The sequence below is a fragment of the Rhinolophus sinicus genome, chromosome 12 (genome assembly GCF_057876585.1).
Source record: "Rhinolophus sinicus isolate RSI-liver-muscle chromosome 12, RSI-T2T, whole genome shotgun sequence".
Lineage (NCBI taxonomy): Eukaryota > Metazoa > Chordata > Mammalia > Chiroptera > Rhinolophidae > Rhinolophus > Rhinolophus sinicus.
This window is the reverse complement of record NC_142512.1, coordinates 49,064,693-49,136,781: the sequence shown is the minus strand read 5'-3', so window position 1 is coordinate 49,136,781 and position 72,089 is coordinate 49,064,693. Positions and strand designations below refer to the sequence as shown.

Below are 72,089 nucleotides of genomic sequence, written 5' to 3'. Positions count from 1 at the left end.
TAAGCAAATGGATGGGCATGCAAACCATTCAGCTCAAAAGAAAACAAACAACAACAACAACAAAAACCACAACAGGTAATGAAGATGGAGTTCTAGGTTTGTGACAGCCATTTACGTCCTGATTTTTGAAGACATGTTTCTGGGAAGTGATATTCTATGCGCTTGGAACCAGGAAGGTAGTTTTTCCATTCAAATGAGGTGGAATTAATACAGTGTCATGCAACCTTCTCTGTACACTGACAGCACCTGGGAAACCTTACATGAATCTAATACCTGAGTCCTACCTCTAAAGATTCTGATATAATTGGTCTAGAGTGGAATGTGGGTATCAGGATGGTTTAAATATTCCCCAGTTAATTCTAATACGCAGCCAAGGATGAGAACTATTGAACGAAAGTAAGGTGGGAATGGATATAACATGACAAGTAGAGAGAAAACAGGTTGTGGAACTCATGTGTTTAAGAAAAAAATCATTTGTGGTAACAAAAGCAAAACAACCCAGAAACAAAACTCATATCCTCTGATAGCAAGTGAACTAATCGACCATTATAGTCACACAATGCCTTGTTATTCAGTAGTGAAAAAAGGAATGAACTTCACCTACAGAAAGAAGTCTTCATCAGCAAATCTTACAAGCATAACACTGGAACAAAACAAACTGCAGGAGAAAATATTTACTCTGATGTCAATTCAAAAATGCACAACATCTATTTTAGGGTCCCCTATAATTATTTTGCAGCTATAAAGAAATGCAAAGGACTAATGACTACAGAATTCATGGGTGGTTACTATCAGAGAAGGATACTTGCGAGCATCAAAGCTCTTGGTAATATTCTGTTTCTTCTGTTGGGTGGTAAGTATAATTTTTAAAAGGGTAATTCATCTATAAAAGGTGCTATAATTCCTTTGTGATCACTTTCACTTATCTCACTTTAAGAGCCTGTGTGTCAGTAAAAGTCTGAATTCACAGAACAAAGCGTGTTAATATAATTTGAAGGTCTGACTATACACAAGGGGAAGAAAACCAAGCTATTATATAAAGTGAGGGAATAGGAATTAAAAAGTGGCTCTCAGGAATTCTTAGAGTACCTTCCTCCAAAAGTATTGGTGACAAGGGGTGGGAGGTGAGATAGAACGATAGAGGCAGAGGAAAAGAGAAAGGGAAAGAAGGAGAGAGAGAGGGATTGATTTTTCCTCATTTAAGTTGACAATGAAAATATACATTTAAGTTCTTGAGTGACTGAATGTAGTCTTTGAGCTTTGTAGATAAGAACGAGAAAGTAGGTGTGCAGACTTAACCTCTCTATGCCTTAGGTTTTCTTGTATGTAAATGGCAATAATAATGGTAGAAAATGCAACACACTTAGAGTGACTGACACAGATAAGTGCTCAATAAATGTCAGTTACTGTTTCTGTCATTCAGATGTCATTTGCTCTTTTGGTTCCTGCTCTTGTATCCTTGGTTCTTCCCAGACCCACCGGGAAGCAAAACTGAGAGACTCTTGGTTTTGCTGTGAACCTTTCACTGAATATTTTATGAGTGATGGAGGAGGATTTCCCATGCATAAGTCAGAGCAACAGCTTCAACTTTCTTAATAACTTGTGTTGCCCCATTGGGCCTCTTCAATTATTCTACTACGGTGGGTGTGACCCCAATCCCTCTGACGGCTAACTTTTTCAGTATGCGAAATAGGTCCTCTGTAACACAGGATGACTCACTCTGTTCCAATGTCTACCCCAAAATGAGCAGAGAAAGTTAAATCAGTGCTTTCTATAAAGTGCTTATCCAATGTGGTCGTTGAGCTATGAGCTTTGGCACCACAGCCATACTGAAACAGAGCGTACATTTTAGCAAACACACAGGTGTTTTCTATGCACTGAGAAGCATGGCTCTGCATCACAGGACAGGGTGGCCATGCAGACAAAGGACGGGCCATTACTCTCCTTTCTCCTTTGAATATTTCTCAGCTTTTTTTTTGTTTTTTGTTTTTTTACTTCTTCAGTATGCAATTTCCTTCTTAGTCACAACTCTAGACAACTTATCAAAACACATTTTCTGAACAAATATAATATTCTTCCCAGAGGAATTCTGAAAAGTAAATTTCTATCTGATATGTATCATGATTATTCAATAAGTTTGCAGCAGACCCTTTAATATTGAATAAAAAAGAGTAATTGTCCATTCATTTCTCTTATTCCTTTGTCTTGCTCATTGACCCAGTGTTTTGATCATAACAAAGAAGGAAAGTGGTTCTTTAGAGTTAGAAGCAGTCCAGAGAAATAAGTTTTATTTGGTCCCCTGATTAGAGCTATAAAGAAGCGTAGCTTGATGGTCCTAATGGAAGTATCTTGAAGTTGAAACTGTGTATAAATATACATATAGTATTGGTAGAGACAGAAGGTGAAAATTGTATTTCTCATATTCCTAGGGTAGTGAATCCTGTTCAGAATAATTTTAGATCAACTCTTACTTGGAGAACAAATACTAATTTCGAAGATTCTAAGTATACATATATATCACTATATCATATCTGCTGGAGTTTTAGCTCTGATTAACCTTACCATTTTGCTCTCTGTTATCTCTCCCCATGTCTGTAGCAATAATAAATGTTATTTGTGCCTAACCGAAAATCCAGTAAGGCATTTATAATTGTACTATCTCAGACACCAAGTGAAAAAGAAATTTTAAAGCAGATTGAAGATAACCATAAGAATAGTTCACTTCCGTAAAAAAGATATCTGCATTCCTTCTATTCTTTACCTAAGTTAATGAGATATTTTTTTTTGCCTTTCACCGATTCTTAAAATTATGGGGTAATAAAGTTTTCGAGGCAGACTCCAATCCTTTAACTATGTTCTTATGCTTTTGTTGCCTATGTTACTTTTCTGAGGATTAACGTGGACTGCCTCGAGGTTGGATTTTGTTATTATATTGACTTTTGAAACCAAGTTATTCTCATATAACATCCTTTCTTGAAGAAGAGATCATCCAATACGTTGGTTCACTACTTTTTATATTGAGGGCAGTATTACCCTTAGGTCCCACAATATTATCTCACCTTTTGCAAAATGACTTGGCTCTTTCCTCTGAGTCATAAAAAACACAGGGTTGTTAGCTGTTCTTTTGTTTTTCATTTTTTCCAAAACACAGAATCCTATTGAATGCCTACTGTGTACACGGCCATATGTGTTGACGACAAAAGTAAATTTTCGCTCCCTTCCCATCCAGTTTGATTCGTCTCCGGCTGATGCTTCTCAACGAGAAGGCTAGAGGGCACAGTGTAGCTTGAAGGTTTCCACCTTGCACCACAGCTATTTTAATCTCTGGATGCTCTTTTTTCCACTGAGCTCCATGGTGACGGGCTGGTGGGAGGTCCGTAAAGAGGGCGATGTGGAGGGTATGTTGGCAGTTTGCAAAGCCCTCAGGAGCCCTGGAGTTAACATCTCCTAAATAAAGTGGGCTTTCAGCTCATGCCTTATTTAAACAGGAAAAAAAAATCTGCTGATGAAACAGATGTCCCATGGAAACTACTCCACTGACTTTCTCCAAACAGGCTTGCAGCTGTTACTTCTTCCATAACTTTTTCCAGTGAAATTTTTAGGCTTCACCTGTTGATGGCCAAGACTGGATTTTTCTTCCTTTCTCTACCCCAACGTCATCCCCTCCCCAACTTCCCCTGAAAAGGAGATCAGCCCGAACTCTTAGAAAGCACAGCTCAGCGAGACAGCTCTCAAACACATCATTGTTTCATCCATTGTAGATGAAGGCGGGGCACCACCTGCGGGGCTGAAAGACAGTTGGTGACTTCTGGCCCTGGACCCACTCCTCAAGGGACAAGGCAAGCCAAAAGGCAGAAGCCCTTCCCCTGCTGGCTCTTTCTCTATATTGCGCTTTTAAAAACTATTTTTTTTCAGAATGAAGCAGAGACTTGCCCGGGAACTGGGTAATAGCCACCATTTGGGTGTAACAGAACTAGATATGGAACCTCAGGTTAGAACAAACCAGTGAAACACAAAATTATGAATCAGATGTCAACTGTAAAGGGAAGACTCTCTTCAAGTTAAATTAATTTTAAGAGAGAAAGAAGGGAAGAGGAAGATACTTAACAAGAGAAAAGAATCCTTTCTCACTGACTTAGACAGATGGCTGCAGCCACAGGATTATATCACTGGCGATGATGCTTGCTTTTTTCTAAGGATAATTAGTTCTATTGACACAGAGAATTTGATATTCAAAAATGATTTCCTAATAGATCTCCCAGCATCTGCTATCAAAAAAACAAAACAAAACAAAAAAAACATACTGGTGGCATTGAAAGATGAAGCATTGACAGGTAACACATTGAACACTGGTGATAATAAAGTTAATTAAAACTCAATCAAATATTGGGTACAAGTTGCATAACATTTCACATCTTCTGCATGCAGCCTACAATTCTCTAATGTTTTTCACAATAAATTTCACTTAGGTTTCTCTCTCTCTCTGACTCACTTTTTGAGTTGAAACGGATTTTTTTTTTTTTTTTTTTTTTTTAACTTTGTTATGCCTCCCAAATCTGCCAGCACTGCCCCCTATCCCTCTTCCTTGGGTGGACGATCTCACCTGCTACTTTACAAAGCAGAAGGTGTCAGACGGAAACTATCTCATCTTCCCTCCATCTACCACCTAAATCTGCATACACGTGGGTTTGCCTGATGCAGTCCCTAGTCCCTTGCTCCCTTCTGACCAATGGAAGAGCTGAGTTCACTTACACCTGATATCCTGTTCACCGTTCACCTTCTAGGAACCTTAACTTTACCAATTTTCTCTCAGTTGTATGATCAACCACTCTGCGTCCACTGATTCATTCCTATTTGCTTTTATGCACTATCATTTTTCTGTTATCAAAACAATAAGAACAACAACCTTTGACCTAACATCACCTTCCAGCTTACCCACCTTGTCTCTTTGGGGCATTTGGGACTGAACATCTTAACCCATTTCTCTCTCTTTCTCTCTCTCAAGATTTCACGAGAGACCTTTATATTAAATATCTTGGCTACTCTCTACTTCTTCCTACGAGCAACCCAAGGGAGAGGAATTTATTTAGAAGAAGGAACCTAGCCTGCTAGCATACTCGGCTCATCACTAAATACAAGAACATAAACCACCTCCACAGAGAAAAGACACAGCAGGAAGAAATGCTTTCAAGGCCCAGAATACTCAAAAGGGGAGGACAGCCAGTGTTTTATAATACATTTGCCAGAAATATTAGTCCTCAGCAGGCACTAGGGTTGAAAGCTGCTGCAGATACATCCCCAGCTGTCTGACTTCAGGAATCCATGAGGGTAATTTTTCTCTCGCCAAATGGACGGTGGCAGTGACAGAAAGTCTTTGCTTCTGTTTGCTTTGTGGCTTGTTTGATAGGCTTGAGAATACACAGAAAAACGTGGAGTACCAGATATTGTGGCACAGATCTAAAAATGCCTGCTCCTGGAAGGAAACACGCTCTGTGTCCCCAGAGTCACAACATAGCACAGCACCAGGGCACCAGAAAGACAGCTCAGAGGGAGAGTGGAAAAAGGTAACCTCAGTTAAAACCTTTCACCTGGGGCACTCAAAACTGCCAACCAGTTTAGCAGACTTGGGTGCGTGTCTTAACCAACGTGCACTTCAATTTTCATATTCACAAAATAGGGTGAATAATAGTGGTACCACAGTGATGGTTAATTTTATGTGTCAACTAACTAGGCTAAAGGATGTCCAGATGGCTGGAAAACAGGATTTCTGGGTGTGGCAGTGAGATTATTTCCAGAAGACGTTAGCATTTGAATTGGTGAATTGAATAAAGCAATGTAGGTGCTTTATTCATCTGATCCCCTGAAGGCCTGAACAGAACAAACAGGTGGAAGAATGGTGAATACTTATTCTTTTCTTGAGCTGGAACACCCATCTCTCCAGTTCTTGGACATCAAACATTGGAACCCCTGGTTCTTGGGCCTTCAGACTCCAGGGCCTCACCCCCAACCTGCAACCCCGACCCTTGTTCCCCAGCACTCAGGCCTTTGGACTGAATCATACCACCGGCTTTCCTGGTTCTCTAGCTTGCAGATGGTATACCTTGGGTCTTCTCAGCCTCCATAACTGCACGAACCAATTTCCATAATAAATATTTCCTTAGATGTCTATACAGATATCATTTTGGTTCTGTTTCTCTGCAGAACCCTGACTAATGCAATCACCTTCCTTATAGGGACATTAGAGAACACGCACAAGACACACTGGAATGTGTAAAGTTAAAAAGAAGATTCTCAATACCAAGAATTGGCCCGGATGTAGAGCAATTGGTGGGAGTCATATACTGCTTTTGAGCAAATGAATTGGTAAAACCACGTTGAAAAATGGTTTGGTTGTACCTACTAAAGCCAAACATAGCATTCCATATGATCTGGCAGTCCCACCCCTAGCTACACAGAAACTCAGATAGAAGCATATGTTTACCAGAGGACATGCACAAGAATTTTCATGTCAACACTATTTGTAATAGCTCCCAACTAGCAACATTATAAATGAGGCTTTTGTTGTTGTTTCGACCAAGGCAGGGTCTTCAAAGGATCTATCAAAATGGCTTTAACTTTAAAACTCTCAGAACAGGTCCAAGGAGTCCCTCTACAAAGTCTCATAAAGAGTAGACAAGCAGAAATGTGAATCCCCCACCCTGAGGAATAATCACACCACCAATGAAAACAACTACAAAGGTCAAAGATCTGATTTCTTCAACAAATACATTGTAAGTGAATAAGGAGAAGAGAGGGCTTGTCGTTTACTAATTCATGAAGTTACACAGTTGCTGTGGGTGGTTTTCTGTGTCAGTGTTATGTTCTACAGTAAAAACTTTAAGTGTTTTTCATCGTGCTAGTGTCTAGGAAGGTTCACATGAATACGTCAAGACCCTGTCCCTTAAAGGGGATGTGAATATGTAATCCCTGAGTGCAACATGGTGTTGTAGGTTCTGTAAAGGATGTAGGTCAACACACAGGAGGGAGGGTCCTATTATTTAGGGACCCTGAGAGCACATAGGTTATCATTATCAGTTGCTACCTGGTGTCTTAGCTTGAGCCACCATAACATAAGACCTATGGGTGGCTAAAACAACAGAGATTTATTTTCTCACAGTTTGGGAGTCTGGAGTCTGAGATTAGGGTATCAGCATGGTCAGGTTCTGATGAGAACTCTCTTCCTGGCTTGCAGATTACTTACTGCTGTCTTGTTATGTCTTCACTCACGTGGCAGAGAGAGAGAGAGAGAGATCTGATGTCTCTTCCTCTTCATATGAGGGCACTAATCCCATCAGAAGTCCCCCACCCTATGCCTTCATCTAACCCTAATTATGTCCCTAAGGCCTCATCTCCAAATAGCATCACATTGTGGGCTAGGAGTTCAACATGAGTTGGGGGTGGGGTAGACACTATTCAATGCATAGTTATGGAACTTTGGGGGAAATGGAGGGACACATATCAACATATGGTCCCAGTTTCTTGGTACATCAATGACACGTACCCCTCATCCATTCCTCTCTGATCCCAAAGGCAAAGACTCTACTCTGTAGAAAGACCTGATATGCTTCCCAAATTCTACCACATTTCGGAAAATTAAAGCTTCCCTGTCTACAAGTATTCCCTCAACTGCAGTTAATTATAATTTCTAACTGCAGTCAGTATGCTTATGTCTAGCAATTCCCTTCTACCTCTTTTGGTGTTTTTTTTTAATTTATTGGGGTGACAATTGTTAGTAAAATTACTTTTGTTTTTCTTAACTACTTACTTTTAATTTCCTGTGGGTTTAGTGCAAGGACTTTATTACCTCTCTTTTGTCTATTCTAGGCATCTTTTTTTCTTCTCTTTCTCAACAATTTTGGTGAAGTGGCATTTAGGTCAGTAAGCTCTTTTATTGCATTTTAAATGCCAATGTTCTTGCTACCACATTCTTGAAGTCATTTAAGACTTTGAAGTTACCTTAAGATGGATCTTCAATTAGTGCCATGTCAGAATTAGGAATGAATGGAATGAAAGTTTTAAAATTGAGTTCAAAAGAGATTGATTGCGTTCTTCTCTATGGTTTGAGAAAGATTTTACCTACTGACTAAACTCTCCAAATGGTCATGATGAAAAGAATTAGTCAAAGAGATATATTCAAGGAGACTCAGTAATTTGTCAATAGTGAAGCAAGGAAACTACCAAATGTCTTAGAGACAAGTGTGGTCTTAGAGACAAGTGTGGTCCATATTTATATCCCTGGGACTGTCTAAGCCCTGGTGTGACATAATAATGAAAAACAAACTTGCAAACACATACATACACACACACACACACACACACACACACACACACACACACACTGCTCTCAAAACACGTCATCGAGTGAGCATTGCAGAGTAGTAAACAGACACTCACAATACAGCATAGTATGAACTAATATAGAATGAAGCATGTGTTATGAAAGCACATTGAATATGGCACCTTCATGCAAGGTTTGTAAGGCATAGGACACTTCAGCACTGTGTACGCTCCAGAAAAGCAGGACAAAATCCTGTCTCTCCAGAAGCATATAAGTGTAGGAGATAAGACAAAGTCGGGAAGCAATAAATAACAGTTCAGGGAAGCACAAGACTAAGTGCAAAATGAGTGGTCAGACGCTTTCAATGTACTAAGAATTCATAGAAAGGAGAGCTCTGGCCTATTGTAAAAATTAAAGAGAGGACGTAGGACATAAGAAATTTGGGATTCAATCAGAGGGTAACAGATGAGGACAGAATGGCTATGTACAGAATTATGAGCTCTGAGTTCTGGCCGTTGGAACAAAATGAGTTGTTTCTACCTACAATTATTTGTATGTCATGCTATTAGCACCCTAAATAGCACTACTGGTTTGCCTGACTAACATGAGGTATCTTCTGGGTATCAGTTAATGGACCCGATACTTGCAATGACAAGAATTCTCTCACAAATTATCCAAACTACAGAGATGGCATGCCATGTGTACCTAACAGCCTTAATGTGTTTAGGAAAATATTATTGGATTAAAAACCAGACATTTTTAATTTAATAGAGCTACATACGAAGAATCACAAATGACTCACTGAATTGCCTCTTCATGGCTCGATGTTAACACCAATATAAAAATAGTAAAAATATCGTACATAGAATTTAACTAAGTGTTTTACAGATGACCATTAGAACCAGTTTTAAAGATGATAAGGGGAGACATCAACTGACAGATTACATAAACACTTTGGAGAATATCAAAGTACAACCAAGAAAGAAATTATGACTGAAATGCAAGCAATTAAATAGTGCAGTACCCAACTGGGCATATGGGCTTAAATACGCTGCAGGTCTCTCTCCATCTGGATTTTAATAAGCTTTGAATTATTGCCAATAAAATACCAAGGAGGCCTCTTCCGGCACTCCTGGGCATCTGCCCACATGGTTCAGACAGGCAGCTGATGGGTTACAGTTGCTGTGGAGGGTGTGATCAAGGAAGGCAACATTTCAAAGTGGCAGAGATTTTATAAGCTACGCCCAGCTAGACCTTTGAGCTGGACTCTAGCCTCCACTAAAATTATTTGCTTGAATAGCTTTTAAAGCAATTTTAAAGAACTATGAGTTCTCTCTCACATTTTTAAGTACACATGTTGATATTTTTAAGTTTTCATCTAAACTTTAAGTAGCAGTATAGAATATATTTTTAGTGCATTGTAAATGTCAATATTTTAACTAACACCCTAACCTCACTCTTTTCATTTTATCTACAGAATCTAAATTCCAAAGTGATTTGATAAGCATCTTTATCTATTTATGTAATATATGAACCAGGTTTTCAATACCCAGAAATACGATAGGACATTTTCTACTTATAGTCATTGTTCCATTCCGCTTCCCCAAGGGAATTTTACTAAAGGTCAGTAGCATATCTTTTTTTCTTCTTCTTCTTTCATTTTAGCCATTCTGGAAGGTATGTGTCATGGAATCATATGATGAGTTTTTACGGGACTTTACATTATGACTAGGTTTTATTATTTTTTACAATTTGGTAATTTATCAATATTTTAATTCTGAAAATTATTTTGACATATTTTATAAAAGTCACAGACATGGTATTTTGATAGGACACTTTTTATATTGACTCAATTTTGACATTTTACTCCCAGCAAGACCTTTACCATTTAAGCTTTGCATGTATGTGTATATGTATATATGGTGAACACCGATAAAAAATTTATGAATTAGGCTTTCAGACCATCTCCAAACCCTGTTCCATCCTTCATTTCTGATATTCGACAATAACCTCATGGTGAATATCAAAGAAGGAATGAAGATATTGGTTTCAAATGTTATTTGTTAACAAAAGAAAGTATAAATCTTTTTTTTTTTTTTTTGGGGGGGGGTTATGAAAAACACGTGAAAATTTAAAAGACCCAACACCAAATGGCATGTTTTGTCATAATGTCCTTTGAAATCTATGCAAAGTAGACATATTAGCTGAACATAGATTATTAAATCTAACGGCTCTTTTGAATTAAACAAAGATTCAAAGGCTGTAGTTTTGATTCTAGCTTTGCCATTAATTAACTTATTTGCACTTGAGGTTTACTCATCTGTAGAATGAAGTAAAATAGTTCTAAAGGAGACCAGTTGGACTAGAAATTACCACATGGAGAATAATGGGAAAAACTAGCAACGGCTTAAAGAAAAAGCAAAGTAGAGGAGACAAAAAGGTATCTTCAAATATTTGATGGGTTAACATGGACAGAAGGGAGTGAAGTGAGCATCGAAGCAAAGGCAGATGGGAATCTCAATTCCTGTCATGCAAACAGGGCCTCAAAGTGTTTGGTGCAATGTTTATAGTGTGTACAGTGCAGTACATTTAGGAGGAAAACTGAAATTGCCTTCAAGCCAGTATTCTGGGCCTAATCCCCCACTGGCTTGCCCACACAGCCTGCAATACACCCACCGTTACTGTAGTGCAGCCCAATTGCCAGCATACATCCAGTGCAAACCAAATAATTTAGGATTCTTATAGAGAGGAGGTAAAATAATAACCACAGACACTTTTTGAAAAATAATATACCAGGGGTGCCAAAACAATGTACATATTTTAAGACATATTATGTATGTATTACTTTCTGAAGTTGAATTGAATTACGGTAACAACGTGTAGTATGACGTTCTCTCAAAAGAGGGCATTAACCAAATGAATGCTAGCGTGGTTCATTGTATTACAATTTTAATACAGTTTTTTTCCTTTCTTAAAATGTGTATGCATTTTTGGGCACCCTCTGTATATAGATATAAATGAAACAACAAGAGTTATGTATAAAAATAAGCAATTTGAAATCATGCATATAAAAAAGTCATTAAATCAAAGACTCAGTAGATGGTGTACTCTGAAATAGATGGTTTCAAAAAGAAAATCAGAAAATTGAAGGATAGTACGGATAAATTTACCCACAGTTCAGAACGGATATAAATACACAATTTAAAAAAAAAAAAAACCATTCAAGGCATGAAGGAAAGAATCAGAGATAGATAGATAATAGGCTTTCATGAAAAGAAGGAAATGATTGAGAAACGAAACTCAAGATAAGTGCTAGAAATTTCAATGAGAATATATATATGTTGAATAAGCCAAACAAAATAAAACTACTAAAGAAATTTGGCCAGTAGATTGCCAGTTTTCAAAACTGACTGTAAATACAACTTCCAAAGGACTAAAATGGAAAAGAAACCATAGAGGCCCTACAAAAACTCACCATAATTAATTAATACAGTTATAGTTCTTCAATTCAAACCTAATTTACTCTAAATGTTAGTATCTTGTCGGCATCACACATGTATCTTGTTGGAATCGCACATGTGCCCAGCTGCTGACAGAGAGCCTGGTTGTTTGTTGTAAAGTACCAGCGGTTCTTTCTGAAATGCTAGGAATCTGTTCCAGCCATCACAGAATTTGTTATTAGCAGCCAAACACCCTACAGATGATAAATGCCCGGGAGTCCAGGACAGTGGATTTGTCAGCAAGGAAAGCCACACTAAAAACTTTTTTCTCCCTTTTTATCCGACCTCCATTACATAACAAAAGAACTTTAAACAGCTACTAGTCATGACCTCTACGTAATAAAACAACTCTGAATTTTAGTTCCAACTGTCTTCATTCATGAGTGTGATTCATGCTTTGTACCACCACCATCAAAAAATTTTGAGATTTATACATTGCAATTTACATTGTATTGGTTCTATTTTGCCTTTAGTTTAATTTTTCTTATAAACAGGAGTAAAATCAGAGAAAGGGTAGAGTTTTAATAGGAAATTTGGGTCAACATCAAATCTCTAAATGACCTTATAAACCAAAGTATATTTTTGAACTACTCATGTGTAGGATTCCACATTCCATATTTTGTAATGTTTACTTTTTTTTTTTTTGTAATTAGCCCACATTTTTTTCCATAGTTCTACAGAAAGGATGAAGGACTATAGTTTTAGTTCAAGTTCAGAAAAATCACCAAGTTTTTTCAAATTGGAGACTTTTACTAGCAAAATGTATGTGATAACAACCTACAATTTTAAAGACTGGAACATGTATACCTGAGCTCATCTATTTTTAAGTAATTTAGAAGAGTTCTAAGAGAAATAGAGAGAAATAGGATGCCCATGCCAATTTTTGCAGCTTTGTCACACACACACAAAAATAAAATAAAATAAAAACACCCAGGAAACTCATTTGGCTTAAACTAATTTGAACACTGTGACTCTGTGACTGTGAGACACAGATTTTCAGTTGTAACTCTAAATATGGGGGCTTTGAGTAAGTTCTAAATTTGGAAAATGCAATTCTAGTTACCAAAAAAAAGCTTTGCAATGGCAAAGTCTTCCCATCAGTACTTAATGAATCCACTTTTCTTCTCAAATAGGATCACCCATAACTTGATAGCCAGGAGAGCTTTGGGCACTGGGTAATCACCATTAGAGGTTACTGTTTACATGCACTATGACATCTTATGTCTCTTTAAGAGCACGACTAATTGAACTGACCCAGGAACATGCTTGAGATGGAAACCCGTTGCACAGTTACCATCTTTCTAATACTGCAGGAATTACCTAATGGGATTTATATCTGCAGAGTTAAGAGTATTTGTCAGATGAATCTGCATTTCCACGCTAATAAAAAATTGTGAACACCTCACTAGAGGCATAATAGGGAAAGGAGAAAGCATAGATGGATATAAGCACGTGGATTTGTATGCACATCTTCTCTTCTTTTAAAAAAAAATATTTTCTTAATAAGGGTCAAGTAGAACTACCTTTAATTCTGGGCAAGTGTGCCCATGCTTGAGCCTCTTGCTTTAAATGGCTCTGCATAGCAAAAGGACACACGATGGAGTCACTCTAGAACATGTGGGTAGCTCACTCAGAAGCTAGCACTCAACAGACACCGCACTCTCTAGTCTCAAACATCTACGATGGTGATGAATACCTTTCGAGCCCACCAAAACACATCTCTTGTACTCTGTTCTTGTATCAAAAGTCCACTGAGTCCACATGTAGTGATCTATTAGTTTGAGCCACGCTTGACGTAGCGGACAGATGCTGCTTCAGAGCAGAGAGAGTACGTGAAGAGCAAATGCTTCACAAAGTACAAAGACAACTTAATTAACTCATCAAATCTCCCCTTGGAGATAGCGTGAGAATAATCCATTATTGGTTAAAGTATCTTTCTCAGTAGTACTGAGATTCCATTTTCTTCCTTCTCATGTTTCAATTCATGATCCAGGAGATAGTCATAACAGTTGTATAATTCTAAAAGTTATTAATACTTTTGAACTTCTAAATAGCTACATCTTAGATATAATTATGAACCTTGAAAACTAATCCTTTACATTATCAAATAATAGACACTGAATGCTAAATACCTACTATTTTAGTTTATAAAAAAATTTTAACATAAGTTAAAATTTCAAAATATAAATTTCAATTTCATCTTTAAGTGATTCTGATTTAATTGTTATATTTAACAACTATAAATTGCCTTTTACCTTTTAATTTTAATAGATCCTTCTGAGCATTTTATGAGGAAAATAGCTTGAAAATATCTAAGAAAATTAATTTTACTTGAAACGTATTTTGGATTACATCCATATAAAGTTTTATTCCTCAAATAGTTGTTCAATAATTAAAATCATTTGTGTTAAAATATAATTTTGTATAGTTTCACTACACTTATATGTCATTTTTAAGACTAAGTGATATCAATAGTATACCAATCAGGGGAAAATATTGATTATATCAATATAATAACTGATATACTAGAATTAAGGCAATACAAATAAATGCTATTAAAATATATAACCATTTATGAATTGTATATATCTTTATTTCATTACTCATCCAAAGCGTGCTGGCTTATGCTTGGAACACAAAGCATGCACAGCAATAAGTAAATTCACTCATCTTTGGCATTTTGCCAACTTTCAGTCACATAAAAGCTAAACCTTTGAACATGTCTTTCAATATTATAATTATGAAGCTATATTTGCCAAGACTAGAGAGTAGAACACATTTTATTTAACAGTTTGTTAGCTTGATATGTAACTTTTAAATATTGGACATATGGTATGTGGGCCTCCCTTTCTACTCTTGCTCCAGGCCCTGCAAATGTTGGAAATGAGCTTGGTGTCAAAGTCATATTCTAGAGAGTCTGTCCAAGGACTGAGACTTAGAAACGTATAAACCAGTTCTGTAACTATCTCCGGTGGCCAGCAACGGGAGGGCATGGCAGTCTTTCCATGAAATCCTTAACCATTGAGAGGTTACATCATGTAGTTTATGCTAATCTGGCTTTTGCCAAATTTGAAAAATTCTTCTAGTCCATTCCAGAACACACTAGCAGTAGGTGGTTCTACATTTTGGGAAAAACATGAAATCCCAATAATTCTTTCTGTTTTGGATATATACACTGTTTGCTCCTACAGAGCTACCCTTTGTCTGATGTGCCGTATGCACTAGAAGGAAGACGCATGCAGACTGACTATACTGATGAATCCATCAGTCACTGTCTGCTTCTGATTGGGACTGACATTACTGGGTGTGAGAGTGGAGGGGGAGTGAGGTCCACTGCTCCCTACTTGGCATGTACCAACTTGGCGGCTGCGGGTATCTACTGAAGACCACGACTTCTTTCAGGAATCCCACTGGCTTCCTTCTGACTCAGGTTCTGGTGATAGCTTCCTCCCATTGACCTTGAACATTCAGGTATACTTATGGATCCCTAACAACCTCAAGAGTACTGGGCATCCCCTTACTTTTTCTAAACTCTACTCACACCTTTGGGAATAGCGCCCCTCCCCCATTTTAAAACTCTCCTAATGACCCAATTTGCATGCCAACTCTCTCCCATTAGCATTGTGATTACTGTACTTTCTACTAGCATAAGCGGACTTTGATCATTATCCTTCCATTTTTGAGCTACAATTTCTTGTTCCAAGTCATAGAACACAAATGTCCTACAGAAATGTAATTTAAAAACAACAGAATATATTCTTGGCCATATATGCAATTTAAACTCTCTTCCAGTTAGTTCTCTTTGGGGAGTACCTTTAGCACTGAACACACTGTCTGTTCATTACAGGCCCTTCAATAATTATTGAATGCAAGTTGAATCCATAGCAAAGGACAAGATAGGACCTCTCAAAGCCAAGGATAAAACTTTCCTCTTTTCCTAGTTTCTTTCACGTGTCTGAGTATCTCCATGTCACCTTCTGTACTTAGGTGGACCTGGGTGGTTATGGTATTTGGAAGGAAAAGAAACAAGTGGAAGGGAGATAAAATTAGCTATAGGTGATTGTAGAAGTCCTTAACTTGTGTAACGTCAAATATTTGTGAAAATTTCTGTCTTTGAGAGGCTAGGACTTGAATATTGTCTGACTTCTACACCATGGGGGTTTTAAAATAGTCTATCAGTTATCCATTCCCTGATCTTAGTACATCGGCCTTATAAATTAAGTGGAGGCTAGTTCCTGTAGAGGAAAATTAACTGGTATCTGCTGTTCTTTCCTTTATTGATTTATTCCCATTGCTTTTTCATTTCTGTGTTTAATATCATGTCATATTTTAATGAGATAATTATATAATTTAAGTTATATAATTTATATTTTCCTGAGTAATAATCCTGTGCAGCCACATTTTCCAATACAGTTGTACTAGTCCATTATACTGCTTAAATATATTTGTACACGGAGTTTTACCACCATTCTTCTTCCTAAAATTATATGTTTTTTAGTGTCGTACAAGTGAAATAAATGGGATTTCTTTAGCAAAGCCACTTTTTATATTACCTAAATGATTAATTTCTGGTTAGATGTTTATGAATTTATTCTTCATATACCCCTCACTCTTTCATTTTTGTTTTCTTTCTGATATCTTTGGATAAATGCTTATTGATTTATTTTCATTTTGTGATTAATAATAGTGGAAGTGACTAATCTATGAATTTTACCCTTGGCTGCAGCCCACAGCATTCTATCTGCTGCTAGTCACTAAACAGACTGTAATCACAACTTCAATTTTCTCAGTGATCTGAGTTATTTACAACTATTTTCTAAATTCTAAAAGCTTGGGGAGAAGTTTCTTATTAATTTTTAGGTATATTACATTTAATTAGAGAATAGTGGTTACATCTTTGCTTTGTAGAATGTATTGACATTTCTTTGGGTCATTAATGTGTTCAATTGAGAAAATCCTATGGGTATAATAGAGCTAATAAATGTACAATTGAGTTTTTAAAACTATATTATTCAATTTAATTTTTCTTGTCACTGAAACATATATGTATGTTTTCTCTCCCTGAAACACACATACATGTATGTATTATCTGTTTCTTTATATCATTTCATCTGTTCTTTGTGGTTATAGAATCAAGTTCCCATTTTCTTCATGGCTGTAAACTGAGGGCCATTCCTAGCTTCTAGAAATGGCTTCATTCCTTGACTTATATCTCCCTTCCTCCATTGTCAAAACCATCAACATAGTTTGATGGGTCAAATCAAACCAGTTCAAATCCTTCCCATGTCACATCTCTCTGACCCTTCTTCCACCATCATCTCTCTCTCTCTGACCACAGATGGAAAGGTTGTCCAACCTTAAGTACTCTTGTGATGAAATGGGCCCACTTAGATAATCCAGGATAATCTCTTCATCTACAGGTTCATAACTTTAATCCCACCTGCAGTCTCTCTTTTTAGAGTGCAGACATCTTTGGGGAGACATTGCTCTGTCTCCCACAGTGGACTGATATGAAGTACACTTGGAGAGTGAAGTCTTAGGTTATGCAGTAACTAATGGACTTAAATATAAGGAAATAATTATATCTTCAGGGCTGACTATGACTTTTTTAAAGTCCATGACTTAATTATGAGATTAACAGAACTGCAAGGAGACTGAAAGCACAGACTCAACAAGACCTCTATGTCAAGGTGAGGTCCCTGTAAGGAAAAGAGTGGAACTCTGAAACCATGGATGAGGAAATTTGGGTGTAGGAATTGGAGAATCATGAAACTTCATATTCCCCTGAACACTCCTAGACAGAAAAAGCAGCCCTTTCCCCTTTATAGAAGAGAGTCACCTTCCTTTGTTGGAGATAATGCAAAGATTTTACCTGAAGTAGGTTCTTCACAAGGTCATGTTTGTCTTCCATGAAGCCTTTTCCCAACTTCATTCATTACCCCCCAAAATTAGAGTTGGGTCTTAGCATAGCTCAAGGAGGTAAACACAGCCCCTCTGGGATCACAGTATTACATGTGTTCATATAATCTAGGAGCACATACATGGGACTGTATCTTGAGGATGTTGTATTGAGATATAAGCAGACTATAAGATTGGGTAGGAGATAGGTTATTGACATAAAAGTATTCTCCTAAGACTTCCAGTTTAACCTTCTGACAGATACATTTGGAGGCAGTACTAATGAGCTGCTAGAATGCCTCCTTGAAACTGGGATATCAGAAGGGTGAAACATAAATTAGATCAAGACGCCAGTGTGGCTTTGGAAGAAGAAGGGTTCAAAACGTTCAGGGAGGTATGTATGTTATAATAGAATATATTTACTAGGTGAAACAAGAGAATCCACTACCTGACCATGTCCTCTGGAAAAGCCCAAAGGACATTCCCAGTACGTGGACACTGAGAATGCACTTTTTAGGGATCTCTGGTATCCTAAGAAACTTGGTGAGATGGCTTCTTTCCAGAGTTGGAAGTAGGAGATGGTAGAGATGTGTCCCCTTCACTGTCAAGGGAGAGGCACTTCCTTGTAGAAGTTAGGTAGATGTCATCAGTGTAATGGGCAATGAGGGCAGAGGGTTAATAAGGTTACTTTACCCACAGGTATCTATGGTGATGACTGATAGATTGTAGTGTTCCAGGGTGAGATAGACAGACAGCCAACTACATTACTTATTGACTTACATAACCAGAAAAATTCAAAAACTGATAAAGGGATAAAGGTCATTATCATGTTTCTAGATCTAACTCAGTTCATGGACATTAAATCCATTGATTGGTTCCCTTGAAGAAGGAAAATTTTAGACTTCTTAAAACATGTTGGATACAAGGCTTAAAAGGGCCTTGGTGGTAGGAGACTCAGATTCCCCAGTCTTTTGTTGGAGTGAAGGCTTATGGAGGCAGAAAAAAATTCTGCCCTTTGTCCATCAGACAGTAAATCAAATGTGTCAGAAGACTTATCATTTGACTATTTCTCCTGTCCTCAAGTGCATATTTAGGTTGGGTCTACTTAGGGGATGATAGAACCATTAGCCTATAGAATAAGAGCTATATATTATAGTAGGAAGTGTCAAGTGGAAGTCCCTGAAACTCTTTTCTCCCCTTTGCCAAGATATTAAATTGGAAGCAGTATTAGCACTACCCCACCAAGGATTAAAATAAGGTCTGTGGTCCCTATTATGTCCCAATTCATGTCAGTAATGTGACCCTGGTGGAAGTCAAATGCATAGTATATGATTGTAATGGACCAATATGAAGTTAACCAAATGAAGACTCAGTCATACTCATAGAGTGAGATAAGTTAGCTTCATTGGAACAACTTCATAAACAGTTGGCATCTAGCTACTGACATGCTGATTGTGTTTTTTTCAATACACATACTGATTCTGTTCTGTGTGATCCTATCCTCAGTGACCTTGGTCATCTTCACATTTTGCAGAATATCACACATTTGATTGTATTGATAATGGCATACTAACTGGACCTGGTTAGTATGAAGTACTAAATGGCCTTGGTAAAATATATGTACCAGTAGCTAGAAGGTAAACCCACAAATATTCAGGGACTACCTCATCAGGCTAATTGTCTGAATCATGCCAGAATATTCCTTCATGTAACTAACACGTTGTTGCACCTTGTAACCTTGCCACTACCAAGAAGAGGTGTGCCCATGTGTGCACACCCATACATACACATATATGTACATAAATAGAGTATCAACAGTATTGAAGACATTAAATTTGTAACAGTGATTGTTGTGGTCCAACACAATTATTACCTTGATTTGGCAAATGTGCTGAATATTCTGTTTCAGATACGGAAACAGATTTTGGTAGGAGACATTAAGAGAAGAGGAAAAGATTAAAATATAGGTTACTCTATTCCCTCAAATATTTTCATTCATAATTGAATAGAAAATTATCTAGTTTGCCTGTTTAAAATTTATTTTAAAATTTGAATTGTCAACATCCATCATTCCCTCAACTTTTCCCATCCATATTCCTGCAATTACTTGTAAACACACACATGGCATCTCATTTGTAACTTAGTTCTTATGAGGAATAAGTTCTTTGGAAAATGGATAATCTCATGTATGTAACTATCATTCTTGCATATCTAGTCACATTTAGTTAGGGCAGATTATAATCTTTCACTGGACAGATTGTAAATTTGTATTTCACATTCTATTAAAAATCACTCACTGGGAGTCTGTTACAACTTCTGTGTTTTTCAAGGTTGCCTAAATGACCAAAGTAGTCTTTTAATAACACTGATCAATTTTATTTGCTAAAGCTACATCCAAACTAGTGAGAATTTTGTCAGAGGTTTTCCAGTACACAAAAATTGGTTCCAGAACTCCTGTTAATGAGGTGTAAACTTTTATGTAAGGAGAGCATTGTTTTCGCCCTCTTTATCCTGTTCAAGTCACACTTAGAAAACTCAGCCCCTAATTTCCTCCCTTCAAAAGGGATTGTTGTTGTTGTTTCAATTTTTAGCTAGTTTCCTTTATTTATACTACTTTTGTCATGCTTCGATAATGTTGACCAACTTCAGATATTTACAGATTCGAAACAGCTGCAAACATATAATTAGATCTTATCAACTTTGGCCATATGTTTGTGAACAAAACTCTCTTCCCCTCTGCCACCAAAGAGCTAAAAACACTTAGGAATTTGGCAAGTTTACAAACTTCCGTAGGCTTACTCTTCCTACTAGGATCCTTCTTAAACCCCATCAATGGTGAAAAAGGAGTCTATGAACTGTCTTTCCAGAATTGTGTTCCCCCAGTTGAGGTGAAGGTTGTAATTGCCCTTCTGGTGGCTTCCTTCACATCAAACACTCTATCTAATACTTCTGTATTTGAGTAACAGTGAGGATTTTCTACCAGTGATTTATAACAAAATCACCCATAGTCATTCATGACTCATTTCACATAGGAAGGGCCTCCTTTGTGAAAACTAAACAAATATGCCAGAGGTTGCGCCTCACAAATCTTGTTTGTCTTATTAGGCTTTTGAAAGTTGGCTTTGATTTTTCTGCAGTTGGAATAGCGTTGGGCACTTTTCCTTTAATATTGTGAATGCAGAGAGCCTATTTCAGGAGAACAGATTCCATAAGACTTAGCTGCTTGATAAAAAATTCTATCTTATTAGGGAAACTGCCATCTTCCTACCTACCCCTCCTACTAGTAGATAACAACTCTGCTTTTGATCAGCTCGCTCTGCTGGGCAAAAGTCGGTTCTAATCAGTGTGAGTCATTACCTTGTTGAGATTTTAGTCCTTTTTTCCGACTTAACAATCATCACTTTAGCAAAACTGAGTCAGTGATGAGCTGCCTTTGGAAGCAGGGGAGAGACATTTGATCCTTGGTTACTCTATAAAAATCAGTAGCAAATGGAACTGCAGGAGTAATGGAAGTCAAGGGAAAGATTGCATAAAGAAGCACAGGGAAGCAACTTCGGAAACAAAGGGTTCGATCTAAATTTAAATTAATTAAAATTTTTCTAGATCAAAAATCTGCAGTAAAATCACCCAGAATACATGCATTAGACTATCTAAGCTGAAATTGCTGTTTTCATTAAAAAATGGCATGTGATTTTGACCTGCATAATAAATTTTGCAAGAAGATGACACATGCTAAATTTATTAAAATGTTTGTTGCAAAGAACTAGGAAAGAAGGAGTGGAAGAAAAGCATGGGGAAATATCTCAGCAAAGTTTATCGGTAGGGTACAGATATAACAAGGCTGACATTTAAGTCCTTGCCTGACTCGGGACAGAGCACAGAGCCGCGGCTATTGAAGAGTTTTAATAAGCATCCATGTTTAAATACAACACTAATTATTAGTCAGTGGAGATGTAAAAGAAGTAAATAAAGAGTCAAAGCTCATTTTACCTTTACATGAATAAACTCAAAGTCTTCCTTTTTTCCTGGGGGTGTGGGTGGGACGGAGGATGGGGAGCTGAGGAAAGACGCTAGATGGAGGCACATTTGAACAAAGCTGAATTTAGCTTATATTTTAATTCACTTGTGTGGGTGATCTTCCAAGAAGACGGAATCCAAATGAACTCCTGGGAAAATTTCAGCCACAATGCAAGCAAAGCAAGTTCTAGAACAAGAACAGCTAAGCACCTGAGTTGTTCATTTTCAAATCTAATTCCCTAATGTAAAAAGGTTGGTCTAATCGTTTTTGTTTTCTGTACTCTTCCTGTCTTCGGGTTCCCGAAGTCAGCTGCTTTTGATCAGATCCTCCACCTCCTGAAGGACTTGTCTGATAAAGAGTTCTTTAAAGAAACACTTGAAGTTTGACATGCTTTTCTCTGACATTTTCTTTACAATAATACAATGACACTTGGATTTTCCCAAGCAATTTCAGTACATGACAGAAAGCTCTCTTGGCAAATTCAGAATAGAATGCCAATTAAGAGGCAAACAGCAAACAAACAAACAAACAATATTAAAAGTCTGAAGCAAAGGAGAGTCAGTGGCTAGTGTTTTTACACAAAGAGGTTGTACACCTTAAGCTGCCTATTAGGGAAAGGATGGAGGACAGGATACGTATCATTCTGGTGAGATTGCTCACGCTCAGAAATATCCAGTTCCTTCTCTATGCTCTTGTTACCTGGGCAGAGCCATACAACTAGTTCTGACCAATGGATTGTGAGAGAAACAGATTGATAGTTACAAAAGAATCATGGGGATGTAAAGTACAGTATGGGAAACAATAATATTGTAAAAATTATGTATGGTGTCAGATGGATACTAGACTTACGGGGGGATCACTTCATAAATTATGTAAATGACTAACCACTACTCTGTACACCTGAAACTAATATAAAATGTCAAAAAAAAAAAGTCAAAAAATGTCAAAAAAAAAAAAAAAAAGGTATGTTCCTCCAGAATGAGGCAGTAAAAAGCCCACGTGGAAACCTCTCTTCCCTGAAATACCAACCCTGGAAGTCATGAGTCCCAGACATTAGATATGCAAGTTGAGAAGAGAACTTGCCAGCCCCCACTTTGGAAGGGAGTGCCCAAGAGAGCTGTGGGATCCAAAATGGCTTTACATAAATGAGAAATAAATGTTTATGTGTTAAGTCACCAATATTTCGGGGGTTAGTACATTACCACAGCATGACCAATCCCTCCTGACTTATTCAAACCACAAATATAAAATTATAAAATTCAGAAAGTCAGAAATAAAATTCATAAGTGATTATCCAACAGGGCCTGTTAAAAATAGATGTACAAGTTAAAATAAGACATTTTAAGTTATCATTTAACACCTGTTTTTAAAAAATCATAATACCCATGTCTAACTAGGTGTAATAAAATAGACACTCGTGCATTGCTGCCAAAAACACAAGTGAGATATTTTTTGGAATTTTTCATTAAACATATTTATAATTTGATCCAGTATGTATGCTTTTGATAACTGTGGGGACAGAGCCCCAGAAAGAAGTTTCCAGGCTCTCGGCCTCACATAGACAGGTGCTGGCTCAGGTAGTAAATGGCCAACTGTGATTGCATGGCCATCAGCTGTGGCTAGTTGGCCGTCAGCTGTAACCAGTGAGCCATTGGCCACAATATCACTGCTGCGGCTACGCTAGCAGAGGGAGAGAGGAGAAGAGAAGAAGGGGGCTAGCAAGAAGACGGCAGCTGGGCTGGCAAGCGTGGATGGCGGTTTGCGGACAGTGTGGATCCAGCCTCCAGTGAGAGTATAGTGCTGCCAGAGAGAATATAGTGGTATGACTCCCCTACCTATGGCTCCGTGGGTGTTCCTTTTTGGCCTCACCATATCCTGCGTTCTTGTATGGGGAGTGGGAGCAAAGACCCCACAGGCGACCCCGCAGGCCGCCCTGCACGACAAATGGCACAGCGAGCAGGGTCTCCCGCACGACAATAACCAAGACAAAAGAGTCAAAATCTACAGGGAAAACTTTATACAAAATATGTTGATTTCAGTGTTAATCATTGCAGTGGAAAAAATAAACCATTTTAAATGTGGGGTAATAAAGGATTTAAATAAACTATAATAAATCAATGTGGTTCATAGGCATCAGCCATTGAAATAGTGTTTCTGAAAGCCATATATAAAAATCTTTTCTCTTAAATTTGTAACATCCCATTTCTAAGAAACAGTAACTTCAGGGTCCTGTTCTGCAAATGTATGTTTACAATAAAACTAATTAAACTGCCTTAGGAAAGAGGAATGGGATTGAATTGATAGGATTGACTTCAACAGAACTGAATAGGAAAGAGGAAAGAGAGGGTGACAGATAAACTGGGTATTGCCTTGTGAGGGAGGGGCTGAAGGCAGAGAAGAAATCCTGAATGGCAAAGATGGATCTGAGGAAGCTGACTACTGTGACGGACCATTTGAAGCACTTGAAGTCGGAAGGGCAATGTAAGTCCTCTCTTTCGTCTGCCAAGTAAACTATTTATCAAATTCTACATCATTTGCTTTTATGTAAGTGGAGTAGTGTAGGGAGAAGGATGCTGAGGTTTATGTTAAAGTTGTTACAGATGTGAAAACAGAGACAGCATGCATAGTCTGACTACTGTACTGGAATATAAAATTGAAAAAGCCACCCTAAACTCCATAACCCCAAATAAAACAATAAAGAAAAATCAGAACTATTTGGAGACTAAAGACTGGAATGAAATATGCCATTCAAAATAGAAATATCCTCCTCTCTCCTCTTGGAGAAGTAAATTGTCTCAGGAAGGACACCACATAGAGAGCCAGGACGCAGCTACTGTACGTAATTGTACTGAAAAAAATATGAAACCAGGTGATCTGGGAAAAAGGAGACAAAACATTTGCAGAGAAAGCTTTGAGTTGAGAATGAAAGAAACTGGTCCCACAGCCAAAGCTAAAGAGCAAATGGAATCACTAAAGGGAGCAGAATTCCCAGTTAGGGGCTGGTCTGGGCTAGACCAGCGCAGGTAGGGCAGCTCAGACTCCAGCGAGCAACTTCCGGAGTGACTGTTCTGAATGCCGTCAGGCTCTCCACTGGATGAAAGACACAGAGCTTTGTTCGTTTTGGTCGAGGGCTATGAGTGTTTTGCTTCGTGTTTTTTTTTTTTTTTCCTTGATGTCCACTTTTTCATATTTTTGGAGTACTCTTTAGTATAAAATATAGGATTTTATAGTGGAATATAATTTCAATATTCAGGGCTGGATGAGCAGGGATAAGGAGAATAAAGAAGACAATGAATTTAAGGAGAGAGCACGGAACTGACCACAGTTAAACAGTTGAAATCCTTCGTTAAAAGCATTCATAGTGTTGACCCAGTATGTACACTTTTGATAATCAAGACCAAAAAAAAATAAAACATTACAGAGAAAACTCTTGTATATGTTTATTCAGTGTTACTCAGTGCAGTGAGAGAAAAAAAAAGGAAACCATCTTAATTGTGAGGCAATAAAGGATTTAGATAAACTCCAATAAATCAATAGGATTAACATTAATCCATTGATTTTTATTCATTTTACCCATTAAAATAAGCCATTGACACATCTTCACCTTTCCAACTATTGCCCATTTAAAATCTTATTCCTCAAATATTCCAGCTCCAAATCGAAGATGACCTCATTTAACCTTTGCCTTTAAAAGGTTTATAGCCCACTTATTTTCAAAAGCAATTTTAAATGACAGGCAGTAAAACATATTTAAAGCAGGACACTTAAAATAAACAGTTAGTTGAACTCAGAAACATTTAACAAATAGATGGGTATAGACTTGTGCATCTTCCCAGGTCATTCCAAAACTCGTTTTCCTCTGTTACTGTGCCTTTTTCATGAGAGGTGACCCTCCATGATGGCGCGTTATTTTGCGACTTGGCCATAATTGAGTGGACCCTATGCAACTTCTTGACCCAAATTGGGTCAGTCCATTTCTCTTTGCATTGAATTTGGAATTGGGACATAGAGGATGTCCATTTAGCTGGAATTATCACAAGCAGAGAGCAAGAAGAAAAAAGTAAACCTAGGGAGGTAGGGAGATGAGAAAGAGGCAGGAGACAGAGCGACTCAGGAAAAGAAGCAGATTCCAGAAATGGAACCTTGAGACTTTTCCAGTATATGTGTTTTGATGAGACCCAATACTATACCTAGTTCTGAGTAATTTGACAAACCCTTTCATCTATTTTTATTCAAGCTGACCCAAGTCGTTTTACGTTAATTGCAACAAAGATTACTAAATGGGGTGGGGGCTGAGGTGAGGAAGGCAATTGCATAAGAACTAGAGAGAAACAAAGTTCAAATTTAATACTGACTTGTTGACTTAACTGGCAACCTTTCCAAAAGAGAGAAAATAATAGACGCCATAGTACTTCTCACTTCATACAAAGTAACATACAAATTAAATTTAGTATAATAAATATTAAATCACAAAATAAATGTATGGTTTGTTATCATTGTATTTATTAGCTATCTTTTTGTGAATGAAATACTAGGTTTCAATAATCATTTAAATATTCATACAACAAAAGAAACAAAAAAATCTCCAATGATACTCAATGGGTATTTTAAGAGCTTGTTTTGGGCTCTTATACCCTTTCAATCTATTTATTTGCTTATAACAGTGATAATCCAAACTAATTTTCCTAAAGCACTAAATATTTTTTAATCAAAAGCAGTTTTAATTATGTTTATTATGCTGAAATTATTGAGGGAAGATCATTTGTAAAAAACTTAAAATATTTTCCCTGAAAGGAAGCAAAATTGTTTCTTCCTAATTCTTGGGAAATAGAAAGTTTGTTTCATTTCCTTGGACATTCTGATTTTATCATATCTTATTTCAAGGACCCTGATATTTTATCAGAATACTTCCATTTTTAATGGGAAGTTGAATATAATGTGTTTTATGTTATAATATATGACTAAAAAGAGAAAAAATAAAAGATTATGTAAATTTGAATGAAATCTGGAAATATTCCTATTTCTCTTCAATTTTCCTTTAGTCCCCTTAGTCAAGAGAGCATATGTTTCAGGGGAAACAGAGAATTTAAGAGGAAATTTTTAAAGAGAGCAAGAATTGAAAATGCCACTCAACTAAGATTTTAATCCTAGGATAATTTAAAGCCTTCTTTTTGGAAACTGCATACTTTGCAAACAATAATGTTTCAACTGAGAGATGCCTTTGTTCCAGAAGTACTTGGCAGCTGAACACCTTTTAGCTTATTCATTTTAATGCGTTATTACATTTTCCTATTTATACAGGGTGTTGGAGACTGTTGTCATTTGTCTTTTAAATTTAGACTTGTTCCTTTCTAGGTCTTTCAGGCCACCATTTGCTGGCTCTAGTCCTTTAACTTTCTGTCTTGTTTTCACTCCCTCCCCCAAGTATGAAGTCCTCTCCAAAATCTAGTGGATTTGGAATAAAACTTTGTGGATTGCAGTCTTTGCTCCTAACAATTGGGTTATATTTTGGAGAGGTCATTGAACTTGCCTCTGTGTATTCAAACGGAAAATGGGGAAACTAATCAAACTTTTTCTTGCGTTATGAGAGTGAAATGAGACAATACATAAACAGCAACACTCAGGGAAAGATAATGCATATCAAACTTTGTTTGCTTAATTAGTACTGGCTATTATCAAGAGTGCTATTCTTAGGAATAGCTAATATGATCTATTATTAATATGGTATGGTTCAATCTTGGACAAGGCTGAAAACAAATAGGGAAATTGAGGAAATTTTTAAAAAGAGAGTATTTACAAAGATATATGAGGTGTGACAATTAAGTTCGTGAACTTGTTGCAACAATGTTACTAACGTTTTTTGGTATCAGAGGGATTATTCATTATGAATTTGTACCAACTGGACAAACAGTTAGCTAAGTTTACTATTTGGAAGTGCTGCAAAGGCTGGGTGAATAAGACAAAAACGACCTGAACTTTTTGTGAACAATTCAGGGCTCTTTCATCACAACAATGCACCAGCTCACACAGCAATTTCTGTGAGAGAGTTTTTAGCCAGTAAACAAGTATTGGAACACCCTCTCTACTCACCTGATTTGGTCCTCAATGACTTTTTTCTTTATCTGAAGATAAAGGAAATATTGAAAGGAAGACATTTTGACACTTCTGACAGCCATTCCAGAAAAAGAGTTCCAAACTTGTTTTGAAGGGTGGACTCGGCACTAGCATAGGTACTTCGAAGGTGACCGTCGTGATATTCAGCAATGAGGGGTATGTAGCACTTTTTCTAGGACGAGTTCGTGAAGTTAATTGTCAGACCCCTTATGAGGTTAAGGAGAACCCCCAGGGATGGTGAAGCACCCTGGCGCTAACTACAGTATCAAGCTGTTATCAGCCCAGGCTTAAATGAGCACGACGAGGAAATGGTTTCAGAAAACCAGCCAGAACCGTAGCACAGGAATAACTGACCAGCCAAGGCCTTTAGAAAAGGAACCAAGCTACTCTGTAACCAAAGCTCAGCAGGGAGAGGACCAACGAAATTAATAGGCGACCTCACTCTCCTCTCACCTTCTGAGCACCAGCTGACGCCCCCATGCACTGAACCCATTGGAAGTGAAAATACAAAGGAGACTTGTAGGTGAACGTTGCAAAAATCATCCTCTTGAGGCCCAGAGCAGAGTGTGAAACGGGGAAGAACGGATCTCAAGGTGCCAAACGGAGCTTTCCAGCCCATCTACCTATTTACTGCTCAGCAACCCCCATGTCATTTCCCAGTGAAAAACATGTGTCCCCAACAAAGGGAACCCACAAAATTCACCCTGGGGGTCAACATGGCTGATTTTAATTTGGGCCTAATACCATGTAAAACCTAAACTGTAGTCACCACCAAAGCACCAGTTTTATTCATATAAAGTACATATAAAGAGGGAAAAGAAACAAGTAACAAAATATATACCTGCTGCCATTCTTACCTTGAAAGCTGGTCGTGGGGCCTACACTGGTAACTCTTATCAAGTGTCCCTAATGGCTCTGCTTCCCTAGTTTTGGCCTGTGATTTTCCCATTTCATCCTGCCATCAAAATGTACCTGTTTTACAAATATGACCAGTTTATGATAGTAGAGTTTAATTATTACTGCACAATAATTAAATCCTTCGACTTACTATCTGTATCTATTCATATTATTCTTCACAAATGTGTATTTTAGTGGTGTATTACCAGAAGAGAAGAGTTTTTGAGGTGGCAATTTTTAGTGCTGTCAAAACAGAAGCTATGTATGGTTTCTGATGTTTCCCATATTAGACTTTAGGTAGCCAACTGTGCTTTCAGTTTAAGAGAAGCTGTTGAGAAACTCTCAAAGATACCAGGTTCTAATTTTACTTCGGAAAGGTAATACCATATTTAGTGTTGTCCTTTTTTTTTTTTTTTGTAAGCTATTTGCCATCATATGGCCCCACTGTGAAATGATGATTGTGCTATAGCCGAGGCAGCAAACTTAAAAGTACTTTTTCTTCCCTATTGTGTTCAAAGCTACAACCCCCATCCTTACAACGGTGCCTGAAACCGCAGAAGCCCTCACTGACTGGTTGTTGAAAATAGAGTCAGGATAAGTCAGCAAAAATGACTAATGACAGCATGTACACCACAGCACATGATCACGATGCCATTCAAATGAACACTGCATACTCTGACTCAAAGTGTTAAAACACACATTTTTTTTTTCATTTGTGAACGGAAGAAAATGCATCCAGGGACCAAATCTGTAGCTTACAGAAATGTGACTCTGCCTCCATCTGACCGCTACCCTAATGAGGATTGACCGTGGGCAAGCTACATATCGATGAAGCTTCAGGTCTCTCAACGGTAAAATTGCAAAACATATGGTGGCTATATGACGGGTGTACCTCATTTTATTGCCCTTCACCTTGTCGCGCTCTACAGATTTTTATTTTTAATTGAAAGTTTGTGGCAATCCTGTATTAAGCAAGTCTATTGGTGCCATTTTTCCAACAGCATTTGCTCACTTCAAGTGTCTGGTTCACATTTTGGTAATTCTTGCAATACTGCAAACTTTTTCATTACTATCATACTTGTTATGGTGATCTGCAATCAATGACCTTTGATGTTGCCATTGTAATTGCTTGGGGGGGAGGAGGGAGCGCCAAGAACCACTCCCATATAAGACGGCAAACGTAATGAATGAATGTGTGTGTTCTGACTTCACCAACCAGCCGTTCTCCTGCCTCTCTCCCCACACCGCCCCCTCAGGCCTCCCTATTTCCTGAGACACAACTATATTGAATTTAGGCCAATTAATAACCCTACAATGGTCTCTTAAGTGTTCAAGTAAAAGGAAGAGTCTTATTTTACCAAATTGCAACAGCCACTCCAACCTGAAGCAACCATCACCCTGATCAGTCATAAGCCATCAACATCCAGGCGAGACCCTCCACCAACAAAAAGATGATGATTTGCCAAAAGCTCAGATGATGGTTTGCATTTTTTAGCAATTAAATATTTTCTTAATTAAAGTATGTACAGTTTTTTAGATATAATGCTATTGTAGACTTAATAGACTATAGTATAAACATAGCTTTTATATGCACTAGGGAACCAAAAATTCCTGTGACTTGCCTTATTGTGATACTTGCTTTACTGTAGTGGTCTAGAACTTGAACTTGCAATATCTCTGAAGTATGCCTATATAGGGCTGTTGAAAGGGTTAAATAAGATTTAACACATAATAATAATAATAGCTCACAATTAGTGTTCAATAATGGCAATAATACTAATACTATTACTACTAATAATAGCTAGTATTTATTGGGTATTTGTTATGATCCAATCACTGTTCCAAGTAATTACACACACACACACACACACACACACACACACACACACACACACACACACATATATATATATATATATATATATATATATATATATATATATATATATAAACTTATTTAAATTGAACAAACAGGGTGTGGTCCCAGGTTAAGAACTCAGACACCTTATCACTATACTAAATAAATACAAATAATGGTTTGAACTAGAACCTCTTCCTCTAAACCATTCTAGGATGTTCCATTCTCATAAGTGTCTCTCTAGCTGTGGTATAGGGAAGCTGCTCCTGGGTTTTTTTGAAAATTCCCTTGATTTGGAAAATGCACTTAATAGAGATTGTCATTTATGCAACAATAAATGACAATTCCTTGATCTCCTCTGGCCTTCCAGCCAGTCACAAAATATTCAAGTACACTAGGAAGGAAAAAAGGGAAAAGAAAAGCAGAGGGGGAGAGGGGAGGGAGTGTGTGTGGGGGAAATCAGGTCCACAGATTCGGTGGACTCTCCCCAGAGAGCGATGCAAGCCGCCAAGAATCTTCCTCTTCACCTTCCTGGGGCTGGCCACTGAGCCGGGCAGTTCCCCTCATTCTAGAATATGCGACCAGAACTTCAGGTCAGACATTGAGATTGCTTTTGTTTTTTTCTGGTGAAGACACTTAAGTCTTTGGAGATTTTTGATGTGAGATGATTTCAGAGCCTAGAAGACCACTTGCTAGACAGAGAAGCAAAGCCTTTTCCTGGCAGAAATGTAGGTTGTAGGAGATGTTTGTTGCCAATCTTCTGCCTCTGTCATGACGGGCTTCAGGCCGCTTGCTTGTGCGATTTGGAGAGAATGCTCAGGAAGTCCATTTGGGAGCAAATGACTGCAGTCTTTAATGCAAGTGATGAATTGGAGTTCTCAGATGTAAACAGCAATGGAAGATTGAGTAGAATGTTTTGAAGGGATATTACAGTTTTCAAAGCAAAACTGTGTATTAGCTGTACATTAGCCTCAGGAATCTTAAATTCATTTGTGGCAAAAGTCATTAATTAAAAAAATCAAGCTATCTCACGTTTCAAAAGTTTCCTTCAACTATAATCCAATTCTCATAAAAACTACATTGTAGACATAATTTGGTGTAGCATATGTAAATTCTACACGTTAATTACAAAATCAATGAGCAGTCAAGAAACCTAACCATGGGTTCCTAACCATACCTGACATAACAACACTAGAACTTCCCACAGAACTGCCATGGAGGCTTCAATGAAATGAGGCCCACATTTACTGAACAGTTACTGAGCATGCTCTGTGTCGGGCTCTGTTTTATTTAAGCCCTTGGGATGCATCCGTGAACAAACGTACTCCCTGGTCTTGATGAGCTTACACTCCGGTGATGACTAGAAGCCAATCACAAAGCATAAATTAATAAGTAAATAAATTATTTAGCATGTTAGAGGGTGATAAGTAAGACTGAGCCATTTAAGAAGTGATGGAGAATGTTTGGAGGAGGTTGAGGAAGGGAGTTCAGTTTTTCATAACAGTCGACATTCTTTGAAAAGGTGACCTTTGAGAAAAACAAAGTTAAGAAGGTCGGGGAGTTAGTTAGGAATGAAGGTATCTGGGAGAAAAGCATTCCAGGTAAAGAGAAGAAGCACTAAGGATCTACGTTGAAAACATATTCCAGTGGTCTGAGGACGGCATGGAGGCCAAGGTATTTGGGGGTAAAGGGAGAAAGAGAAGCAGAGACTGAACGGAGGGTCAGGTCCTATAGACCTCAAAGGCCATTGAAAGGACTTTGATTTTATACTGAGTGAAACAGGAAACATCCACAAGGTTTTAGCAGAGCAAAGATATGATTTGAGTTATGGTTTAAGATGATTCCTCTGACTGTTGTGCTGAGAATAAGCTATTGAAGAAATATATGGGGCAGAAGAAGAGATCACATTGATGGCTAGCGTAGTAATTCAAGCAAGAAATTATGGGGGGCCAGTCTAAAGTGGTGATATACAGACAGAACCGAAACTAAACAGACTGGCCTGAAATTCACACTCCGTAAGTATCAGCTCTTAGTTACTATCATTTTAAGGAAATGGGTGAAAAATGACACATCCCACTGGTTATCTTTCAAAGAAAGGTTGATAGAGTTTGTGAATAATATGGAGACATTCACTGGACCACAAAATTCCTCTTCCCCTCTGAGATTGAGTTCACCTCAACCCTGAATCTAATCAACATAAAGTGTTTAGATTTTTTTTTTCTTCTAACAACTGCAGGATCACTAGTTTTTATGACTCTTTCATAAATCTGCCAATCGGGGCGTCTGTTTTACATGGTATTTTGGCTCTAGACCATTGAAAATAATAGTTTAACTCTCATCCATATTTTTGGCATTGACCACATTTTTCTATATCTATTTACATGAATTTATTACTGTTTCTATCCCTGCCGATACACAATTTGCTTTTTTATCATTCTTTTCTTAACTACATGTTAAACTATTTTAATTTATTCATCACTCAGTATCTTTTCTCTACTTTAACATGCTTTTTAAAAAATATATGGGACAGATGCTGTCTATACACTCATTTTAGCCATAACTTTAGGCATAGATAAGGTGACTTGGAACTAGCTAATAGCAGCTAACACATGCTAACATGTGACTTTAAGGAATACTTAAAAAATTGAAATATGTGCACCATTTTATACAAATATGTTTAACAGATGTATGAAACAAACCTAATTATTAAAATTTCCATTCTGGGAAAAGTTATTTGTGGCCAACTTTAAAAAGCAAGGACTTTGTTCTGGGCAGGTATTGGCAGTTTGGTAAATCTGAATGAATTATATACACATCTCTGGACTAAATGCCTTTTTCAGGGAGCCCAAAAGATGTAATGTCACCCTTAAATTCAAGCAAATTCAGTCATTATTATTTATTGAATGCCTGTTATGCTGCAGGTACTCCAGCAGCACTAATAATAAAATGCTGAATAAGTACTGGAATTATTGCTGCTTTCACAGAGCTTACAGTCCTGAGGAGGTGCCTGGGGTGGACGTTAACAAAATAATCACACTAATGAATATTGCACTACAAGTGCAAGAAAATGCCTTTAAATGGGGTGGGAGCACATCACCATTCTATGGGATTCCACGAGAATAAATTTCATAGAAAAGACAGTAAATCTTTGTATCTGTTTTTATCAAATGGGACTTGGTTATTAAGGTCAATTTACTAATATTTAAGAAACTGAAATGACAAATACATTAAGAAACTTGCAAGTCTATAGATAGCTGGTCATTCGGGATATCATTTCTCAAATAGGAGACTCCACTCAAATGTATTGGTAATTTGTCTTGTAACAAGTAAATGTCTAGGGGAAGAGCTAGCTAAGCTTACATTAACATCTATTCTATTTGTAGGTATATATATACCACTTTGTCCACTTCCATGACCATTTGCTAAACTCATATCCACAGAAACCTTGTGAGAATCCCTCAGATTTCTGTTAGTTTTTCTGGAATAGACACAATATGCAGGGAAATTTAAAATGTGCACACTTTTGCCCAAAATATCCCTGCAAATCAAATGTTCTAGCATTTGTATGCCGGCTGTACTATATGATGGGCCATGTGTTACCGACTGAGGATATGCATTCATAAGGGAGAGGAATTGGTGGCTCAGAGAAATAATGTGACTTCCCTAGGGGCTCACAGCTAGCAAAAAGCACACCAGAAGTTGAAAGTCAAGTTTTCCTGGCTTCAAAGCTCATACATGTTTCATATTCAGCTTGATAGCTTTGTAACAAAAAGCACAATCTTTTTGCTCCCCGACTTTAAGTTTCTGTAAGGAACACACTACTATGATTGAAAAACAAACAACATAAACCAATCTACTAGGACACATACGGTGTATACCCTAAAGGGAAAATCTCTCCTAGCCTAAAAACAAACAGACAAACAAAACCTGCTGGTAGGTCAGAGAACCTTGTTTCAAAAAGAGTCACACTTTTCTGGTGCATCATGAAACACAAGAGTAGGAAGAGCAGTTTGACTCAGAAAGGCCTCAAAAGAAACTTAGAAAGCTACACAGTGTCTTGGCAATGTCCGTGTCTTATTTCTGTTCATCTATGCGTCCTTTTCTTTTCTTTTCTTTTGAAAAATCAGCTTTCTCTTCTTTAGTACTCACATGATCAGACATGGCTTCCCTTGCAGACTCTGAGTCTGCATCTTCTGAGTTCTAGCAACCATCAGAAACCAACTAGCACACCTCAGTAAAAATTCAAATTTTCCAGGGAGAGAATCTAATTGGCCTGGTCTTGGTCAAGGGTCCACTTCAATCCAGGCAGCTGTGGCTGGGAATGGCAGACATAGAAGGCAATGACTAACAGGGACCCACCTCGTCAGGGCCAAGGATTAGAGAAGAGAAAGAGGATAAGAAATGGACAAAGATTCCAATAGGTGGCCACATACGGAATAGCTTAAAAAGCAAACTTTAAAATATACGAAATAAAAACAAATACAAGACAGCAGGATATAGTTAAACTGTGAGCTCTCAATTAAAATTGCTACAGACATTCCTGGGAGAAATAGGTCAAGTTGAGGAGAAAGTGAAAATTTGAATAGAAAGAGAAGTAAAGTCAAGATACTATTATCAAAGTTCATAATGGGTGGGAAAAATACACAGGAAGATCCAGGGAGTGTTTGTGGGGCAGTGAGGGAGCTAACATAACGTGAGGTTGCTAGTAAGTATTAAGTTAAAAAAGGGTTCATTTTATTTATTTTTTTCTTGTTTTTATTTTAATTTATTTTAACTTTTTTATTTTTCAATGATGGTTGACATTCAATATTTTAGAAATAAAAATGTCAGATGTGTTTTTAAAGAAAAATGATGGCAGATATTAATATCCCATTGAAAAATTTTAAATCTTACAGGTTAAGAAATGGAAATCATGATAAGTTGGGATGGGAATAATACAATGTAAACATAATTTAAAGAAGATAAATCTGGGAAATGCATTCCATTAATAATGTAGGTAATCTTTTAAGACAGAACGGGAGTTCAAGTGTGCAAAATCTCAATATTGGAAACATCAGGGTAATATACTGAGGGTGCCAAAAAATGTACACAAGGAGACACTTTGGTCAGCGTTGCTCAGGCATTAGTTTGCCATAATCAAAAGTGTCTGGACGCTGATGGTAACCACTTTCAGCACCTCATGTGGTTGCAGAAGTTAAACGTGACTTGTATTCATCTTTTGTTATGTGTATGTTTTGAGTATTACAATTCTAAAAGAGTTTTTCTTTCTTAAAATGTGTATCCATTTTTTTGGCACCCTCCATATATAGTACAGTAGTTAATAGTACAGACAATAGTGCCAAGCTTCCTGGTTTAAAAAACGGCTTTGTTGAGATACAATTGCTATACAGTGAACTGTGCATATATAATGTGCACAATTTGAGGAATTTAAACATATGCAAATACCTGTGATACTATCACTACAATCAAGGGGATAGACATGTCCAAAACCTCCTAGAGCTTCCTTGTGTCCGTCTGTGTGTGTGTAGCAAAAACAATTAACATGAGATCTACCCTCTTAAATTTTGAAGGACACAATACTTTATCATTAACTGTATGTGCTCTGTGGTGACTTTGGGCACGTGACTAGCCTCTCTATGGAGCTCTCTCTACCTCTTTTAAATAGGGATATGGTTATAGAACTGAATAAATTACTATCACAGTTTTCAAATTTTGGTTTGCAGGACTCCTGGGCATCTCAAGACCCTTTCAGGAACTCCAAGAGATAAAAAAACATTTTTATGATCATGCTAAGATGCTGTTTGTCTTTCACCCATGGTGGGAAAGCCATGGTTCATAAAGCTGCTGACACCTCAGTCGGGGTTAAGGCAGAGGCACTAAATTGTTCTTGGAGTTATTGCATATTTGTGATTGTGCATGCATGTGCTGTTCTCTAAAAAATGCCAGTTTTGCTTAGGACCATCCTTGAGGAAGCAGTAAAATTTATTTTTTATTAGTTTCAGGTGTACAAAGCAACATAATAGTTAGATGTTTACACCCCTCACAAAGTGATAACCCTTCTCCCCCAAGTTACTACCCCTCTGACATCTTATATAACTGTTACAATACCATTGACGATCTTCCTTTATGGTATACTCCACCTCCCCTGTCTCTCTCTCTCTCTCTCTCTCTCTCTCTCTCTCTCTCTCTCTCTCTCTCTCTCTCTCTCTCTCTCTCTCTCTCTCTCTCTCTCTCTCTCTCTCTCTCTCTCTCTTCTCTCTACATACACAGTCTATGAAGTGATCCCCTTGATGAGTTCAGTGCCCATCTGGCATCTTACATGATCTTTACAACACTGTTGATTATATTCCCCATTCTTTATTTCATATCCCCGTGACTATATTGTGACTACTAATTTGCTTTTTCTAATACCTTTACCTTCTCCCCATTCCTCCTCTCACCTAGCAACCAACAGGTTTTTTTTTTTCTATATCTCTATTTCTGTCTTGTTTGCTCATTTATTCCACGTGTAAGTGAGATAATATGGTATTTGTCTTTCTGTAAAATTTCTTAATTTTATTAAATTCCCACCATGCAGTACACGTATTTTTAATCATTTTGTGTAATGGAATAGGAAACATTCCTAAAACACTTGGGCTGCCTACTGAAGTACAGTGGTTGTCTTATGCTTATGCAATTGTTGAGTGATGAGCTGAACTAGCTTTTTTTTTTTTCAGGGAAAACTATTTTTACTTGAAAGAACAATTGACAGACAACTACGGTTATTCAGACTTTGGTATTTGGCAGAAATTTTCTTGAAAATGAACAAAGTAAGCCTGTCAGTTTAAGGAATTAAACTGACAGTATTTGTTGCCAGTGATAAAATCTGAGCTTTCATGAGAAAACTGGAATTTTGGAAACCTAGGTTGACCACTGTGAGTTTGCAACTTAATAATAGTTAAGACATGTGTTGATTTTGAAGGCAATCTTAACAAATGTATCGTTTCTATATTATGGAATGAAATATGTCAATATTTGAGAGATCTGCATAATTCAGTGAACCAATATTTTCTAAATGACCAACACACAAAGATATGGACTTATGCAAAAGGAAAAGAAACATTCAAAGTGCAGGATAGACCAATGGATGTTAATATAACACAGCACAAAACATTCATTGCTTGAGTTTCAGATTTTAGGTTGCAAATAACCTTTAAGAAATTACCAGTTGTTGAGTATTGGTGCAACATCAAAGAATATTCACGATTGTCTCAAATTTGTCTCAATAAGGAAAAAGAAAACCGATGCCTCTTTTCTCACTAATGTTTTGTTTGGAAAATGAAGGCTTTTTTTTTTTTTTAAATAAAAATTTTGTTTATAGTCACATGAAATGAGTTTTTTACTGCATTGGCTTTTGCAATATTTTGATCATTTAAGAGGTATGAGGGGAGGGTAAATAATCACAAGGACTGTGAAATTTGTTGGATATTAAGTCTTACTGATGCACTGAAAAGAAATCAAGGTGAAGCTCAGCTCAGCCAATTACCAGCCTACAGCATGAAAAGCCAATTAACCTCCATGTCAGTATATAAAGAGACCCTATTTTTTGCAGCTAGAAGCAGACTAAGCTGTAGACCAAGTCAAGGAATTCACTCTAAGAGAAGGAGAACTTCAAGGAGACTCCAGCCAATCTAACCAAGTCTCCTGAGCCAAAGCCAGGGCTCTGAAGGGAAGAAACAAGACACTGATATTTGGAATGGGCTACCCAGGTGAATGCATTCAAGCACATTGCATCCCCAGACTCTGAACCCCAGAGCCTGCATGGACTGATGGCTCACACCCTCTTGCTAGAAGACAGAAACTATCCAATTATCTGAAGGTAAAGTAGAGAGCGCATGCCCTAAAAGACAATACTTGCTCACCTCAGGATGTTCCTACCCCACCACTGCCCTGGAAAGTAGGCCTACAGTTAGGTTGAAGTATAGGCATGGCCCACCTGGAAACTGTGGGTTCTGCTAAGCAAGGAGGAGATGACAGACTGAGCTGCTGGGTCTGGTAATGTGTACTGTTAGGTATCCGGAGAACACGCCTGGAAGCTAACTTGAGGATGCTCTACGGAAGAAGGAAAGCAGACTATAAAACTGATGAGGGGAGAATTTATGGATATGATGCACTCCCATGTTCAGCATTTAATATTTTGCCAAGGGCCTCTGCAGCTGGTGTAGCTGATTCTAATATGCAGCTGAGATGGCCATGGGAAGCTTGCAAGAACAGGAAATGACTGAAAGTAAATGACATGGAGAATCCAGAAGTGTCCTGAAGAAGGGACCAAAGGACCCTGAGAACTGGGCATGCTAAAGCACATCTGTTAGATGACATGCAAGAACCCTCCAGCTGGTCATATTCCTCAGGGGAACTCAGAGACAGTCGAGCTGTACATCTGAAGATGAGGATGTGTTATTCTGAATAACGGGCGTGCTGACATTCAAAACAAAACTTACAAAACAATGCACATTCATTGTAGAACAAATATGGAAAATACGAAAAGAACCAAACATACAATAGAGGTCTAAAATATTATTTAGATATAGAAAATAAAACAATTGCAGTCTCAGATAACAGTTTTTCCCTGCAAACTTTACATAACTGAACACTAATTTTGGATTTATACTTCGCTTATAATGTTATTGTACAACATAGCCTAAATAACCACCATTATAATGTTTTATTTTTATTATATTTACCTACATTGAACTTTTAATTATGCCCATGTGATATATTTATACACTTTTTTTCCTGTTTTGTATCACCTCCTACCTTCACCAATGACGGCTACTCATTCTTTATCTTTCCTTTTAAAATTTTTTACTAATTTGAGAGCAGAATTGTGACGTTTTATTGTTAGATAAATAACATTTATTTGAGAGTATATTGTTTTAACATTCTAAAATTAATTTTTTTTTACCCCTCAATATCAAAGTAAATATTACAGGTATTCTTTGAGTAGGAATTCTTAAAAGGAATATGATCCCAGCTAAAAGCACTAAACTTCTGAAATAAAGAACAAAAGAAGAATGATTATATGGATAAGTCTCAATAAATATTGACTTTAAATAACAAGAATGCCATATAGGAGTGAAAATACATATAAAATAAAAACATATGACACAGTAGAAAAAAAGATGGAAGAAGGTACACATGGAGTACATATTCCAAAAGTCCTTGAATTGTCCAGGAAGTGACAAAAGCACTAATGCATAGTTATAGATAAATGCCATACTCCAAAAGTTAATATTATAGTAGTAAAATATTGTGTGATTAACAAGCTAATAGGGGAGGAAAAATAAGAAATATTTAATCATTCATAAAAGAAGAAAAAGAAAAAACCATGGGAAATATACAATTAACAATAATATAATATAGTACATACATAAAATAATACACCAATACCCTGTTTCCCCAAAAATAAGACCTGGCCAGATAATCAGCTTGAATGTGTCATTTGAAGCAAAAATTAATATAAGACCTGGTATTATATTATATTATATTATATTATATTATATTATATTATATTATATTACATAAGACCCAGTCTTATACCAAAATAAGATCAGGTCTTATATTAAATTTTGCTCCAAAAGACACATTAGAGCTGATTGTCTGGCTAGGTCTTATTTTTGGGGAAATAAGGTATGAAAATATGATATTGAAAAGCTGGAAGTAACCCATTAGTAATAGAATGGATAATTAAATTAAGTATATGCATACAATGGACTTTTATGTAACAATGGAAAAGAAAAATCTGTGATAAAGATAAAATAAATTATATAAACATAATAATGTTGAGGAAAGATGCTTGACCCAAAAAATTCAATTTTCATAAGACTTCTTAAAAAGAAGAAAAATTAATATATTAGCTACAAATTAAAATAATGGCTACTGTTCTGCTGACGGAATTACAAAGAAGGAATCAGAGGAAATTTCTGACATGATATTGTGTTCTATGTTTTGATCTGGGTCACGGTTTTATGGCCTTACGTTATAAAATTTCATCAAGGTGCATACTTGTGATTTGCACAATTTTCTAAAACTATTCTAGACGACCATTATAAAAACAAGAAACTGTATTTCGAAAGCAATTTGTGGTGTATCTCTAAATATTTCACATCCCACCAAGTATTGTTCAAAATATTAAGAATCACGTTGTAGATAGTATCTCTTGGCAGTAAAATCTGTTCCTTTATTTTCTGCTTATTTCTCTTTTTACCTATACAGCTTCTGTGATGTGGTTTATTATCTGGCACACTAGTCCCTCCCTAAGTCTCCCATTTGTGTGTCATCCTTATACAGGGGCCAAGAAAATCTCTGTATCATTCCAATTTTAGTCTATGTGCTGCCAAGCCAAGCACCTAAAAACTCTTTCCTTTTTAATTATCAAAAGCATCCTAGCTAGGGGAAACAGACAAGTACATATATTTTAAAAGCTAGTAATCGCTTCTCGGTTTATCTGATAAGCCAGAACATAAATATTATTTACAGTATATGATGATGGTGATCAGGAAAGATGACGATATTTTTAATTCATAACATTCATTGAGCACTTTATATTAGGCATTGTTCTAATCACTTACATGCATTAACTTGTTCTTTTTGCCACAATCTTATGATATATAAACATGCTTCAAAAGACACCGATCGCCCTGCTACTAGCAAGTTTGATATTTATTTAATGTATTTAGGGTCTTGAAAAAATATAGAAACATTGTATTTGTAACTAAGTAAAAATGTATTTATAGGTATCAAAATAGGGATTATGAAAATTGTTTCCTCCAACTGCTTTCCATTTCCTGGCAGCCATTTCTCTACCTCAGCAGTAGTTTTCAAAATTGTTTGTTCTGAATATAGGAGGTCCTTCATTGGCTTATCCCATCTATCACTTTTTGGGTATGTTATGTTCCTTTTTGTTGTGGGACTACAAGAGGCATATGTACACTGCAGGAATTTTTCACATTATATATACAAATTATAGTATGGTGATGGTTTAAACTTGATTAAAACTGTCATCCGGTAATTTATTTTTATTTTATTATTATTATTATTTTTTTTTGAGATCTGTCGCTGAGGAGCAAACCTGCTGCCTAACAAAACTATCCATTTTATAACCTTTGCTCAAATGAAATATTTGCTCTCTGAAAGTACAAAGAAATAAACAAGGGCCTTTTATCAAGACATTACACTGAGTATAATTAGATATTTATGGTTTCATGGCATTGGAGACAGATGGAGAACGGCTATTAGTAAGTTCATAGCCATTATCACTAATCATTACCTCCTCATCTTTCTCTTGCCATCCCTCATGGGAATTTCCCAGTGGTGACCCTTTGTCATTTTACCTGTGGTTTTTCCTTTAGTGTTTCCTTGATTTGTTTTTCTCCTGATAAATTTTAAAAAATATTCTTACCTGACCTTTGTTTTTACCAGACTCTGAGCTGCCCCTCAACCCCTCCCTTCCCCTATTTCCTATGTCATTCATTAATTGACTTAAAAATAATCTGATTGTGTCTATGATGAACTGAATTCTGGACATGAAGCCTTGTACCTGTCGTCAGCTCTCTCTTTAGTGATTTGACTGCATTTCATGAATTGAGCACTTAATGGTTGTTTAGGAAACCAGAATGTACTACCTAATAGCGAAAGACTTACTTACTGGTGCACTACTGCTTTCGTTTCACTCTGTTTGTTAAAAGGTCAGGGAGAGGGCAAGGCTGGACTTAGAACCATTTAATTATTCCAGGAAAAACACTCATATATGTGCTACTGTGTTTCCCCGAAAATAAGACCAAGTCTTCTATTAAGTTTGGTTCCAAAAGACACAGTAGGGCTTATATTCAGGGGATGTCTTATTAAAAATCATGCTAGGGCTTATTTTCCGGTTAGGTCTTATTTTCAGGGAAACACAGTCGTAGACTGACTCTCCTGAAATATCAAATTGTAAAGTTTGCTCCAGGTCTACAGAACATCCAAGTAACTGGCTCCTTCGGTTTTAGCCAATGAGCTTCATGCAAACAACACACACATACACTCACTCAGACATCATTTATAGGAATCAACATTGGAAAAACTAGAAATGTAGAATGCTCTTTAGTAGGGAACACTTTAACCTTGTACCAAAGATGTGTCTGCCTTGGTAAAACTTAAGGTATAGCTGACAAGTTCAGTGACATTGTTGATGATAAGAGCTAGTATTTACCCTGTGCTTCCAGGTAGCTAGGCACCATGCTAAATACTTTCTATGCTTTATGTCATTTAACCTTCACAAAAAACTGAAGTATAGGCTATTATGCTTGTGTGGGGACAGAGCCAGGAGTGCAGTTTCCAGGCTCTCGGCCTCACGTGGAAAGGTGCTGGCTCAGGTAGTAAATGGCCATCAACTGTGATTGGATGGCCATCCGCTGTGGCTAGTTGGCCGTCAGCTGTCACCAGTGAGCCATTGGCCACTAATATAACTGCTGTGGCTACGCTAGCAGGAAAATGGGGGCTAGCAAGAAGATGGCGACTGGCAAGCACGGATTGCAGTTAGGACGGCGGGTTGCGGACAGGGTGGCTCCTGTTTCCTGTGTCTCCAACCCAGCTGCCAGCAAGAATATAGTGGTATGACTCCCCTACCTATGGCTCCGTGGGTGTTCCTTTTTGGCCTCACCATATCTTGCGTCTTATGTGGGGAGCGGGACCAGAGACCCTGCCTGACACCCCGCATGACCACTTGCCATTTTCTCAGTAAGGCAACAAAGCTCTAAAAAGTCTAGATATCCGGGACACACAATTGGTAAAAGTCAAAGACAGGTTTAGACTCAGGTATATATGAATAGTATCCAAACTTGCAACCATTATTTTATTCTGTGTCTTGTCTGAGATTTTGAGCATCCTTCTCAACTACCCAGTTACTAGTTGCCAAAATAGAGACTTGAATTACAATTATGCTGAGAGCCTATTTGAGATGCTCTTTAAAAAAAAAAAAAAAAAAAAATCCTATATTTAAAGTGGCAAGTGGAAGCACGGTTCTGTGTTGTTTGTTTTGTTTTTCTAGCTGTGTAAGTCTTTTTTGGTCCAGCTAAACCCAAATGGGCAGAGTTGGGTTTAGCCAGGGCCAGTGTTGTGCAGGGAAATTACAGGAAGATTGACTTTGAAGATCAAGTTGAGGGAGTTTTGGGGTCTGGAATCTAAGCTGTGTGAGGAGGAAAGCAAGGTGGATGAGGTGGTAGAGAGAGAGTGACATGCTCATGAGTCATGTGTGATGTATGTAAACGGTGAAGACACCAAAAATGTTGGCAGAAATAATGAAAGAAAGACAGATGGCCAGATGCTGAAATTTTCAATGAAGAAGGGAGATTGGGTGGAGGGCTGGTTGAAACTGCCACAAAAGGTGTGCCAGGCGATATCATCTGATGGCTTTCTAATGTATTTGAGGAAGCAATGAAGAGGAATGGTATGAAACAGTTGTCAGCAACCAAGTAAACGCCAAAAAAACATGTTAAATTACAATTGTACTTGGAAATTGAATGAAACAACAGCCACCATTTGAAAGGAATGTGGGAGAACAGTGTCCTGAGGGGTAACCAGGTTTCCATTAGAGGACTGGTCCTCAACATATGAACCCAAAACCAGCAGTATCAGCATCAGCTGGGAACTTGATGGAAACGGAAATTCCAGGTGATCCCACAGACCTGCTGAAGCAGAGACTCTGGAAGTAGGGCTGCTCCACCTCTGCTTTAACAAACCTTCCAGGTGATGCTGGGAATGCTTCAGTTTAGCAAGCACTTGTGTTAAAGGAAAAATAGAAGAGGAATTTTCAGAGAAAAGAGTTAACACACAGGGGTTTCACTGATGGTAACATAAGGTTCCACAGGTCAGAGTGAGTGTGAGGGTCTGAAGGGTAATGGAACCAAGTGAGGCTGAGACATGTACATATCAAGGTGGTGATGGGTGTCTGGGGACTTGGAGCTCTGCTGGGGACTGAGTTTAATGCCATTCATCCTGAATGACTCTTAGAGGAAGATGGGAAACCAATCATAATTACAGTTTTAGGAGAAGCGAAAACCCATTTTATAAGGAAGATCTGACCTCCGCAGCCTGCGGGGTCTCTGCTCCCGCTCCCCACATAAGAACGCAGGATATGGTGAAGCCAAAAAGGAACACCCACGGAGCCATAGGTAGGGGAGTCATACCACTATATTCTTGCTGGCGGCTGGGTTGGAGACACAGGAAGCAGGAGCCACACTGTCCACAACCCACCGTCCTAACTGCAATCCGCGCTTGCCAGCCACCATCTTCTTGCTAGCCCCCATTTTTCTGCTAGCGTCGCCACGGCAGTTATATTTAGTGGCCAATGGCTCACTGGTTACAGCCGACGGCCACTAGCCACAGCTGACGGCCATCTACTACCCGAGCCAGCACCTTTCCATGTGAGGCCGAGAGCCTGGAAACTGCTCTCTGGGGCTCTGTCCCCACACTCCCTCTTCAGTCTGATGTCTTGCATGAATCCTGACGAGGTTCAGGAGTAGGATTAGTAGAGAATGGGATAATGAAACAAACACACAACAACATAAAACATTGATGAATAAAATCAAGACATCTGAGTTCAATGACCTCTTTTGTGTGGTATCGATCCACTGATTGACATAACCTTTGACTAGTTAGAAGCTACAGAATAATGGAAGTATTTTACTCAAACATTCATAAAATATAATGCAAAGGTAATTCATGGATTTTCTCTAAACCTTGGGCATCAGAATAGGATAAATTATAAATATCTTTACTCTTCTTAAAAAAAAAAAAAAACAGACGAAATGATGTTTTTTTAAAAATCAGACTTCAGAATCTCAGCCTTTAATCAAAAACAGAATATATCAAAATTAATAAAAATATAACAGAATGATCCAACATTCTTAGTAACCCATTTCCTCTCTCTGCATAAAAATGTCATTGTTTTAGAAACAGTCAGTGCATCAAAGCAGCACTTAACGACCTAGGAGGGACATAAACTTGTGTCATATTCTTCCCTCTTCACACCACAATAACTGATTCATAAAATAGCAAGCGTTGTAAGTTAGTCAGTGGCTTCCAGGTGTCTTTTAATTGTGTATCACGCTGACTCCAAGTCATGCACTTCCATCTCAATCAATGATTTATAGTTTATTTTCCTAAAAAGGACCCTGTTTGAAGACACATATTCAGGACAAGTCTACTTAAATATCTTTAAAGAGCAAAAGTGCATAATGTATAACAGGAATGAGCTTAGGAAAACATCAATAGTCTAAGACAGGACAGATGCTGGGTTATGGACAACATTTTAATAATAAAAGCCAAGGATAATGCTTATAAACACCTGGTTTCCAACCATACCACATGCACCCTCTGGCAGCTAATATGCTCTCAAACCATCCACCACAACTGGCTTTTCATTGCCCAGCCTTACATCATGCCCTCTTATAGACCACCTGTTAAAAGTGTCTGTACCTATAGGCTCCAGTAGACAAGGTATGTCAAGTCTTTGCCCTCTTCATGAGTTTTCTATATGCATATGCCTCTTCATATGTGCATATGTACGTGTGTGCGTGTACACACACACACACACACACACACACACAGGATTTCCTGTTAGCATGCATTACTTCTTAGTGACCACACACTACGTACAGAAGGCAATATTCATAACTGATGACTATACAACAGGAAAAAATACTCTTAAATATCTTATAGAGATCAGGTGACATGAAATTTGGATTCCCCAATGGCTCATAATGTTTAAAATTTCATTTGTTGATTTATTCCTCTTTATTTCAGATACTGTACTCTGCATTTCTACGGGATGAAAAATATTGTTTCCAAAAGATTATTTCCATTTAGCAATTTATTTTCAAAGCAAGAAATAAAAATAAGACCCAAAGAGTTTCTTAACCTGGTCAAAGTTGCATAGCTAATTTCAGGCAGTGAAAGGGTCTAGACCAACTCCACTAAACTCCAAAAGCTCTGCATGCTCCCCCTACATCAAACTATCCTAAAATGCACATGCCACAGAGAGAATCACCATCAGCATCATGGGCAAAATTTATTGAGAACATACATACTCCTTTGCAGTTATAAACACCTTACCTGCACTAACTCATTTAAACCCTACCACAACCAAAAATCAAATCACACATCCACCCTACAAGACAATAAAAGTGATTTAAAGAAAAAATAACTTGTCGGAGATCACATACCTGGAATGTAGCTGAGATAGAATAAAATCTCAGGAGCTCACATTGGAAGAGTCAGGGTGGCTGTCTGCAGTGAGGGACAGAGATTCTGAACGCAAACCACTCAGGTTACTCTCAAGGCTCTACCACTTACAGCTGAGTGACCACGGGACCACCAATTAACCACTCTATTCCTCAGTTTCCTCACCTATAAAACGTGCATAGCAACAGTTCCCACTTCAGCAGTGTAGTTGTGAAGTAAATATGAACAGTGTTTAGACCAGTGGTCGGCTCATTATAATTGCTGTATATGGGTTCGCGGTCAGTGTTGATGTTGTAGCTATTGTTGTTATCTTAAGGGCTAGTTGATGAGTATGTTTCATTTGCAACAATTGCGGTCCCTAAAAGCCGATAGTGAAACCTTTTAGAACAACCTCTGGATTATCCTCAGGGCTATCCCTGCACACATGTGGCCCCGACTGTCCTCAAAGATCAATACAACATTTTCTTCTTCCAAGAGAGCAAGCTTATTTAGAGACATGCCAGATATTCTTTTCTACCCCATCCTCATTGTTTCTGGAGTTGTGTTACAGCACGTTTTCTCAGTCGCACCACTGCTGACATTTGGGGCCAGAGGGCTCTTTGTTATGGGGGAGGGGGTCTGCCTTATGCAGGATGTTTAGTAGCATCGGTGGCCCCTTCCCACTAGATGCCAGTAGCACCAATCCCTTCCCCAGGTGTGACAACCAAAAATGCCTCTAGATATTTATAAATGGCCCCTTCCATGCCAAAGACTAAGTTCCTTCTTTGTTTACGGTCCCTTAGCTGGATCCAGTAGATTTTGGAAGGAACATCCACAGAAACACCCATGTTATTTGTCAATAGGGCTCTAATCCAGTAACTGGCATAAGTACTCAGTAAATATTGGTTGCACTTTAAATATAGGAATTGTATTAATTATGCATCTAAATAAAAGTGTGACCCTGTTGACATTAATTAGAAAGAGCATATTTATCTGACACGCCCAGCTTTTTGACCAAAGGTCAGGTGAAACACACTGATTCCTGTTTGAGATACAGGACAGATCTCTTAAGTAACTTTGGTTACTTATCAGGATTACTCCATTGATCCCAGAATTGTGGGAAGTGTACCTGTAATTTTATTCCTAAATCATCACACCCCTTCCCATAAGTAGAAAAGGAGTTATTTGAACAGCTGTCAGTACTTCTGAACAGAACAGCCAAAGAAGGGGAGGGAAGGAAGTTTCAGTATTTGCCGTATGCGTGCATTTCTATCATAAAATCTTGAGCTTAGCAGTGACTGTGGTAACCTCAACCTAACCCATGATGTTTTTGGTTTTTCGTGTGTGTGTGGTTTTTTTTGTTTGTTTGTTTGTTTTTTACAATTAACCATTTTAGAGATAATTGGTTCTACAGGAATAAATTCATGGGAGATGGCCTGTATGTACATTGTAATATCATTATACTTTCCAATTATGAACACTCTTTCCCCCACTCTTGGAATGGTTGGCTGAATTATGAAAAATGGAGCCAAACACACCTCCTCCAGCTCAAGAATTTTATCATACTTTTAACTAGTCAGAAAGTGACTGGGTACATGATCAATTTTTAAAAGGGTAGGGGGAGGAGGGAGAGAGGCCTCAGATTTATTTTCATGAGTCACATTTGTTGTGAGTTCTGCTCTTTTTCAGCAGTCAAATTAGAACAGATTTTTTTTTTTTTTTTAAAGAAGACAGGCTAAAACATTTGCTGCTTTTGAAAGGTAATTTAGCACTGTCAAGCTTGTGACATGTCAGAATTCAGTATAGGTATTTTGTTTTTATAATACAAAGATCAGAGAGTCAAGCAGATTTAGGAGAAACAATAACAGGAAGAGTCCCTGTATCTAGAAAGAGATCTACCAAACTTGGAAGTAATTTACAGACACGTAATCAGCCCATGCAAAAGATCCCCCCTTTAAAAAGCTAGTTATTACAGGATTGGCTCACACATAAAAATGTTTTGGGGAAAACGGAACTGGAACTGAGTAAGTTAGATAAGATAATCTGAGATATGAAAATCCATTCTACAAGTGTCCTCAAATTTGGGTTTCTTTGATAACATAAAATTGAAACAAAAATTGAAAACTACTTTCAATTTTTTCCAAGGAACCAGTGAGTTGAAAAATGAAAGTGCTTACTAAAAAGTATGACTCCTCTCATGCTAGAACTCAAAGAATTACAGAAGTGGCTCATAAAAGAGTGTATATTGAATAAGGAAACACAGACAGAAGTCAGTTCAACTTGCATTTTGCATCTGAATTAGAAGCTACATTCATTTAAATAGATAACCTCCAGTCATCTAACCATCAACTCACTGACCTGCCCAAATTCTACCACCTTGTAGGCAAACTGAATACTTTTTACATTTAACTTTGTAAAATAAATCTTTTCCTATAGCTTTAGGGTTTGAGTCCATTCGAAAATTCAAAGTGAATTATCATGCTGTTATTGCTTCAGTGTTATGGAGAGAAACTAAAACCATGTTGGAAAAGACCAGCCGAAGGGAAATATCATTTGTTGGCACCACGCTGCTTTCTCTTTCACTTTCTGTGCATTAAATCCTCCGTGTCACAAAACATCCACTGTATTTATGCTTCTCTCCCCTGGCTCCAAGGAACCCATTCAGCGTGCCTCCCCCCATTCCCGAGAGTTCTTATTTTAACCCATCCTTCCCTCCTCTTACCCCCTCCCCCTCGCAATTATATCCCAATTTACTGTGACCAAGTCTCCGAAGACAATGCTAGATGAATTGATAACTTAATTCTAATCTGTGTATCAATTGCCTAGGCATGTAAATAATTTAATAACAAGAATTTGTTAAGTACAACTAACAACAATTTAGTGATTTGTCTTTTTTGTTGGTATTTACTCTTCACTTGAGGACTCCTGGAAACCAGTACCTTAAATATTAGCTGTACAACCTAGTGAAAAGGTTGAGTGGTAATCCTAACTTTACCTGTGCTAATACTGTGACTTTGAGCACATTATTGAGTCTCTTTGGGCCTCAGTTTCCTCATTAGTGAAACTGGATGCCCATGATAAGAATGCATTTTTTATAGGGTTGCTTTGAGGACCCACAGAGATAATTCACGTAAGGTATTAGGTTGGTGCAAAAGTAACTCTGGTTTTTGCAATTATTTTTAACCTTATAGACCGCAATTACTTTTGCACCAACCTAATATTTATAATAGCAAGTGACTATCAAATACATCAAACAAGATCCCTAATAACTAAACATAATATACACTAAATACTAATTGTTCTTCATAATCTGAAGAACAAGGTCATTAGGGTAAATGCCAGTCTCTAAGGCAGACAATTCAGAGATATTTTTGCAAAGGGGGGATTTGATAGTGCCCTCCATCTTATAACATAGCTATGATAGCTTTTCAGCTCTCTGTAAGAACAGCCCCAGCTATAATCTTCAGAAAAATATAATAGTAGAAACTGGGATAAACTGGACTTATTTTAATAAACAACCAAACCAGGCATCAGTGGCTGTAATTCCAAGAGTAACCATCATCTAAGATTATGTGGACATATGGTGTTAGATGGGTACTAGATTTATCGGGGTGATAGATGGGAGGGGGGTTGGGGGCAGGGTAAAAAAGGTGAAGGGATTCAGAAGTACAAGTTGGTAGCTACAAAATACTCATGGGGATTTAAAGCATAGGGAATGTAATCAATAATATGGTAATAACTATGTATAGTGCCAGGTGGGTACTAGACTAGTCAGGGGGATCACGTCTTAAATTATGTAAATGTCTAACCATGTGCTATACACCTGAAATTAATATAAAATAACATGGGATCTTAAAATAAATAAATAAAGCATATAAAAAGGATTATGTGGATAGAGGTTTATAATCATAATAAAGACAAATATTGAAAGATATTAGATCACTATTGCATTATGATATAGTTTTACATATAATCATTTTATGGTGAGAGTGTGTGAAACCAAAGTATAGATCTAGTAAAAATTGATTCTCATCAAAATCTGTGGCAGTTTTTTCACATTAAAAAAAGAAATCATGAAATGTATATATATCATTTATTGCTATAGACCCTGATAATATCTGTAGCCATGGCTGCACTGAATTAATCAACTAATTAATTTATTTTCCTCCATTGGAATAGGGGAAGAAAAAAGTGTCCTTTGCTAGAAATTTCTTTCTAAACTATGTCCCAATACCTTAATTTGTGAAGTGCAAATGTAGACAAAAAAGCAGTCAGAAATTTTGAAGATTAAGAATCTCTATTTCTTCTTTGCAGAGTATCAGCATGTGACTGAGCTGTGTGTCCTCTGGCTGGGCAAAAGTTAATATTTAAATTTGGATATTAAATATATGTATTCTTATCAGTTTTCTAGCCCTTCCATAATCTGTATGACAGGTTTGGTTCTCCAGGAGGTTGATGCTGAGATGGAATTTGGCATGAATAATGCCAAATTGGGGTGAATAATGTTTTTCAGGGATCAACCCCTTTGGAAAGAAGGGGCAAAAAGTAGGATTGGGCAGAAGGAGAAGTCAACTGGGATGATGGCCAAACACAACCTCAGCCAACCCACCGGGGAGCTCACAAGTGAAAATCCCTGGTCACCCCAGCCATAATGGGTCATTGGATGAATGACATCGAGGCTTTGCCTGGCCACGGGTGAGGAGCTCTCTGCAGCTGAGGCAAACACTGAAGGAGCTGACAGCTGGAGGCCTTTGCTGATCATATTATCTTAAGCTGGTCCTTTCTCGAAGGGCCATCTAGGTGGTGCAGTATTATGTCTGTCACAGGCTATTCATTACTTATCTGACACAAAAAAATCCTTTTTCACCACAAAGTTTTAACAAACATATACTTTGGCACGTAATACATCAAGAATTGGAGCATTTTGATGAATCTAAACCAAATTTGTTGGCTTCAACAATAGGTCATAACGTCTCCTAACCATTATTAAAAGAGATATGTCTAAAAACAACTTCATATTATGAAGCCCTACTGCTTGCTATCTTTTAAAAGTTAAGCGTGAAGAGAGAGGTAATGCCTCAACTTCTCTAATTAGAAGAAACATGAAACAATTATTCGTTTCTATCTTTGATAATCTTCAATGCTCTGAATAAAACCAGGTTATATTCTTATCCCTTTTTGGATGACTTCTGTTTCTACTTAGAGAATCTAAATGGTCATGGCTTACCCAGTCATTTTACTGAAAGAGTCTGTGCTCCAGTTTCTTCACACATATAAAAATCCAAAATAACATGCTAACCTTCTAGTCCCAAGCAAATATGATAGATTCCCAGATAAGAAGAAATGTCCATCTGAGTAACCAACACTAGCTGCTATAACTGCAACAGTAACACACAATAGCAGAAAGTCGAATCGGCATTTAGCCGCTGGGCTTACGCTAATGATCTAGGAATCCTGGCTCTTCTCCTCTAGGGGAATCACTGCTTTCCAGTCTCCATGGAGTCCTTTACTTGGATCCTCTACTTTCTGCCAGCCAACTAGTGAACAGAGAGAGTGAGGAAAATTATAGGTGGCCATATCTGGCCATGTTGTCCATTACTTTTCCCTAGTCTCAAACGTACAAGAGAGGCTGGAAAATGTAGTTTTCTAGTGCACCCAGAAATATATGGTAGGATTGACAAGCATCCATCCAGTCTCTGCCACAGAGGAGTATATAGTCATCATACGTTTCTGAATGTTTACTTATAATGTTCCCAATCTGTCTGAAAATTATTTCAAAATGTTGTCATTATTTGGAAAGGAGTGTCGGGCAAGGTTAGATTGATCCAAAAGAGAATTTGGTGTCATGAAAACATATATAAATATTCTAGTATACATCAGTGTAACTAAATATAGAGGGTGCCAAAAACATATATACACATTTTAAGAAAGGAAAAAACTGTACGAAAATTATGCTGATGGTAACTACTTTGAGTACCTCTTGTCATTGCAGAAGCCAAACATGACTTGTATTCATCTTTTGTTATCGGTATATATTGAGTATTACAATTTTAATACAGTTTTTCCTTTCTTAAAATGTGTATACATTTGTTTGGCACCCTCTGTACTTCTAACGAAACAAGTTAAATTTAGAATTGGTGCTTATTTCCAAAGGAGCGACACTATGGCTCAGAATTGACCTTGACTCCCATACTCATGTAGTTGTTGACAGGCCATGTGGCCACAATTTTAACACCTTCTTATTGGCAGAAGCCAGGTTCAGAAAGATTTGTACTTAAGGATAAAAGAGATCCTTACTTCAGTCACTATATTCTTTATAAAATGGGATACACATACTTCTATCTCTATTGTCCCATTGAATTTTGCTTCTCTAGACTGCAAGAGCAATGAATTCAGGAGTCACATCTATTTCGCTTAGTATCCTACGCCATGAGCCTAGGTGTATGGGAGCGGGCCTCCTCCCACTCTGCCAGAGCCAATTTTATCCCTCTTGTCCCAATTCCACACTCAGTGCTGTCCTATGGGCAGCTTGCAATCAGCCATAGTTTACAACCACCCAGTGTTACAAATGATGGCTTCCCAATCTCCGAGAGGATCTACCAGCACACCACTGACAGCACACTCTATATTTAGCAGCAGCATAGCTGTCTCAGGAGAGGGTGGGTTATGTTCTGGTGACAACCCCCCCCCCCCCACCTCCCATCTGAGTGTCCTAACAAGACAACAGAAATGTATTTCTTGCTCACATTACTTGCACTACATTAGACAGCTTTACTTGGTACGGTCTGTTTGGGTGACACTTGGGTTGACCGAAGCATCATCTTGACACTGGCTTCCATAGTCACTGCCACAATGAGAAAGGAAGCTCTTAAAGCCTCTGCTTAGAGTTGACTCAAGTCCCTTCTCTTCTTTAATTGGCCAAAGAAATTCATTGGTCACACCTAATCTCAAGAAAGCAAGAAAGTGAAATCCTACTCTGTGCCTGAAAGACGGGTGAACTACAATTATTTTAAAAACATTACTAATGGCAATTGCAATAGAGACTGGTAAATAAGAGCATAGCTTTGATCAGTGTACTAGCTGGGGGTTATTCAGAGAAACAGAACCAATAGGAGACATATACACCGGGGGTGCCTAAAATATATATACACATGATTTGTATTCATCTTTTGCTATCGGTATATATTGAGTATTACAATTTTAGTACAGTTTTTCTCCTTTCTTAATATGCATATACATTTTTTTGGCTGAGGGGAAGTGTTTATAATAGGAGTTGGCTCACACAGTTATGGAGGCCAGTACCACAACCTGGTATCTGCAAGCTGGAGAACCAGGAAAGCCGATGGTGTCATTGAGTTTGAGTGTGAAGGCCTGAGAACGACCTAAGCCAGTGGTGTAATTGCTAGTCTGAGGCTGAGGGGCTATGAACCAGGAAACTGCTGGTGTAAGTTCTGGAGTTCAAAGGTCCAAGAACCAGGAGCTCCAATTTATGAGGGCAGGAGAAGATGGACATCCAAGCTCAGCTTAAGAAAAGAGAGCAAAAATTTGCCCTTCACGTTTTTTGTTCTACTCATAGTGAGTCCCTCAAGAGATTTGATGGTGCTGCCCACCATGGCGAGGGTGAATCTTCTTTGCTTAGTCTACTGATTCAAATGCTAATCTCTTCCACAAACACTCTCATAGACACACTCAGAAATAATGTTCTCCTAGCTATTGGGCAGCCCTTAGCCCTGTCAAGTTGACACATAAAATTAACCATCACGATCAGATAAACCTGACTCAAGTGATGGTTTTCACCTTTTATCTGCTGTGTGACTTTGGTCAATTAAGTTAACCTCTCTACACTTCCATCTCCTCAGCTCTAAAATGTGTTTCCATGAACTTGATAGTGTGTGCATCAGTTATGCTTCCCAATCCTTTCCATGCTGCAGAACACTGTATATGTATATGTTTGGTTATATGTATACCAAACACTGATGGAAAAGATACTGCTGCTTGTGGTCAGAGGCCAGTTGCCTGGGTATCCCCGCTTCTCTGTGGTCAGAGAAATCTAGGGACCCTGTTCACTCATTCTAGGACATGGGTGGGCCTGATGAATTGAAAGAGCTCTATAAATCTTAGTTTCTGCTACTATTTCATTTTCTCATTAGCTGCTTAAAGAATATCAAATGAATGGGTGGATATAAGTCATGCAAAGATTGTGAGGTTGGTACTATTTTTCCCCTTTCACAGAAGGTTATGAGGGTTCACCGTTACCCAAATCCCCAACGTGTGGGAGGCATCTCGAGTATCCAGGAGCCCTGATCTCAGGCCCAACACCTTATGATGATGCTCTAGCTGCCACACTGATTAGTGATTTTGTATAAGAAATCAACTTTAAGTTTCCCCACCTGCCTCCTTTGAATGAGAAAGTGCCCTGATACTCTTACAGGATACAGTGATTTTTCTTTTGGGCTAATAAAATGTTTAGACTATTCCCGAAGTGCAAAGTGAGGGATATATATATATATATGTAGAGAGAGACAGAGAGACAGAGACAGAGACAGAGACAGAGAGACAGAGAGAGACAGAGAGAGACAGAGAGAGACAGAGAGACAGAGAGAGAGACAGAGAGAGAGAGAGATATCTATCTATCCTGAAAATATATGGGAAAATGGCATTTTCCCTTTCAGAGAGGTTTTAAAGAAATGTGTTTAGTTCAAAATTGTCCAAGGTTTTAGGCAAGTTTAAAGCCACTCAAAGGAAACACTATTCTGGCTTGACTTAGCCCCTGTCACTATGCTTAGAAACTTCTGTTACAAATCCACAGTGATTGATTTTCAATTCCAGCAGGTTTTATCAATTCTGCTCAACTCTTCTGATATATAAATCATTGGGGATTATTTAAGTTGCCCTAAAAGGGAGAAAACAACCCATAACAAAGTTATCACCATTATTGTAATTAAAAGAAGGGGAGGATTTATTAGATGGCTATGTTTTACAAAACCCCAGTGGTTTCAATAACCTAGAAGCCCAGCAACCAACCAGGAAGTGACCTCAACCGGTTGCCTGAGTGAGAATGAATTATGTTTGTTATCCCAAAAGGACTTGTATATTTTCCAGTGCAACACATTATTTCTTTCTCTTTTCCTCAAGGAAAAAAAAAAAAAAGAAAAGAAAAAAAAACACATAAGGAAAATAATTTTAATATCACTCTACTTGTTTAACTTGATTAAAGATTAAACCTATCTTTAAGTTCCATGGGAATAATTGTGAGCCTGACTCTCTTTCTTTTTTTTTTATCTTACCACAGCCCCAAATCTCAAGGGTAACAGGAAACATATACTAAAACAAAATATATCTTCAAAGCTTTTAGCACCATATCTGCACCATGGGAAAGGAAGCATTTGATAAAGGAATTAGAACCGAAATCTTAATGGATTGGGTGGGAGAAGGGAAGTTTCAATTCTTCCTGGTTACCTCGAAAGGTCACTCTGAACTTTGCAATTCATTTAATCTGCAGAATTACCTTGTAGGTGTAGGACTATGCTTTAGCATTTCCTTACACTTAAAAACACATAGAGAGCAATTAAACGGAATTTGGATTACTTGTAAGACGTCACTTAGTAAAACCGATTTAAGTATTTTTTCTGTGTGTTTTTTTAAATCTCCATACCTAGAATTTTGTTGGCAGATATCTCATTAACACAGTAACAGCTGATTCATAAAACACAGAATTTAAACACCTCCATAAATGAGTCAAACACATTGAAATACATCCCAATGACATTTACAACAGAATTCAGTACATAAGAGTAATTTCACTCACATGCAAGAAATCGTCCACTATTATGCTGGCATTAAGAAGCAAAAGGATAGGGCCCTTTTCAGGGTAGCCATGTGTGTGTTCAAAATAATCACTCCACTTAACAATCTTGAAAGCTGCTTCAATCTTCCCAAAGGATGGATTTTGGTTTTTGTATTTCTGTACAAGCGATAGTCATTTTCTTACTTGAAAATGGGAGTTGGCATGAGCATTTGGGGTCCCCAGTGTTGCTACTCAGAGCAGAGAGAGCAGACAAATCCCAGGAAAGCTGTTGAGTGTTGACACAAATACCTTCATGTCACAGTGAAGAGGCCAAAGCCCTGGGGTCAGTCCCTGATAAGGATGAGCCAGGACACAAGCAGAGGGTCTCACACAAGAGGCTCCAGGACCTCAAGCAAAGAACAAAGAACTCAGTGGCAGGCAGCCGGAGAGGCTGCAGCCCCGTTCTGCCAATGCTCAGTCATGAATATCAAGAAAGCAAGTCTTGGCAAGCTTCCATTGTTTTTTCCATGAAATGGATCAATAGTACTTATCTCATAGTACATCTGGGAGCATTAACTGGGCTTATGTCAGTAAAGCACTGAGTACAGTGCCCCATACAGAACAATATCCTCCCAGAGATGTCTACATCCTGATCACATTCATACGTCTCCTTACAAGGCAAAGGAAAACTAAGGCTGCAGATGGAATTGAAGGTTACTAATTAAATGTCTATAAGAAAGGGGGATTGTTATGAATCATCCAGACAAGTCTAATGGAACTACCAGGGTCCTTAAATGAGGAAGAAGGAAACAGAAGCGTCAATGTCAGAGTGATGTATTCTGAGAAAGTCTTGATTGACCATTGTTGACATTTAAATCAGAAGGAGACCATGAGCCAAGAAATGCAGGCAGCCTTTAGAAAGTGGAAAAGTCAAAGAAACTGTCCTCCCTGAGAGCCTCTAGAAGGAACACAGCCCCGATGGCATGTGTTGTAGCCCACTGAGACTGATTTCAGATTTCTAACCTCCAGCAGTATAAAATAATAAATCTAATTTATTTGAAATGGTCAAATTTATGGCAATTTGTTACAGCAGAAATAGGAAACTAAGACAGCGACTACCAGTAAGTGGGACTTATAATTGTGAACAAAGTAACATCTATCTACGAATGACAAATGGTATCTAATGTGACTCCTTGTGAGTGGGTTTCCTTAGGTTGGATGGGATATTACAGAAAATCAACTTGAAAATAAAGAGAGCTCTTCAAGAAAATACATAACAAGGGGAGGGAGGCGTATCTCACGCCAGATCCCACCAGTATTCTCTGAACTCATAGACACTGGATATAAGCTTACTTTACAAGGCACTAAATTAATCAGCTAAAAGCTACCATTTGTTGTGCACTTAAATATGCCCAGTCCTTTCCAGACCTTTTTAATTTACACAACAACCTTATGAGCTGTTTATTATTATGCTTATTTCACAGATTAAATTTGAGGTTCAGAGAAGTTAAGCAATTTGTAAAAACCAATACAGAAAATAAGTGACAAACCCTAGCTTCAAATCCGCCTCTCACCCAAAAGCTCATGTTATTCTGTGATATTACAAGTACATGACTCTCAAGATTATAATATTCACTCATGTAAATTAACAAGTGTTTATTATATGGTGACTCTATGCCAGGCACAATGCTATATGATGTAGTTGTAACGATAAGCTAGAGAGATATGTGTCTTGTATTCACAAATAATTAAATAAGCAATATCATAAAATGCGATGAATGCAATGTTGGGGGAATGGAGCCCTAATAGAATAATCTGACCTACTAAAGGTACAGAGTACCAGACAGGGTCCTGACGTGGAGGATGGGTAAGAGATGGTCAAACAAAATGGAATGGGAGGAAATATAAAAACAGACTTGGAGGTAACAATGCATGGCCTGATCAACAGTTGGGAATATATGGAAAGTAGGAGTGACAAGAAATGGGGCTGAAGTGGTGGTAGGTGGAAGTCAGACAATAGAGACCCATGCTCCCCACTGTATCCTAAGGACAATGTAAGTGTAAATATAAAATGACATAATCAGATTTGCACTCTTGGTAGATTATTCTCACTGGTATGGGGGCTAGACTGGCTAGGGGTAATACAGTTATATAGGTGCCACAGATAGCACTGGAAGGTAATGACGATGGGAGTGGAAAGAAACTGTCACGTTTGATGGACACTTGGGATGCAGAATAAACAGAATTGCATCTAGGGGGACAACCTGTGCTAAAATAAAGGCATTACTATATATATATATATATATATATATATATATATATATATATATATATATATATATATGTTCAGGCTTCTGGTGTAGACAATTTATACAGAGCAGTGAGAAAGAACAGTTTAGAGGGGTGGAGGTTAACATGCCTAAAAGACTCTGAAGAAGACAGATCCATTAGTCAGATACATACACAGGACTGGCTCTCAAAATAGAGTTGTGACCTGAATATAGAGTCCTTCTTACTAGTGTATACACAGCAATCAAATGCATTGCATGGACGATACCATCTAAGAAATAAAGTAAGAAAAGATAGGCCGGAGGACAGAGCCCTGAGGATTGGGGACATTAAGAAAGGGCAGAGGAAAAGGAACCTGCAGGAAGACATGGAAGTAAGAAGAGAGAGGAAGGAAATAAATGAGACAGAGAGAGGCCAAAGGAAGAACGTACGCCAAGGACCAGGAAGTGAGTGTTTGGTAGAGTTTGAATTCAGGAAGAGGGTGCAAGTGTTTCCCATGATGGTTTCTGTCCAGTGTGTTCCTACTTACTAACCCCTCTGCCTGGGATGTTCTTTCTGCATCTATGCATCCTGCTCCTCCCAACCTCCCATAAAACTCCTACTCATCTTTGAAGCCACACCTGAAAATTTACTTCCTCTGAAATACGTCAGGACTTCCTGCTACACGTTTGATTGCACTCTTTTATTTTTTTTTCTATACAGAGGCATCACAATTGTAGTAGGTCAGAAATAACTAAATAAATACATCTGGTTAGTGCCTCGCTTGTTGTTCCATCTTCAGTGCTCTCCCTGCAGTGGCAGGCACAGAGCAGAAACTCAAAAAATGAGGTCTGTGTGTTTAATATGTGAATAACCAGTAATGGCTCCATAAATATTTGTTATTTTGAGGCAGTAGAGATGCTAACTGCAGATGTTCTGCGGCCATATTGCCGGGGTTCTAATCCCAGCTCAGCCACTTCCTAGCTACGCGTATGACTTCCAATAATCATTTAACCATGTGATTCTGCAAACTGGACAGAAAATCGCTTGGCTTCTACCTATGAGCTGTTAATTTTCTCCATAGGATTCTGACTGTATAATTTCCCTCTGCATGTTGGTAAGTCAATGAGTCTCCTGTGAACTTACCCCAGAGACGGCGATCTTTGCCCCTTCCTTCCCCAGCAGAATTATGGTGAGGACTACCTGTGAGGACACATGGGGAAGGGTTTATAAGTTATCAGAAGCAAAACAAAGCTCAACCATTGCAGCGTGATCATCCCTACTGGCACCTGAAGTCACCCCTCCTCTATGTCTGTATTTACTGTCGGTTTAGCTTTAATGACAGCTACATACTCTGTTGTTTAAACAACCATTCTCCGACTTGGAGTGGAGCAGGTGGAAGCAGTAATTGCTTAATTGTATGTGTATAATCAGGCTTGGCAGTTTCAATAATACTCACCATGATAAAATAGTGGAGAAAGATAAGTCCCCTGGGGAGATCGAAAAGTCTAAAATTGTGTCAACAGTTACCCAGTTTTGCTGGCCTTACTGTGCCATCCTATGTCTGAAGAAAACAGTGGGCAGAGGTCCTGACTTTAGAATCAGAGTTCTATCACTTGCCATGATCTAAAATCTCCCAGGATGCTCCCCTTGTCTATTATACACAATAACAACATACTCTTGGCATAAATATATGACAAATGTGCAATTTGAGTCACTCATCTAAGATAGGGCTGATTACTCTACAAGCAACTAATTATACTCTCAGTTGTCCACTCCCTTCTTGCAACACCACGAATACGAGAAATACTGTCCAGAGGAAGAAATAAAGTCTGTGACAATGGAGTAGTTTTATCTGTGATGCCAACTCACTTCCGAGTGGCATGTGATCACCAGTGTATCTGTCTGCCTCTTGTATACAAAAGAGACGTGAGGGTTTTACTGTCATCTTCTATGCCAGAGAAAAAGAGGAATTGTAGATAAACACTGTGCTACAAGCTCAAATACTCTACACAGGGGTCAGCAAATGTTTTCTGTCAAGTGCTAAATAATAACTATTTAGGTGTTGCAGGGCATATCATCTTTGTCACACTATTCAACTCTTCCCATGTAGTACAAGAGCAGCCATAGACAATACCTACACAAAAGACTGGAGTTTTTTCCAATAAAACTTTATTTACACAAATAGGTGGAGGGCCAGAGTGGGCCTATGGTTTGTCAATCCCTGATCTATATCCTCATGTTACACTAATGAATATCATTACCATTCCACATAGAATATCATTCATATAAATGTGGCATCCATAGAGACAGAATGCTTCAGGATGTAATATTTTCAAGAGGATTTAGGTGTTTTTAAATAAACCAAGAGCCTGCCCAAATTTCAGCATCAAAATCACATTTCCTAACCAACTTCTTTTACTCAAAGTTGGCACTTCTTTATCAAAACTTGTGTCAAGATTTAAATTTTAATATTTGTCACAAAGTGGCTTATTAAATTTGACTAACTTTAAAAAGGTAAGTCAAGGAGATTTTTAAAAACGTTTACTATTCAATTGAATAGGTTATTCATTATAAGTAATTAACCAAGTATCTAAAAATCTATACCCATTTGCCTTCTTTTTTACTGTTTGACTTCTAAATAATAAGCAACTTGTCTAGTTTAGAAGATTTAAACTTGAAGTATCATTTAACGTCTCTAACAATTATGTCAGCATCTCTTTTCTCTAAGAGCAGGCAAATATCATTGTCATTTCAGCCACCTGGAATGGACAGAAGACTCACTTCCTGCCATCTTACTCCATTAGAAAACCCTCTTGTAAAATTCTTTAATTATCATTACTGAAAGGAAATTACATTATGAGTTAGTGTTAGCAACCCAAAGCACCAAAAATTATCTGTGAATCCCAATGAATGCCTTCATTTTTTTTGTGTGTGAAACACTATGATATTGTCCAATAGGATGCAGATGAAAAACAGATTTGCCTTTTGCTGTTTTTTGTTGTTGTGCTTTGTTCTTTTTGTCACTTTTGTTGCTCTATGCAACAAAATGTTGTTTTGAGAGAACAACTGGAAACTTAAAAAGTATCCATATGAAGGAACAAGAAAAGGAAGTAAATAGTAAAAAAAAGAACTGAAACGAGATTCTGAGAACATATAAATAGGATCATTTTCACAATTATTTCTAACATGATTAAAACTTTAAAGTTTCCATTGCAAGAGATTTTTCTCTTTGAGGAAATTGGAGAATGGGAACAATAGGGAGGTTAATTCTCTCTCCAAACACAGGTCAGGCATGACTGGGGACAGAAGCAAGCTAGCTCTTTTGCAGTATTATTTTGGGGAATCTAGTGCACGATCTTATTCTGCTTGGGTTGTCACCTGATACAGATGAGTGGCTATGCGGGTTGTCTGACGCTACCTTATTTCAGGGCAGCTACAGCTTCAGATTGTCGCCTGAACCAGTTTGATAACTTGGCGCCCGTTAAGCTCCAAGCAGTCTGCAGAAAGCGTCTACGTGGGGCTCTAAACACCTAGATATTATGCATTAAAATATGTTGAAAGTTGTTTCACTCCTTTCTCAAAGAACGGTAGCTTTCGACTTATATCAGAAACCCAATTCAAGGCTGAAGCTCGTTCCACTGCTGGTATCTATTCATGCACCTTTATGGAACTCGGAAAAGAATCACAAAAACAATCCCTATTTTTCAGGAAAACAAAAATCTGAAAGTAGTCCATTCGTTGACGTTTATTATGGAGGGGTGGGCAGGGAAAAAAGCAAAGGACTTGAAAATAGAAGCCTCCCCCTCCCTTCTTTTTCTTTGTAAACGCTTTCCCAGTGAATGGTGAGAACATGAATTTTCTAGAAGAAACAGAGACCTATGCTTGCATCAGGGCTCTGACTTTTTGGCATATGCCCTTTCGAAAGCAGGTTCCAGTTTTCAGTTAGATATTTTTGAGGGGTTCTTGCAGCTGAGTTAATACTATCTTTGTGTTGTAGGTCAATGGTTAGCTATGTCAGAATGTTGTGTTTCTTTTTTGGTTTTCATATGAAACAGTAGCAGGAAAAATTAATGGAATGGGTTAAAATTTTAGACTACCTATCATCAGTTGCCACTTGATCATGAAACAAAGGCGTTGGAAGTCACAGGCAGCTCTACAACCCAGAAATTAGAGATGAGCAGGGGGCACTTCCGGGCAAGACCTGATCTTGGAAATGATGATTTTTTAAAAATAAATCTAAATGTTTTCTGTCCATTTAATTTCACTCATGGCATTAAGCAACTTCATAAGTACATAGATTCAATTTAATTTAATCCTGTTGTGCTCTGTGATCATTTCATCTTCAAAGACTCTTTACGCAACGGCCACGCAATTCTAATTTTCTTCACCCAACAGATCCATCTTCATCCTGTTTGGGAAACTCACATTGATAGGAACAAGTGTCTTTTCCCCTGACTGGGCAATTTAGGTAACAGTAAGGACAGTGGAAGTGTCAATGGCAGATCCTAAGTAGGGAAAGAGGCCGATTGCTCTGCAAATTTTCTAGCAAAGTTGCTTGTGTCACTTTCTACTGTCAGTGAGTTGGACTAAATGCAAAAATAAAATGGTTAAAACAACAAAGCTGTATTTCCTATTTTTCTCCTTGAACCGTAAGTGTCACGAGGATGGCCATTATTAAAAACAACTTACTCAATTGTCCCCCCTTTTTAGACTAACATTCTCTGTGGCCCCACTGGGGGCCCCTTTAAAAGAGATGTGGGCACTACAGTTGGCAATGCACTTCTCTCCAATCTTGCTTTTGCCTGCAGACATGCATTATCCTCCAGCAGATGAAAGCTTTGGCTTATGTCAGATTCTTTATTAGCGCTTTTCTGACGCATGCACAGATACATTTTTGAAAGCAATATGATTGTTTATGATACAACATGAGTCTGTCTGTTCTCTGGAATAATGTGAACTACAATTGAACCACAAGCAATAAGCAAGCAGGAATAGCTGTCTGCAGAACTTCCTGGTCAGATTTGGGTGTGCTAAAACCATGTATCTGAAAATTAGCAAACTAGCACTGCTCTCGGGCTCTGTGAGAGGACACATTTAAGTGGATCAATATTGGCCTTGGATTCTAATGCCTCTGCCTGATCCCACCCTCCATCGGATATTCAGCGAAGGTTTAACTATGTTAGCTCTTATTTCTTTGCTGCGATTGTTAATATTCAGATTTTTGTGCCCATCCAATTCATTTTATATGATTCACACTGAAATGACTTAACCTCCTTCGTAATAATAGGTAATGAACAGCATCTACATTTAACAAGCCCAATAGATTTTAATGTCAATAGAAATTAATTTGTTATCCCCAATGGATGAAAAACTTTGATTTTAAATAACAAAGTAGAATCAGATTTAAAGCTACTAGAAAAAAATAGTTTCCTATAAAAATTAGTTCAAATCTGATTATATGTAGACTGCATTTATACATAGTTGTGTCAATACCTTTAATCAACATTAGAGTAGGAAGCTAGAATTTAACACTGGCCCTTAATACCTTCTGCTTTAAATGGAGCTTTCTCGTATGGTATACAGACACAAAGCCACACATACATACATACACATACAACCCACACATATAAATTATTTTTGATGTTCTAGCACAACTTTGAATACTCATTTAGCAAGGTTTTATGCAGGGAGGAGACTCCATAAAATAATTAGATAATGTGTTAATTAACCTAACCCCATTACCTCCAACACCTAATCATAGATATGTTTCAGTGAAATGCAGCTATTCATGTAGTATTACAAAGAATATCTCTAATTCTTTCCTCTGGCACACATTCTGAAATTTAAATTTGAACATTGCATGTTTGCAGTTTTGAGGGTTATTGTAATGGCTTCCCAAATGGAGGCTTAACAGCCCTTCCTTTTCCCTCAAATTTATTCACTGAATTGCTGTTAGAGTGATCTTTATAAATGCAGGGTTTGATCAATGAGATTTGTTGCTTACAAATCCCTTCCGGCTCTTAATTGCTTTCAAAATGAAGTACCAAATCCTGCCATGTAGAATTCAAAGCAATTTGCAGACTGATTCTGTTATATCTTTTCAGGTTCATGTCTTGCCACAAACCCTGCTCATCCTGCTTGTTACCTTGTATTTCTTATGGCTCAGTAATGCCAAATAATTTGTAGCAACTCAAGCATGTCACTTAGGAACCCATGCAATATATGTTGAGTACTTCCTGTTTGCCACATCTTGCTCTGTGGCAAACAAGAGGTAAATAAACAGGAAACTATAAGAAGAGGTATATTATTCTCTTAAAAATTGTCCCCAAGTTTCTTAAAAGATACCTGCAAGAGGTTATAGTTTTCAGTAATATAAGATCTTTGAACCGAGTAAAGGACAATTTGGGCTACAGACCCCTAAGTTGGTAGCCTTCACTAGCAAAGGCATCCAGGGCAACAGAACTGTGAAGAAATCATTGATAACAGTGTGGTAGAAGTTGTCAAAACTAAGGTTTCCAGGTGGGAATTCCTGTCTGTTCTCGGGAATTTTTTTCTCTTTCCTCTTCCTGAATCCCAAGAAAAGTTGGTTGGGAAATCGGGAAAATCGGCTCCTTGAACCCAGGTGGTAGGTAGTATCAGCCGTCACTTTGTGGAAAAGTTTCATCGTGGAGAACGGAAAACAGTTTATATCTCGGGATTCAGGAAAGGGAAAACAAAAAAATATTCCCGAGAAGTGGCGGGAATTCTCTCCCAGAAACCCTAGTCAAAACCAAGAGCAATTGAATCATATATGGACCATAGCTACTTCCTAATTCCTTCTGCTGAAATCCTTTTGGGGACAGTGTAAGGCCAAAGAGGAAATTGTCTAAGCATGGTCTTTCTAGAGATTAATGGCCCCTACATCTTAATCCTTTGCTAGTGATTGACATATTTTTCAACATGACAAGGAGTCAATATGCATAGAGATAACAACCTGTTCAAATGTGCTAAATGTATTGGACTTAAATAGAGGAAAAAGTTAAAATTACTAAGTCTATCATTAACAATGTACCAGAAGATTGTAGAGTCATACTTAACCAAATATTAAACTTCTTTACTCGAACAATCCAGCCTGTGTCACTTTAGTGATCTCTTTCAAGTACCCTTGCCAGTGGTATAGTTTGCTCAGCTAAAGTAAATTAGTTTAGACAAGTGTTCAAAAAGCTCTAGAATGATTGGACACTTCTTTGGGAGGAGAGTAATCCAGAATTCTTCAAACTGGTCAATGTGTTAAATTCTGCCTCCCAATTTATGGGTTCAGCCATGAACAGTTCATGAAAGGCTGACACACTCTGTGCATTGTAGCCCCCTGGAAATTTTCTGCTCTGCCTTCAAAATTCATTATTCTAAACCCACCCTTTCATTCTCAGGTTGCAATTTAATTTTTGTTTCAGCCAACCATGTGTTTTAGATGCCATTCTGGCATTTTATTCATTCTTCCCGCTCCCTAGAGGACTTCTCCTGCCTTTCAGTTCCCCTGTTCACTCAGGCCACACATTAACTTGCCCTTTGCTCCATATTTCTTAGCCTTACTCAGCCAATCAAATGCTCTCCATCCCTAGCTCTCTAGCTCTAGTTCTTAGAACACCAGCCTGGACCAAGCTCTCAGCCTGCAGTCACTCTAGAAAGAAGATCAGACCCCAGCTACGTGACTGTCTTCACTGAAAAATTGATGGTGCTTACTGATGACATAGGTGAAAAAGAGTTTCTTTCAACACTCAGCATAGCTAGATAAGAGTGATTCTAAGACTAGGTACTTGAAAAGGAGATGAAAACTGGGTAGGGTAAGGATTCAAAGAAGCTAATCTGAGCCTAAAGCATGACCATACAAAGACAGCCAGACTTCCAAAGTACAATGTGTCTAAAGGAGGAACATGAAGACCTCTGGCTTGGTACAAGGTGGTCTAGAAAGTCACATCTGGTTAGTGAGAGATTAAAAAAGGAATTGCAGTTTGTAGGTTAGAGCCAAAGTCAGAGAGGTGTGACCTCTCATGTCCCAGGCATCGGGTATCATTACTAAGGACCAAAATAGCTTCTGTGGGGATCTGGCCAGGATATGAGGGCAGACATCTAGTCAGATCACCAAGTCACTATGTCAGACCTAGGATTTGGCTGTTATTCAGCAGGCAGGTAGATGCCCACAGCCCATGTTGGGATGTCCTAATATCAGGTGTATGTGACTCTCCGTCAGTTACAGTATGACTTTAATTCCCTCCAGCGAGTCACATGAAGCTGTGGATATATTTGGATATATTCCTTCTCTGACTGACCACACCTTGGCAATTATGAGACAAAGCCTGCAGATGGAAAATCAATGATTTCAGTTCATTAGTACATATTTAACATTTTTAAATTATGGCATTATGAGATAAAGGACTTATGAGCTGAGCTGCATGACTAAAGAATAGTCATGGAGGAAAGCTTAAAGGATCCTTTGGCCCCCTTTGGGGGGGAAAAAAAGTCAATGTCTATACTTTCTCCTACATGACTAATGTCTGGTTGGGGACACTTTGTAACCAGGATGGGTGATGGTCCAAGAGTCAAGGCTGAGAATGTCATGCATCTCTGAGTAGGGTGTAATGCCTGTTCAAGGTTGCCTACTACTGATAGAACCTACAAGAAGCCCTAGAATATCATTAACCTAAGATGGAACTGGTGAAGGCCCATGGGAAGAGACGATCAGCTCCTGGGGGAAAGTTCTATGAAACCAATCATCAATGAACTGTATTTAATAATCTATGACACTGACCTGATAGAATTTTGCGTGTAGTAGGTAGAATTTGGGTTTATCTTTCTGTAGCAGTATTTTGTTTCATGATATTAAAATAGAGATAAAGAAAGAGGGGGATGAGAGTTGGAAAGAAAAGAGAGAGGAGGATACAGGTTTCAAGGTTTGTGTTGTTGAAGGTCAAGTGCGTAGAGAGTCAAGAATGGTGGTACAGCTGAAATAGCTGGCTTAGGAATCTACACAAAGGTAAGGATCTAGTGTAGTAGTTATTGAGATTGGAGTTGAGTGCCAAATTTTTAGGATAGTCTGGACCACAATCTCTTAGGAATAAAGTCCTAGACATCTGCGTGTTATTAAACATTCCAAGGGTCTTCCCTATATGATGAGGTTTCAGGACTGTTGGCCTACTGAAAAGGGAGAGGAAAAGTGAGTGGAGGGATGGCGTTGGCAGGTAGCAGAGAGCATGAGAATTTGGGAGAAGGAGAGATAATTGACACTGATACATACTCTGCTCAAAAAGATTGTTTAGTAAACAAATGAAAAATAATATCCAATTACATATTTAGGGTCTTCTTTTAAACTAACCAGTCCATGGGTGATATAATCTATAGCTTAGGAAGAATGAGATGTTATGAAGCATCGTGCATTTCAAGTCAGAAGTCCTGGATTCAAGTCCCGATTTGCCATTTATTGGCTGCATGGTCTCAGCAAACAACCTGACAACTATCAAAGATGGTCATAAGGATCAAAGAAACTCACATATGTACATGGGTGTGTGGATGACCCACAATATGCACATAAAGTGATAATGATTATTTTCCCTGCACTGTCACATTTCTAACTAATAGTACATTATGTTTTAGTACAACAGATATCATCCTATAGAAATATGTTTTACCAAAAGGCACATGTAAATCAGGAGAAATCTCCTGTGATAGAAAGCACTGTACATTCTATGTAGACCTATTTCCCTAACTAGGTGTCTCTACAGAATTAAGGCAAAGGCTAGATCAGGGGATAATTAGAGGTACTTCAGGGCATTATGTGCTTCACGTTGTAAAGTCGGAGGTAGAATATCCGCTTTCTCAGCAGCTCAGATAGGCAACCCCTGTGACTTCTGAAACACTGTCCAAGAGCTGATGGGCTGGGTGCCCAAGAGTCCCTCTAAATAATTGAGTGCCCGTGGTCTAGCTCCAGAAAGCATGGTTATGTTCCCCAGAAGAGCATTGATTTGCCAAGTCTTAACTCCACTCCCACGAGTTATCCACTTCACTTAACAAGATTCCCTTTGTGGAAAGGCAAAGAACATCCTAGTCATTTATCAGTAGATATTCGTTCAAATACCATTCCCAGCAGCTGTTGCATTTAGAGTTATATGTGCTAGCTCAGATTTTTTTCAAAGTTCTTTAGCTCCATATCTAATATCCCTAGTCATGGACATTTCAAGTAAGACTTTCAACCCACTGTTGTATATCTTCCCACCAACTGCCCCCCAGTAGATTGGGATTTCCCACTTGGAACTTTGCCAAATTCTCCTTAGCTTATTGGGGACAAGATGGACAAAAAAAAAGAGAGAAATCCATCAGTCTATAGGATAGAGAAGAGAGAATTCAGAAGTTGCTATCAGACATAGCATTTGGATAAATCACAATAATGCCATCAAAACCATTAATAATAATAGCATTTAGGTTGTACGTGCTTATATTGCAGAAACCATGTTGAGTGATTCATGTACCTTATTTCACTTACATGTTAAATCCTACAGAATAAAAAACATAAATAGAAACCAGAACAGAAAGGTACAGTAATTTACTGCAGAGCCCACAGCGGTAAATGAGTTAGGATTCCAACTCCAGCAGTCTGAGTCCAACCTAAGTATTTGGCTTTTGCATATACTGCCTGCTGCTAATGGCTTGGACTTAGAATGTCTCCAAAAGCCAAATGTTACTCCTCTCTGTGGGTACAATTTGGCAATTGGGCAGCTAGATCTCAAGGAGATAATTAGTGGGGTTAATCCAATATTTAAATCATGGACTTTCCCAGCTCAGTCATGACTTATGGCGTGAAATAGTGTTTTTTTGAAAGTGTGTGTAAGCTGTACGTCTAATTATCCTGGCCTGGGTTGATGAGAGATATACAGAACAAAGACAGAATTTCAGTTATAGGAGTGAAACACAGCTAACCCCTAAGGAAAAAACTATGAAATTATCTTGGCCCAAGGAATACCTGCCAAATTATAGAATGAGCTGATGGACTGGCATACCCTTATTTGATTGCAGATGTTATCATTGAACCATCTCATCTAGAATGGGAGGGGAAATCACGTTGGGTCTCAGTCACTTAAGGTATGGTCATGTTAGGCCACTGGTATTTGGGGATGTCATTCTTCTAATCACTGGAAAAGTCAATTATATCCAGTCATTTTGTTACAGTAACAGCTATTAGCATTGTTAAAGACTTTCTTCATTGCAGGTATTGTACTAAATACTTTACCTGTAATATCTTGATTAGCCTTACAACACACCTGTTGGGCCCATTTCACAGATTTGACAGTGGAGCAGAGATATTAAGTGATTTGTCCAACTTCACATTCCTAATAAGTGGCAGAGCCAATGAATTCCAGGTGTGAATTCCGGGCTGCCTGAGGGCTACGTGTCCATACATGATGAGTGTGCCATGGTCCCTCCACTCACATTATAGGCTAAAGATGTGGATTGGGAGTCAAAGGATCTAGGTTTGGTCTCAAAAGCCACCCACCATTGGTCAGCTGCCACCCACCACTCAGGAAATGCCATGCAAGTTACTCACCTCCCACATCAAGATGCAGACAACAACTGCCCTAGTTCTCCCACAGTTTGCTTCCATCACATGAAAAACTATTCTACAGGAAGGATGTGATTAATAAGGACAGTTAGACCCTCAAAAATATTTTCAACTTAAACCAAATGGAATTAATTTTTCGGTCTTCATCAAACTTGATCAGACGTAAGTTGCGTTTTATGGAAAAGAGTAGGACTTTGATAAATACAGATGTGTGGGGAAGAACACTTCAGAAAAGATGACTTATGTGAGCTAAAGTACAGAATCACCTTTGTAGTCCCTTCCCCAAAATATAGAATAAGGTGAGAGTTCAAGATGTACATTTGATGAATGATAGGCAAAGCTGTTTGGATTTGTCCTTCAAGCAAAGTGAAAACACTGACTATTATTTTTAAATTTGAGGGCCGTGTCCCAGGTAATTGCTTATTTTTTTGGTGGTCATACCAAGGATAAAGTAAGAAAGGAAAAATGTGAAGCCAAGCAGACCAATAATCACACTGCTGCACTAGCTGAAGTCTTAAGTGACAGGCTAGAGACATGGCAATAAAAGAGATTGGACAGATGTAGGGGACAATATGGAGGCCCTCTGCAGATTCTGGAGGCTGGGCAGCAATTGTAAGTGAGAGGAAGGAAGGGATAAAAAAGACTTGAGGGTTTGGATCCTTGGTGCCTGGGAGAAAGAGGCTAAATGGAGGAAATCCACTATGGAAATCTCCATGAGGAAAAAAAGACGGTGGCGGGAATCTGTTGTGGAGATGGTAAAGGGGCAGTTGAATGTAGAGAACAGAAGCAGTGGAGAGAGTCTGGGTCTCAGAGGAAACAATGTAAAGCCATCTAGGTACTGGTACATTGGACAGGGAAGCCATGAAAACAGCTAAGGCATAAAAATATCTATGCCATGAAAATAGCTAAGCTTCCAAGCCAGTCCAAGGAAGAATGTGGCCAGGTAGACAGTTCAGTGCATCTCTGTATTTGGGAGATTGGAGAAGAAACATTTCCACAGGAAGTCAAAAAAAAGATGAGTCCTCATTAAAAATCTTCATGAATGTGAAGCTATATAATTATATATATATAAACATATATATGTACATACATGTGTACACACACACACACACACACACACACACACACACACACACGTATAACCAAATTCCAAAGTGAGGGATTCAAAGAAAAGCATGATCAAAATATCAACTAGACTCTTGTACTTTTATGGCCTTTGTTAATACTCTTTTTTTTTTCTTTTTTTCTTTTTTCTGAAAATCTGAACAGGGGCTACTTTCTATAGGTCAACAGATTGTTAGAAATGTCTTCCATGCCCAAACACATTTATTTTTCCCAATGAATAATTTTCCTTTGTACCTATTTTGGCACCTTTCACTACCTAATTTCCCTCATCATCATCTCATTTTGTTTCCAGAAACATGTTCTCAAGTGCCTGGCGATGTAATAAATACTCGCTATGGAGGCTGCCCAACTCTTGATTATGCACAGAATTGCTGAGCTGTAATGTGCTACCAACTCTTAATATTTCTAATGCCTCTTGGAATCATACCAGCATTAACCATTTATAAAATACCAACTGCTACTCAATATATAGAAA

General features: G+C 38.0%; 1 non-coding gene across 1 annotated transcript; it reads right to left on the bottom strand.

Annotated features, from left to right (window-relative positions):
- Positions 1–40,886: 40,886 nt before the first annotated feature.
- On the bottom strand, positions 40,887–40,990 carry LOC141569028 (U6 spliceosomal RNA). The gene has a single exon (XR_012492423.1). It is a non-coding gene; the product is annotated as a U6 spliceosomal RNA (small nuclear RNA).
- Between the last annotated feature and the right edge of the window lie 31,099 nt (positions 40,991–72,089).